The sequence below is a fragment of the Myotis myotis genome, unplaced genomic scaffold (genome assembly GCF_014108235.1).
Source record: "Myotis myotis isolate mMyoMyo1 unplaced genomic scaffold, mMyoMyo1.p scaffold_m19_p_10, whole genome shotgun sequence".
Classification (NCBI taxonomy): domain Eukaryota; kingdom Metazoa; phylum Chordata; class Mammalia; order Chiroptera; family Vespertilionidae; genus Myotis; species Myotis myotis.
The window spans coordinates 42,103,333-42,168,509 of NW_023416314.1; the positions used below are offsets into that span (position 1 = coordinate 42,103,333).

The 65,177-nt window shown below is 37.9% G+C and overlaps 6 protein-coding genes and 1 pseudogene across 6 annotated transcripts; 4 read left to right on the forward strand and 3 right to left on the reverse strand.

Moving 5' to 3' along the window:
* The first annotated feature begins 9,221 nt into the window (after positions 1 to 9,221).
* Positions 9,222 to 10,169, forward strand: LOC118662931 (olfactory receptor 51F2). The gene has a single exon (XM_036322015.1). The coding sequence runs from the start codon at positions 9,222 to 9,224 to the stop codon at positions 10,167 to 10,169; it is 948 nt and encodes a 315-aa protein (XP_036177908.1).
* A 3,971-nt stretch (positions 10,170 to 14,140) lies between these two features.
* Positions 14,141 to 15,112, reverse strand: LOC118664041 (olfactory receptor 51S1). The gene has a single exon (XM_036323945.1). It carries the CDS (start codon positions 15,110 to 15,112, stop codon positions 14,141 to 14,143), a length of 972 nt encoding a protein of 323 aa, XP_036179838.1.
* Positions 15,113 to 30,843: 15,731 nt separating this feature from the next.
* LOC118664302 (olfactory receptor 51H1-like) lies at positions 30,844 to 31,800 on the forward strand. Its single transcript, XM_036324278.1, has one exon. The coding sequence runs from the start codon at positions 30,844 to 30,846 to the stop codon at positions 31,798 to 31,800; it is 957 nt and encodes a 318-aa protein (XP_036180171.1).
* Positions 31,801 to 37,365: 5,565 nt separating this feature from the next.
* Positions 37,366 to 38,316, reverse strand: LOC118662934 (olfactory receptor 51H1). The gene has a single exon (XM_036322030.1). It carries the CDS (start codon positions 38,314 to 38,316, stop codon positions 37,366 to 37,368), a length of 951 nt encoding a protein of 316 aa, XP_036177923.1.
* Positions 38,317 to 46,836: 8,520 nt separating this feature from the next.
* Positions 46,837 to 47,418, forward strand: LOC118664304 (annotated as a pseudogene).
* Positions 47,419 to 52,133: 4,715 nt separating this feature from the next.
* Positions 52,134 to 53,111, forward strand: LOC118664039 (olfactory receptor 51T1). The gene has a single exon (XM_036323943.1). It carries the CDS (start codon positions 52,134 to 52,136, stop codon positions 53,109 to 53,111), a length of 978 nt encoding a protein of 325 aa, XP_036179836.1.
* A 5,246-nt stretch (positions 53,112 to 58,357) lies between these two features.
* On the reverse strand, positions 58,358 to 59,293 carry LOC118662936 (olfactory receptor 51A7-like). The gene has a single exon (XM_036322043.1). The coding sequence runs from the start codon at positions 59,291 to 59,293 to the stop codon at positions 58,358 to 58,360; it is 936 nt and encodes a 311-aa protein (XP_036177936.1).
* Between the last annotated feature and the right edge of the window lie 5,884 nt (positions 59,294 to 65,177).

Sequence of the window (65,177 nt, forward strand, 5' to 3'; positions counted from 1 at the left end):
TACTGAATTATAGACAGATCTGCATTTGAACCCAGAATCTCTGCCACATCACTGGAGTGGCTCTAGAATATGCTACAAGTTGGTCTTCTGGGAATGGGCTGCTTTTTCTAAGATGTCATCTTTATCAGTTTCTGCCTATGAGCTTCAAAGGCAAACTCAACTGTTCCACATACTTTTTTGGGGAGTGGTGACTCTTCTCAGCCAGGATTCAGCTACTCACAGTGTGCAGTCTCTTTCACAAGCCAGTTTCTCTCCTCTGCTGCGTCTAGACTCCAGACTCTCCAATGGCCTTCCCACAGACCAGAGCTCGCCCATAGAGATGCTTCTCAGCTTTCTCATTCCATTGACTCTGATTTTCTGCTCTAAGATAGTCTTTCTTGGGTGAACAACAAAGCAGTAGAGCTGACCTAGGACCCGAGTCTAATGTGGAACATGAGGGTCCTTGACAGGTAGTTCTCTTTCCTCTCTGTGCTTTCTGCTGCTATCCCATGGAATCAGCAATTCCCTTATCATTTTTTTCTCTCAGACTTATGAACTCCACATGCAGAGTTAAGGCTATAAGTCATGGAGAGTGGACAGGGAGTTAACAATCTTCGATCACTTTGTGCAGTGCCTGTGGTTTTCAATAGTGTTTCTGTGGAGAAGACAGATTATCTGGGTTAAGGGATGGAAATGTACATTCCCTAAAGGAAGAGTGTCATACTTTCCCTTTTTGCCCAGCATTCTTTCCCTCCTTCCCTGATTTTAAATATTTCCTCCCTCCCTCCCCTCTATGGGCTAGAATGCTTGTGAGCATAGTGCATATTAGATGATGAAATTGTCATCTTTTTCAAGCATTCTAGCTAGGGTGATCACACAATGAACTTCAGACTCAATTTATCTTTTCCCCAAAATGTAATCTAACTTGTGGGAACTTGGCATGGCTTTTGTTTCAGGAAATATGGTTATTAGAATTATATTCTCACATTGATGGAGCTCCTCTTTCATCTGTGAGTATGGGTTTAATCTAGCTTCGGTCCCCACTGACTCTGTGGGGCCTCAATTACTGCACTCATTATGTAGAAATAGTTATGTCCATTAGTACAATGGTGTTGCTCAAGCCTAAATGGATGAAAGATATAATGGGCTGAGATCTTGCTAAGAAATAGCTTCAGGGATATTTAGATTGTGTTTTCTCATGTTGGGTATCTAAAACTACAGCATAGAACAGCAATGCTGGAGCAGGGTGAGGGTCAGGTCCAGCCTCCTTTGTGCAGGGATTGCAAAAGGAGGTGGTCTTCCTATTCTTCTGGAGTTTCCCTGAAAGACAGGTTGAGCAGTGAGTCTTCTCAGAAGGAAGCTCAGCAGTCATGGATCTCTTGATTGGGAGCCCCAGTGAATCAGGCTATTCTTCACAGAACACATCTTGCCTTCCAGCATCTTGGAGCCCCTGTGAATCCTACTTCTCTCTGGGAGGGGCAGAGATAACTGGGGCAAGGGAAACAACTGACCTTGAGCTCTGTTTTATCTCTGACCAAGCTTCGCATGACTATGAGCAGCTTTAAACGGCTCCTGGGATTCAGTCATTAGCAGAGACCTCAGATGAGAGCCTATTTAAAGGTCTATTGAAGTCTGGCCTTTCCCTTCCCCCAAGCATTAGTTCTCCTCCTCCTGAGCCCCACTGCCTCATGCATTGGCTTCCTCTGAGACTAGAGACTAAAGCTGGAAGCATTAACCCCTAACTTTCCCCTCTCCTCTGTGTACACAAGTACAAAAGCAGGGGATTTAATGCATGTGGCAGAGGGTGCGTTGTTGAGATTACACGAATGTGAGTTTATCTGTATGAAGGTAATTGTTGTTAGTCAGAGTATGTACACTTATAAGTGAAGGAATGTTTTGTTCAATGTGAAAGTGTATTGATATGTCATGTGGCCTTGTGTTTATGGAAGAATAGATCAATACATTACTGAAAAAAATGATAGAGATCAGAAATAACCCAAACATAATTAAGTGATTTTCAGCAGAGATATGAATGCAATTCAGTGATGAAAAAAATGTCTTTATGGTACTAGAAGAACTGGATATCTGCATGAAAAAACAAAATGAACCTAAACTTCTATTACTTTAATATAAAAATATCTTGATTTGAAATGTAATATAAACCTACTTTTAAAAGTTAAAACTGTAAGGATTCGAAAAGAAGAAAAATATGATAATATTGTCATAAGCTTGAGGAAAGCAAACATTTCTTAGGCAGGACATAAAAGACATTAGCCATAAAAGAAAAAAAAAATAACATTAAAGTTCATTTTAAAGAGTCTACTTCAAACGATTCCATTATAAATAAGAAAAGGCAAGCCACAGATAGAGAAAATAGTTACAATGCTGTACCTGAAAAAATAAAGCCTTACAATTAATAGAAAGATGAACAACTCACTAAATTTTTAAGCAAATGATTTAAACAGGTACTACTTCACAAGGGAGGTAAAGGAATGGATTTACATTATATATATGTGTGTGTGTATATATATGTATATATATGTATATATATGTGTGTGTATATATATATATGTATATGAAGAGGTGCTCACCATTATTATTATAGGGAAATGAAAAGAATCAAACCACAATGAGAACCAATGCAAACTCATCAGAACAACTAAAATTAAATGCAATGATAACACTAGGTTTTGGCAAAAATGTGGGGCAATGGGAGCACCCATGCACTGAGTAGAGCCACATCAGGAACATTTCCGGCAATTTCTTTAAACTTATTAAAGTCAAACATCTTTTTGTCCAAGGAATTTTACTTGTAGTTGCATACCCCAAATAAATGGTTTATATATACATAAAAAATGTTAAAGAATGTTTACAATAGCCGTATTCATAGCAGGTAAAATGTGGAAACAACTGAAATATCTGTCAATCAATTAAACAATTTTTGCTACATTTAGTCAATAGAATACTACTAAGCAAATAAGGAAAAGGAAGAAAGAACTGGAGGGGGGGGGGCGGGCGGGGAGTATATCCTTTATAATAAAAGCCTAATATGCAAATCAACTGAATAGCAGAACGACCGGTGGAACGCTCAGTCACTATAATGTTCACTGACCGCGAGGGGGCATATGCTCAATGCAGGAGCTGCCCCTAGCCTGCAGGTCCCAGGCCAGCCAAAGCAGGTGCCAGCAGGGGGGCACCAATCACCCTGCCAGTTGCCCCACAGATTGGCCCGATTGCCGGCCAGGCCTAGGGACCCTACCCATGCATGAGTTTCGTGCATTGGGCCTCTAGTATAGAAATAATACTGTGGAATTCAAAGCACCAAGGATAAAGAGTAGAGCCTAATGCTTTAAAATAGGGAGATGACCTACAAAGGAAGGCCAGTAAGTTTAGTTTTTGTCTGACAGGCCTAGTAGTGAATAGGTGAGATTTCTTTAATAGTTTCTACATGCCAGACTGTATTCTAAAAGTTTTTAAATTACATAATGACTTATTCTCTACAGTAACTTCATGAACTTGGTCTCAACATCCTCATTTTACAGGTAGAGAAACTAAGGCACAGAGAGATTAAGTTTTCACAGTGTAGATATATAGACCCAGTACTTTATCGCTAGTCTTATTCACTGTGTTAAACTAAACCTTAAAATGTTCAGAGAAAGCCCTGGCCAGTGGCTCAGTTGGTGGGAGCGTGGTCCTGTACACCAAAGATTGTGGGTTCAATCCCCAGTCAGGTGTGTACAAGAGGCAACCAATCCATCATTATCTCTCACATCGATGTTTCTCTCTCTTTCCCTTCCTCTCTCTAAAATCAATAAACAAGTGTGGCTCAGTGGTTGATCATCAATTTATGAATCATGAGGTTACGATTTGGTTTCAGGTCAGGGCACATGCTTGGTTGTGGGCTCTCCAGTGGGGGGTGTGCAGGAGGCAGTGAACCAATGATTCTCTATCCCTTGATGTTTCTATCTCTCTCTTCCTCCCCCTTCTTTTCTGAAATCAATAAAAACATTTAAAAAATCAATAAATACCTTTCTCTTTTTCTCTCTTCCTCTCTCTAAGATCAATAAACATATCCTCAGGTGGAATTAAAAAACATGTTCAGAGAAAATTATTTAAAAATCTAACAATTCTATATAAAGCCAATCTATCAATAAAGTATAGGGTCGAAGAAAATATATTTTTTGAGACATGCAGGAACACAGAAAATTTATCATTTTCTGCATCCATTTTTTTCCCCCTGAATAAAACTGGATTATGTGCTTCAGCAAAATGGAACAGATATCCAGTAAAGTTCAACTATTGCTAACCAAGTATGAATGGAAACTGCTCAAGAGTGCCATGTAAAGTAATTCGGAACTCAGAACTCAGGCTCCATCCCAGACATAATGAATTAGAATTTTCATTTTAATAAGGTCTTGAGGTTATTTGTAGAGTCACCAAATTTTGCAAACGTTTAACTACTATCCTGAGTAAATATCATGAGTGGGATGATGAAGAAAGCTTCTCTTTATCCTGCTAGCAGGCAAAATGGAAGATAATTTGAAATTCAGAGAAAATAGAAAGTGGTCTTAGAAATCCACTATTCATTATAAATGAAATGAAAAAGTGATATAATTGAATCATGTACAAGGAAAGAACCTATTTTATTTTGATGAATAGATGCTTCCTTAAATAGAGATATGGGCTTAGTGATTTAGGATGATACACGTACATTCCTTTTATAGTTACAGGAGAAAATGTCAAAGTCAGTCAAGCCAAGGAAGTGGAGTAAATTGTGATTCTGTGTTACTCAAGTTTGGCATTTATTATATACTAGAAGCCTGATGCATGAAATTAGTGCAAGAGTAGGCCCTCCTTCCCTCAGCGGCTGCACTGGCTTCCCTCTGGCACCCGGGATCTGGGCTTCCCTCTGGCTGCCTGCAGACACCTGAGATCTGGGCTTCCCTCACAGCCTTAGCTTTGCCTGGAAGGTTGTCCGGAAGGTGTCTGGTCTAATTAACATTTATGCTTTTATTATTATAGATTTTATTATTGTTTCACTCAGATTTTAAATTTGCCTAATTTCTATAGTCCTATTTTCTAGAAAATAAACTTTCTGAGTTCTTTCGTTGGCAGCAGCTCCATCTTTTTACAGGGTCCTCACAGTCTGAGTAAATAGCAGTAAGTCATAAGTGGGATGATGAGGAAAGCCTGTCTTTATCCTGCTAGCAGGCAAAATGGAAGATAATTTGGATTTCAGAGAAAACAGAAAGTGGTCTTAGAAAACCATGATCCATTATAAATGAAAAGAAAAGTTGAAATAATTGAATCATGTACAAGGAAAAAAATCAATTTTATTTTGATGAATGGATGCTTCCTTTAATAGAGATATATGCTTAGTGATTTAGGGTGATATATGTATTGTGTAATGTTTGTTTAAGCCTATTTCAATAAAAATTTATTTGCTTTACAGTTCAAACAACTGAGATACAAATATACAATATTTAAATTTAGCTCTAAGGCTGTATATGAATTTATATACCTTTTCCAGGAAAATATTATGCTCTTGGTGACTAAATTTGAAGAGGAGGAAAGCGTAAGGACATTTCTTGCCTGCACCCTACACAGTAGTAAATAAAAACCTAAAGTTAATGGATTAAAAAAAAAAAAGAATGTTTATATTCATTAAAAATATCCTATATAATAAAAGCCTAATATGCAAATCAACTGAACAGCTGAACGGCTGGTGGAACAACCAGTCGCTATGACACGCACTGACCACCAGGGGCAGACGCTCAATGCAGAAGCTGCCCCCAGCCAGCAGGTCCCAGGCCAGCCAAGGCGGGTGCTAGCAGGGGCCCCCCTGATCACCCTGCTTGTTGCCCTACAGATAGGCCCTGATTGCCAGCCAGGCCTAGGGACCCTACCCATGCACAAATTTTATGCACCGGGTCTCTAATAAAGATAATAAAACAATTAAAAGTGAGATGGTAAACATATTATGTAGACCTGCTTTAAACTGGTGTGGTAAACCTCCAGGGAAATTCTAGTTCTCACACTAGGATCATGCTGCTCATCTGATTATAATATCTCCAAACCCCAAGGGTCTCTAGGTAGCAGGACTGGGTGAATTCTGGGCTCCCTACAGAAAACCAGGTCCAGGAGCCACCCACATATGTACTTGGCTGGCAGATCGTGGAAAGGAGCTCTTCCTTTGTCGGGAGCCAGGTATGATGCTAGGGCCAGAAACAGCAGACCAAGAAGAGGGAATGGTGAGAGCTAACCTGGAGGGAAAGGCATGGGGAGAGGGAGACAGGTACTTAGTAGCAGAAGACTGTACATCAGAGGTAGAAGAGGAGAGATATTGGGAAGAGGGATTCACAGTGACAGGCTGAAGCAGAAGGTTATGAGAATTTGTGAAAGATCAGTAAGAAGCTTGCCAACAAACATTTCTTTCCAGGAGAAAATTTCAAAGTCAGTCAAGTCAAAGAAGTAAATTTTTATGATCCTGTGTTACCCAAATTTGACATTTCTTATATATTTTATTGTTGTCTCAGCTTTTAAATTTGGCTGATTTCTATATCCCTATTTTCTAGGATTATAAACTTTTTGAGTTCTTTCACTTGGCATCTGCTCCACCTTCGGCAGGATCCTCACAGTCTGAACTCTCTGATAGCTTTCTTATTAGAACCCATTTATATTTAGAAAGAAGGACTTCAAATGCATCCTTGCATTTGACCATTACAGAAACAGCTGAAATAGGCACATCAGAGATATTTTTTAAAGTTCAAGGTTTACAGATGAGGAATCTTAGATGGGAATGGGCTAACAAGGCCCTACCTCCTGTCTGTGTTGGGAGTGAGGACTGTGACTTTCATCTGCCAACCAGAATAATACATCCTGGGGGCCACCATGTCCTTCATGCCCTAAACCTCTGGACACAGAAATCTATTTGATATTTTTGTTTCCTGTTCCCAACTCCCTTCCTTCTATCAAACCACATACTGTCCTCAAACAAAAACAGACACAATCTATTTAAAGCAAATGTAACAGCATTGTTTGATCTTGGTCTTCTAATGCATGTACATAGCATGCTGCACTTCTGATTTTGTTACAGATATCTTTTGCAATCAGTAAGTATTTAAGTTTGATGTGGTATTCTGTATCAATCGTTTACTTAATGGCTTTAATTTCATCTTATTTCTAAAGGGATTCCCTAAAAGAGTCATAAGTGCATTTTCTCTTATTCTAATATTATTATAGGGGTTTTGTTTTGCCTTGGAATTCTTAATCTAAATGCAGGAATATGGAAAATAGGGATCTTTATAGTTTCATAAATTGTTAGCCAATTAACCATCATTTTATCACATATCAGTTCTTTTTTCTAGTGTCATCACCATTATATTCTTTATCCTTATTTATACCTTTTTTTGAAACTATTCTGAGATTATTGGTGCCTTTTGCTATCATTGTAATTTTTTCTCTGCTGGATTTAATTTCTTGGACTGATTTGGTGATTGAGATTTTCCTATAAAATTATCAATTTTGTATCTCTTGCAAATAAAGTATTATACTTATGCATCTATTCCATTATATTTACTTTTAAAAAATTTATCACACAGTTAACCATGCTTTTTCTACCTTTCTTGACCATTCTGGAAAAAAAGTGCACATATTTTCTTTTTAGGTAATTAACTCTGGTTTTTATTGTTAACTCATTTATTTGTGCTTTTTATTTTTGTTGTTTGCCTCTTTTAACATTTATTTAAATATTTCCTAGCATCATCTATTGAAAGCTTACAAAAATAATATTTTGCATCCTTGTTTTCCAATAAATGTCTATCCTTCATGCTATCCATTGCACTCCAATATGTTGCCTCTCAAGTTATGATATGTGGTTTTGTCATTTTTATTTAGTTTAAAAGATTGTTCTTCTCATTTATATTTTCTGGCATAGAGAAGATTTTTCTTTCTTTTTTTAAAAAATATATTTTATTGATTTTTTACAGAGAGGAAGGGAGAGAGATAGAGAGTTAGAAACATCGATGAAAGAGAAACATCAATCAGCTGCCTCCTGCACATCTCCTACTGGGGATGTGCCCACAACCCAGGTACATGCCCTTGACCAGAATCGAACCTGGGACCTTTCAGTCCGCAGGCCGATGCTCTATCCACTGAGCCAAACCGGTTTCGGTGAGAAGATTTTTAATGAATGAATGTTGTTACTGCTTTGCAGCCCTTGTTATTTTATATTCATAATAAATTAATATTATTTGTAGGTTAATTTGATAGTCCAGGCTATACAGTATAATACCTGAAGGAGATTATTTTGTGTTTAAATAAGAATAGGCAGAATAAGAAAGAGAGATATTAGAAAAGACTTGGTAACTAATTGGAGTGGTGACCAGTAGAAACATATGAGTACAAAACTCCCAGAACCTTGACTTAGATAATTGGTTAATCTTTGTGAAAATTATAAGCTTTGTGTAGAATATATAGAAGTAAGAACAATTGTAGGGGAAAATGACCAATTTGATTTTGAATAGAGTGAATTTGACTTATCCATGAGAAATCCCTATGACAATGTCCAGAAGAAAGTTCTATCTTCAGAAACCTGGAAACCAGAGATAGCTTTCAGATAATTTTTTTTATTTTGTTATTAAATAAGTAAAAGATGAAACTGTGAAAATGGAAAATATAATTATTTAAATGTCTTGAGAATGGAAAAGTGGCAGATCCTTAAAGGATTTCATATTTAAGATTCTTGGGGGCAAAATTAAACCAGAAAAAGAAATTTATGGATGTAGCTATACTTATTGTTTTTAGGGAGGTTCTTTTGGACTACTCTATTATCACATATATAAACATGTGTGTCTTGGGGATGTCTTTGGCATTTTTCTGGACATACCCCGGGAAAAATCTAATAATATCTACATTATAAATGTGACTTGATTTTTTGGTGCTTTATTACAGGATTAATAATTTATTTAAAAAAAAATACTGGAAACCAGATTTTTCATCATATTGTTTAGGTAATCTACTGGGGACTTTTATAGTCAGGGATGATTTAATTGTGATGTTTGATTTCCCCAAAAAGAATTACAGACTTAAGAAAATTTTAAGTAGCATAATATGGGAATTCTCTTTTCTCAACAAGTGAGTCTCAGAGTACCACTATGATGTTCTAAGTCTAAGAGATAAGCTATATATTCATTATGTCATGTTCAATTATTCAAATATCCCTGTCTTCTCAGTCCCTCATTATGTTGGTCAACAATACCAGTGCTCAGCTTCTGACCTTCCTCCTGACGGGTATCCCAGGCTTGAGAGCAGTCCAGGCCTGGATCTCCATCCCTTTTTGTCTCCTATATGTCATCGCCCTGTCTGGGAACAGCATGATCCTCTTTGTGGTCCTCCGTGAGCAGAGTCTCCATGAGACCATGTATTATTTTCTCTCTATGCTGTCAGCCACAGACCTGAGCTTGTCCATCTGCACACTTTCCACTACCCTTGGTGTCTTCTGGTTTGAAGCTCGAGAGATCAACTTAAATGCTTGCATTGCTCAGATGTTCTTTCTCCATACATTTACTTTCATGGAGTCTGGCGTTCTGCTGGCCATGGCTTTTGATCGTTTTGTAGCCATCTGTGACCCACTGAGATACACCATCATCCTCACCAATGCCAGGATTGCCCAGATCGGGGTGAGCATGTTGATAAGGAATGTTGCTGTCATGTTGCCCGTTGTGCTTTTTGTCAGGAGGTTGTCCTTTTGCAGTTCTGTGGTCCTTTCCCATTCTTACTGCTACCATGTTGATCTCATTCAGCTCTCATGCACAGACAACAGAATCAACAGCATCCTTGGCCTGTTTGCACTCTTCTCCACGACAGGATTTGACTGCCCTTGCATCTTGCTTTCCTATGTCCTGATCATCCGATCTGTCCTCAACATTACTTCCTCAGAGGGGAGGTGGAAAGCCTTCAACACCTGCATATCCCACATCAGTGCTGTTGCCATCTTCTACATTCCTCTCATCAGCTTGTCACTTGTTCATCGCTATGGACATTCAGCACCTCCATTTGTCCACACCACCATGGCTAATATCTTTCTGCTCATCCCCCCAGTGCTCAACCCTATCATCTACAGTGTGAAGACTAAGCAGATTAGAAAGGCTATTGTTAAAGTCTTAATTCAGAAGCAGCTGCAAATCTAATCACTAGTTGTCTCAGAGTAAAAATAAAGCAATTTCTGAATGAGTGCTTTGATAGAATGGGGTAATTGTTCCCAAAATGCCTAGATATGCTTCCAATAGTTAAAATTATGCAACTTATTGATTATATGATATTTGCTTAGTTTTCTTCCAATAAGTTCATATTAATAAAACCTAAATTATGGTTTTATTTTAAATATTTAGTGAGACACTGTATATAAACAAATATTTATATTTGCAAATTGTATGGTACCTCAATAAAATATTAATTCAGATTCTGCATATAATTCTAAAAGTCTAGATTTAATGTTGGAAATTTTATTAATATGCCATTGGGCTTTTCTGATAATATACAGAAAGCACTTCAATTAATTGGATTCCCCCGCCTTAAAACTCTTGATTTTTTGCATGCTTCCAAAATATTTAAACTATAGAGTAAACCCTAAAATGAATATCAGTAAAGCTATGCCTTTATAGTCAAGTAATGTTTGACAAAGGGGGCAAGAACATAAAATGGAGTAAAGACAGTATCTTCAATAAACGCTGTTGGGAAAATTGGACAGATACATGCAAAAAAATTAAACTAGACCACCAACTTACATCATACATAAGAATAAACTCAAAATGAATTAAAGACTTAAATGTAAGTTGTGAAACCATAAAATTCCTAGAGGAAAACATAAGCAGCAAAATTTCAGGCATTTCTCCTAGCAATAATTTTGCAGATTTATCTCTTTGGGCAAAGGAAAAAAAGAGAAAATAAACAAAATGGGACTACATCACACGAAAAAGCTTTTTCACAGCAAAAGAAATAATCAACAAAGTGAAAAGGGAACCCACTGAATGGGAGAACATATTTGCCAATGACACATTTGATAATGGGTTAATTTTCAAAATATATAAAGAACTTCTACTACTCAACACCCAGTTTAAAACAAATGGGCAAAGAATCTGAATGGACACTTCTGCAAAGAGGACATAAAAATGGCCAATAGATATATGAAGAAATCACAAGTGTGAGTCAGAGAAGTCATCTAGGCTCTACTCCCCACTCTCTGTACCTGTTACCAAGAAGTTAACATTGGCAGGGACCTTAAGGGGCCTTTGTGAGACAGGTATCTTCCCTCTAAAGTGGGGTAGCCCATAATTTTATTAAAAATGTATAAAAGCTGTTACTAGGTGAAACATCAATCATATATTACTGGATGTAAAAACTTATTAACAAATGATGATTCTCTTAGATTTAATCTATAAAAACAATGAGGTTTCTCTTAGTATTCCAAAGCTCTTATTTGTTTTGTGAGAGAAGGATCACTATACCACATATTAAAAAATCATACCATGTGGCTACTGTAATAGCTCAGTGATAAGTGATCATATATATGACACATTAAAAGATCTGTAAAGCAATGTACACAAACAGACAGACACACATATTGTAAGAAATGGCATTCACACATAGTATTTTATTTCAGTGAGAAAAAGAGAATGTATTTAATAGATGGTTTTGCCACTAGTACACATTGATTTTGATTAATATAAGTTTAGACTTCTGACACAGAAAAATCTAAAATTAAAACTATTTAAACAACTTTAGAAGAAAAGCATAAAAGAGTGTATGTAAAACAAAGGACTCAAAGATACATTTTTAGAAGCAAATTATAAAACAACAAAATTATAAAAAAAATAAAAGTGGGTTTGATTATATAAAACTACCTATATTTGTTTGCAATTTAATTGCCTAAACAAGGCCAAAGATAAACATTTTATTGGTAAAGACATAAAACTAAGATCTCTTGCAAATTTATATTTCACATATAAACAACAAAGTAGAAACATGGATAAAGCTACTGATAAAGGGGACAAAATAATCAATAGACATGTGAAAGACACTCATTTTTTACTATTGGGAAAGTTCAACATAAAGGTAAATGTGATAATTTTCACTAATAAAATTGATGAAAATTTAAGAATAGTGGTAACAGTGAATTTTGGTGGGTATGTAGGGAAAAGGCACACTTCCATGTAGGGAAGAAATATAAATTAATCTAACTTTTGGGGAAATGGATCTACTAATACTCATTGAAATAAAAAAAAATGTATAACCCTTTGAAACCAGCAGTGATGACCTGAATATCAGTCTTATAGAAATAAAAGCATAAGTGCACATGGACAGCTGCATAAGAATGTTTATTACAGCATTGTTTAGAGTGCCATAATACTGAAGACAACTCCAGTACCCATTATGAGGAAATAGTTGAGTTAAATGCAGTCCATCCATGTCATGGGATATTATGTAGTCCTTGAATGAATCCATACTTATTTACTTTGAGGGATTTCTACCATAAGAAAAGCAAGATAAAGAAAGACATGTAGAATGTTATTCAACTTTCGTGCTACAAAGCAAGCCCCTTATATATGTACTAGAGGCCTGGTGCATGGATTCATACACTGGTGGGGTCGCTTGGCCTGGACTGTGGGGATTGGGCTGAAAGTGGCTCTCCGGTATCCCCCGAGGGGTCTCAAATTGCGAGAGAGCGGTTCTTGGTGACGCACTCCAGAATCAGTCTCCCACCTCTCTGGTTCTGGGTGCGTCACCCAAGAACTGCTGCTGCCAAGTGACCACAGCTCAGCAGCTCCTTTTTTGAGCGTCTGCCCCTTAGTGGTCAGTGTGAGTCATTGCTACTGGCCTATCAGCCAGTTGCTTAGGCTTTTATATATAGAGATATTAATAATTGTAATAACAAAGAAAAAATCATTAGGAATTAACCATATTTATAGAAAAAAACTGTAGTTATAGTGTTAGTTCCTTTTTGTTGCAAACAACCACAAATCTTAGTTGCTTACAACTACAGAATTTATTGTAATGCTTGCTGATCATCAGATTGACAGACATCCTTTTGATGTAGGCTGCTTTGACTTGATGGCTCTGCTTCCGGTCTCTAGTCAGCTAGGATTGGCTCCAGGGTATAGGTTTGCCCCATGTATCTTGTTTTGGGGACCAAGTAGAAGGGCACTACTACCTGAGCTCAACATTACTCATAGCAAAGGAAGAAACCCCATTGTGAAAATCCCACTTGGGCCTCTGCTCTTATCATATCCACTAACATCCTACTGACAAAAACAAGTCATAGAGACAATGTTGAGCAGAGAAAGTCATGTGTCCAAGCTCAAAATAAAAGTGAAAGTAAGTATAATCTGCACACTCTGATCCCCAACGTGGGTGTGGATATATAATACTACCACTAAGACCAACGACTTCATCTACCATGTGTAAGATTCCATTTATATAAACTTTACATTTATTAGTGTTCACTAAAATGTAATCATGGTTACATTTAGATGGCAATTTAAAATAATTTTTACTTTTTCTAATTTCTTCTGAATCATTTGAAATTTTAATCAGAAATACCAACATTTTGAACTCAGTGAAGGCTCTTCTTTTTCCTGGCCTGATCAGAGTTATGTAGCATATCCCTTGACATGAATAGCCTAATTGAGATACTTACTTGTGTCCTCTTTCATCCAATTCCTATGGATACGTCAGAATCTCTACTTTTAATGAAGGCCCAACACTATCCAGTTGAGTAGAATGTTTCTGTCTTCTTTTTTTCTTTTCCATGTAACTGCTTAACTCCTTCAATTTCCTCAGTTATTAGGAAAAGATGTAGTGTAGAAATTAACAAAAACAAAAGAATAACCAACATATTTGGACAGTTGTGACAAGACCTAGATTCTGGCCCTTTTAATGCCATTCATTTGTAGTGTAAGGTAGTTAGACCACTGCCATTCTCTGGGGTTCATAAGGTTTCATTAATATACACAGGCACACATTTGGAACAGGCATATCTATCCATGTGCATGTGCTTGTGTGTACCTGAATGGCCATTTCATGCATAATGAACTGAGTTCTCAGTCATGGAAACCTCTGTATCTTGTAGTCCTGAGTCCCTATATGTGGAGGGACATTTTTCTCACTGAGCACAACCTACTTTTCTGGGCTGCAACCTCTTAAGGATTTTCTCTCTAATCTCCTTCATCTTGACACTATAGAGAACAGGGTTGATCAATGGAGGAAGCAGGAAGTGGACATAGGAGAGAAGAGTATGGGCAGGCTGAGGGATTGGCATCCTAAGACGGTCAATGAGTGCCAGGAGGATCATGGGCACATAGAAGAGAAGCACAGCAGAGAGGTGGGCGGCACAGGTTTGACCAGCCTTCCAACGATCCTCACTTGATCCCAAACCCTGCAATACCCTGCCAATTAGGCCATAGGAGCAGAAAATAAGCAGTGGGTCTAATCCCATGGCTGACAGGACCACAAAGAAGCTGTAGACTGCACCCCAAGCTCCTGGACAGGCCAATCGGGCTATATCTGGGTGCAAGCAATACGAATGAGTCAGAACCTGTGGGTGGCAGTAGGGCATGTGGGCCAGGAGAAATGGCAAGGGCAGATGGAGACCCATGCATCGGAAAACAATGGTGAGGCCAATCTTCCTAACAACATCATTGGTGAGAAGTGCTGGGTAGTGGAGAGGGCGGCAGATGGCCAGTGCCCGATCAAAGGCCATGGCGAGTAAAACAGAGGACTCCATGACAGAAAAGACGTGGACAAAGAACATCTGCAGGAGGCAGGCTGAGGCAGGGACAGCATGAGCATCAGCAAGGGCAAGACCCAACAGGGTGGGCATCAGGGCTGTGGCCAAGCCAACATCAGATACACTAAGCAGGAAGAGGAAGAAGTACATTGGACGGTGTAACGTGGGCTCCATGGCAATGATCCAGAGGATAGTACTGTTGCCCAGAACAGAGAGAAGGTAGATGGTGATGAGGGGTGCTGTCCACCAGGAGGGTACAGCTGACAGGCCTGGCATGCCCACCAGCAGGAAGGTGGGGGTCATTGAAATGCTGCTGTTGGGGGCTGCCTGGATGAGGAATGTTGACATCGTTCAGGATCTCTCTTTGAACTCTGGAACCTGAGAACTGATTAGAAAGATTTACTTAATCTTAAGACATGTTTGCATGATCTTTCTAAAAGAGCCTTTCTCTGCTTCCTGCCTTAATAGCAAACACCTGGCAGAGGGTTTACACTCCTATGAACACTGCTTCTACTCCTCCCAATCCCAGGCCATCTGACTTCTGTGCTACCTAAACACACTCACATTTCAGTTCACTTGAACAGTTCTCACAAGTTTACCAATTAACCCTTTATTACTAAATCAAGTCATTTTCCTAAACTGGTTTATTTCTCAATGAGCTTTAATTTTTGTGAATCCGCTTTCTCCTTTTCTTTTAAATTCTACCTCTCAGAATTTAACTTCTTAATTCACCCTGATGTGTCCCATCCGATTTATACATTACATTGATATTTTTGAGAGATATTTACTTGGCTTTTCTTTTTACTTAGTGGTCTATCTACTCTCATGACTTCAAATCAATTCCATAAAAGGATGTATCATGAATATATATCCCAGATTAGTCTATATTCATTTCACCCTAGAAATCTCCATATGGATATTCTATGTATTTTAAATTAAAATAATCCAAAACAGATCTTAACAAATGCATTTTAAAACCTCTTCCAGCTTCCTCAGTTAGGAAGCAGTAGTGGGAAAATTACAAAAATGATGGAAGGAAAAAAAAGAAATACGTCTTGGTTTCCTGAGTCAGGAGATGGCATTACTACTCACCAATTTCCCAAAATAAAAGTCTCATGATAAAAACTCTTTACAAAAAAAAGAGGAATTTCCTCAACCTGATAAAGGCTATCTATGAATAAAATTAACATCATACTTGACTGCAAGATTTAGAATGATAAAAAGTTATCTGCTTTTTGTCACTTTAAAAAATGTTTTTATTTGTTTTTTAGATAGAGAGGAAGGGAGAGGGATAGAGACATAGAAACATTGATGAGAGACAGAAATCAAAGATGACTTCGGCCTTACTTGTAATACTTATTTTTTTTTTTTATTGGAAAGCTGTATTCTTATAGCAAACGAGTAACTTTCAATTATTCAGTAAGCCCCATTGTCTCATCTTAAATTTTTCTTCTGTATCCAATTATTTTTTACGTTAACTGTGCTTTGGCGTTTGTTGAGGCTTTTGTTTGCATGCTCCTGAACGGCTCCCCTGCTGCCAGTCTGCCTTCCAATCCTTCCTCTGTACAGATCCCATAGTGTTATTTCTAATTTGCAATCTGATAATGTGGCTGTGGTATCTTCCCGTAAAGCCATCTGATTTTCTGCTGCTTTAAAATGAAGGCCACACCTTTATTTGTCATAGAAACCCCTACACCATCTGGTCCCAGACAATCTTTACTGCTTAACCTATTTCTATTCTATTTCTGCTTGAGTCTTAGCCTTCCAGAACTACTGTTTGGATTCCTGAGATGGGTCATTGCTTTAACCACTTTCAAAAAAATACATTTTATAAGTGGAATTTCCTTTTCCCTCTCTGTATCATCATACCTCATTTGTAGATGAAGTTCCAACTCTGCTGAACACCTCTCCTTCAACAGGCCCTGTGATGGATTGTTTACCCTCTCCTCTCACCCTATGGCACATTGCCTAATGCAGTCCCTGTCATTCCTAATTATTCATATTTCTTTCTTTGCCTTGCTCTTCAATAGACTGCTAACTTCCTCAGGCAGATGCATATCAAACTAATAAGAATTCAAACAAAGAATGTAATTCAAGCTCATACATGCATTAAAAAGTAAAGAAATATGCAAATGCTCATTCCCTAAATTAGAAACACCTCTGAGTAGGTACTGACATGTATGCATGTCCTCACATGAATAAGCATATGCAAATAAAAGCACCCATACGTGTATATATGTTGTTATATATGTCCACTTATTTCCACAAATCGTGAGCGGAAAATGCTCTTAACCAATCCTTTACCACCTCACACAATGATAGCCAGGAAAATTTAAAGATTCAATAATTGTTTCAAAAGACAGGTATGCAGCCAAAAGAGTAACTCTTATCTCTTCACATATGCACACATGTTCATCATAGGTTCACAAACATCCCTTCAATGGTCAACACATATACATACATCTATATATACATCAGAAATGCAGGGGATCATATACATCTTACAGTCACATCTCACATCACTCAATTAAGCCATTCTTATTGCCCTTCAAATATCTGATAAGTTCCTACAAAGAAAATAAGCTTCCTTTTTCTCAAACTGAAATATTAATTTCTATAGATTTAATTCTATGACAAAACCAAAAGTAGAGACATTCTCACTAAAGGATATTTATAAATACTGAATAATGGTTTCCAGGAGAGGAGAAAAGTTTTATTTATAACCCGATTAGTTCCCTGACATCTGAAAGACAAATGGCTAAGGTTACTAAAGTGATAGAAATTAGGATATTTGATTATAGGGGAGATCTGTCATGGAGAGAGATCTTGCAGCCCCATAGAAATGACAGAGTGTTATGAATAAATTTGCTCACTTTACATTTGCGTCCAGACCTGCTGTTTGGCCCCTCACCACAATCTTCCCTGCTACTTACCAGACCAGCATTGGAGAGTGTGTGTCAGACAAGGTTTTTGGTTGGAGATAAATGCTGAGGAATTAGAATGGCTTCAAGAAGTGGCCAGTGTGAGAGGATTTACAGCATAAGGCAGAGTAGGAAGAAATGGCTAAAAAGTGGATGCATCTCCAAGACGATGATTGCCCCTCCACATCTTGAGAGATCCCCATTTATCTCCACATTAATCCTGTCTGTACTAAGAGAGATATCTTCGGTGCTGAGTACCAGGAAATCTGCTGGAGCCAGGTGGTGTGACCCATGGATAAATACCTAACAAAGTACGAGATCAAATCAGGTACTTTATAAAAAATGGATATGGTCAGAGACCTGTGTATGCAGGAAGCATTTTAAAAAACACCCAGGATAGCATGCGGGTGGGAAAGTAAAACATTCTAGGGAAGAGAAATGACTAGGGAAGTCACAGGGCCCAATTTTAGAAACTAACTTCCCCCATTCTTAGTCTCAGATCCTCATGGATAGTTGAAATATAAGGTAATGATCAGTTTTGCTGCTCAGTATGTTCAAATTCTTTCTCATGCTGTGTCGTTACTAGGGATTTAGGCTTGCTTTGCATAAACTGGGGGCAAGGACCCCAGGAGATTATCTTTGGGGTCAGGTAAGTAGAAAGCCAGCCCATGCATAGGGTATAGAAGATTCCACCACTGAATTTTTCAAGGTTCCCTAAGGTCCACCATTTTGGCCTCCAGTAAACGTAGAAATGCACTATATAATTTTAACAAGTTCTCCAGTGATATGGTTGTCAGCAAAGTCTATTCCGAGTGACTTCCTAAAGTATAATTTTTTTAAATTAAAATTATTGGAGTGACATTGGTTAATAGAATTATGTAGATTTTAAGTGTGCATCATCTGTATGCTGCATTGTGCTCATCACCTAAAGTCAAGTCTCTTTCTGTCACTATATATTTGACACTCTTTGTTAAATTTCAAATAGTGCATGCTTGATCATAATCCTTTCCATTCTATCTGCTGTTATCTCTCTGCCTTCTCTCCATTTTCCATTTCAGGAATCAACTTATCTTTATCAGACCTCAGATTCTACCAGATCCCATAGGCCTTCTAATATTTTACTCCTTTCAAATTAATCACTCCATCTCCTACCTATATTCATTTCTCTAGCATAGACTTGCACACTTATACCCTTTCCCATGCCATCCTACTGCTCTGAGCTATTAGAAGACAAACACTATCTCTTATATTTTTTCATTCCTATAATATGAACATCTTTCCATTATATATGAAATAAGTTTGTTGAATTTTATGAGCTGTTTTAAAGAGTCTGCCTTTTTAAAATTTTCATTTTGGAATGTAAAGTTATTTTTAATTAAAGTGTAGTTGATGTGCAATATTATATCAGTTTCAATGTACAGCATAGTGATTTGACATTTATATGCCTTATGATGTGATCATCATCAGAAGTCTAGTAACCATCTGTCGCTGTACAGTTATTGCGATATTATTGACTGTATTTCCTATGCTGTACTTTACATCCTGAGACTTATTTATAAGCTTGTACCTCTTCATCCCCTTACCTTTTGCCCATCCTTCCACCACTCAACTCTCTGGCAACTATCAGTTTGTTTTTTGTATCTATGATCTGTTTATTTTGTTTGTTCATTTGTTTAGTTTTTTAGGGAGAAAAATAGTCCAAATACAAAAATGTTTCTCACTGCCCAGATTCTGAGCCCCCGAGCTCTTTGCCTCCTACAAAGGGCCCTATGATTTTCCGTTCTCTCCAATTGCTCCCTCCCAATTCCCAAGCCACAATGTGCTTTCCCACTCTTTTTTGAATGAAGTAACTTTCTAAGAACAATCGAATTATTTTCCCAATCTTTTTTCTGTTCTTCCAAGCTCAGAAACAGTAACTTCTCCACTGATTTCTCCCCCACTTTTTTCTCTCTTTCTTGTTTCATCTCCCCACACACTAACCTCTCCCCATTGATTGTGTCAGTCTCACCTGGAGTCTGATTGTCCTTTCCACCTGCTACTCCCTTTGTGCAGTTCACTCACCACACTCGGTTCTCCCTGCGACCCTCACACTGGTGTTCTAGAGGACTGCCTTAGGTGTATTCTTTATGCTACCTTTGTTGTATCCTATCTGGGGGAGAGGGAAGGGGGGTGGGAGACAGGAAAGGTGAGCACAGGTGTCTAGCCTCTTGTTGCCAGAGCCCCATGGGGAGCCTCAGTGAGAATGCTGTGGTTAGTTAAGGGCCTGCTGTTCTGCCCAGAGGAAACACCATGATAACCTTTGGACTGCAGCAAGAATGAATGAATCCTTCCATTCCCAGCATTCAGCCTTGCTCTCATAGTCCCTGAAGCAAGTCCTCCTCTACCCCACACTAATCCTGAGCTCAAAGGCCCCATATGTCCCGAGGTCCTCACTTGCCTGGGCCTGTCTGCCCTTTGGCAATTACCACAGTTTATCTACAGCCTTTTTTTTTTTTTTTTTTAGAGAACATATCATGAGCCCCACACAGTGCCCTAAGTTCAGTCCACAGGGACACCTTCTGGTTTTGTTGCTTGTCTTTGTTTTGACTAATTGTCATTAGCACAGTGGAGTGCCACATGGTACTAATAGCGAGGGTCACAGATTCCATCTCTGCAGAGATATCTTAGTCACTTCGCTTGACTCAATTCAAAGACTACCTGGGATATAGAATGACCTCTTCTCCTGCTAGGGTTTGACCCCCATCCCTGGCACATGTACACTGCTGAATAAAATCAGACCTGTCTGAAATTCAACAGCTGGCCTGACAGGAACCTCTTACTCCTATGGCCCAGTTATTTTGACTCACTCTTTTTTCTTTATGGTCCCTGTACTTTGCACTTTCTTATTTCCCTGACATTTCTTGTTCTTTATAGATGCCCTGCTTTCTGGTGGATCAAGTATCATTAGACACCGCCACTCCCCACACCAGCTTGTGGCTTTCCCTTCACACCCTGGACTTAATCAACCTGGGCATTCATTGTGTGCCGTGCCATCCACTGCTCCTCCCCTCCCTGAGACCTTTCCAGGGTACTTTTGTTTCTGTAATCCCTGCAGCAGACCTTGGTAACCAGATCCCTGCCCATGGGTTTATCCTGGCTCATCCTTGTCACTTCTGATCGCCTTCAGAAGACGGTTCATTAATATCTGTGTCCTGGGGACAGGTAAACTTCTGACTCAGGTTATTGCATCTCTCTTCTCACTTCCTGCCAGACAACTCCAACAGGTGTGCTCTATTGGACCTTGGAGCTGCCCTCAAACTCTCCTGCTCAGGTTTAACACCATGGAGAATGGAGCTGAGGACATTGACTAAGTCTGTCTTAGCTCCCCAGAACACTCACAACCCCATACCCAGGCCTCTGTTAGGTCTCCTGTTTAGTTCAACGTACCACTCCCTATCTTTTCATCAACCTAGGATCCAGAGATGTCTTTACTCTGGTCTCTAAACTATAGAAAGGGCCATTTCTATCTGTACTCTGTGATGATCAGGATAGCCATTATTAATGTGATACATGAATCTGGCCTAACAAGTTGGAGGGAGGGACAGAATTAAACCATCCCTGGCTTTTTCCTTTTCTCAGATCAACATGCGTGTCATTTAATATTATTTATGATGCTCTAGCTTTCAGATTTAGATTAGCTAGTTAAAATTTTTCACTTTGCATGTTCTAGCTGTAAGGCTGTGGACAAGCTACATATCTCTAAGCTTCAACTTCCTCATCAGTAAAGAGAGTTTGCATGAAATGTTCGTGAAGTGTTCAGGACACTGCCTAACTCCTATTTTTTACTTCATGTGCCCATCAATTTTGGTTCTCTAATCCCCCTCTTTGTTTAAAATGGCTTTCTCCCAGCAGATAATTTCTGAGCACCTGCTATATACCAGGTATTAGTCTAGGCTACAGTAGTCAACAAGGGAGGTGGATCTTACTTTCTTTTATGGATCTTACCATCCAACAGGGAGTGATAGACAATGAATGAGTAAACAATGTGACAATTCAAATGGCTCTATATAAGGTTTAGGAGATAAGCAGAAAAAAGGTTATGGGGTAATTAGTGGAGAGTGACTGAATACTATAGAAAAATTGACATTTCTGAAGGTGATATTTAAGCTAAGATCTAAATACGGAAAATCAACTAACCATGTGGCAATATGGTTGAAATGTGATCCAGGCAAGTTCTCAGCTGTGAGGCAACAGAAGCCGGCTCATGGCTGGCCAGCGCAGCGGCAGTGGCAGGAGCCTCTCTCACCTTGGTGGCAATGCTAAGGATGTCTGATGGCTTAAGCCTGCTCCCCGCAGACAGTGTCCTAAGCCATCAGTTGGCCATCCCCCAAGGGCTCCTGGACTGCCAGAGGGATGTCTGATTGCCAGCTTAGACCTGATACCCTGGGGAGTGGGTCTAAGCTGTCAGTTGGACATCTTCCTAGGGGTCCCAGACTGTGAGAGGGCACAGGCTGGGCTGAGGGACTCCCACCCCCAAGTGCATGAATTTTCATGCATCAGGCCTCTAGTATACATATAAAAACCTCTATGGAATGCTTATAGCAGCTTATTAACTACAGTTCCTTCAACAGGCAAATGAATAAATGGAATATCACCTATACCCATTAATGGATATCCATAAAATAGAACACTTTATTAATAACATAAATAACTTCTAAACTGCATTATGTTAAGTGGAAGAATTCAAGGTTAAAAGATTATATGCTGTATAATGAACCAAAATTCTAAGGTCAGACAACAGATTGGTAAAGGCTTGTGGTGGGTAGAGGGGTTGACTACAAAGGGATAGCAGGAAGGAATGTTTTGGGGTTGATAGAACTGTCCTGTATTTGGACTAGGCTGGTGGAGATATATATATATATATATATATATATATATTCTGCATTTGTCATTTGTCAGTTGTCATAGAATTGTTCTATAAAAAGTGAATTTCAGTACATATAAATTTAAAAAGTATTTTTAAAATATAAATTCTCATAAGACTACTTGGCATTTTAATTTACCTTTCAAGGCACATCCATCTTTTCTTAAATCCTTTGTGTTTTTCCCATTTTTTCATTATGTATTCCTAGCTTGTTTCCTGCTTATTTCCTTTTTCTTTCTTCTGTCCTTAATTATTGGCATTTGGATTGAAGCATCTGTGACAAATTCTAGTAATACAGTTTTTCAAATGCCTCAGAAATGTATTAAGAATGAATACATAAAAAATAATATGTTTTGAGAAAAATATTCACTCTCATTAATGCTAAAAATTATCTTGGTGTTATGAAACTGCCTAAGGATAGACAAGTTATATTATATAGTCGCACACATTATTTGCAACTGTGTTATCAACTTCTCATGATTATGTTTTTTAATGAGGCTTTTATACGAAATCAAATTATGTGGCAATGAAATCATTTAAGTAGATGTAATAAGACATCTGTCTAATTCAGATTTGTTTAGTGCCAATGTTATTAGAGTAATATTTTCTAAAGAAAGTGATAAGAAATAAGAGAAATCTCATTATTCATTCATAGTTAAACGAAAGAAGAAAAAGGAAGAAACAAGAATAAGCAAAGCAATTTATTTTTATGTAAATAAAAAGTTAGGATGTTATTAAAAAGCCCACATAGAATAAATAAAGAATCTGGATTTGTGTAGCATTGTTAGAAAAAATATATAATAGAAATATTTAAGGAGTAAAATCTTAGGATTTGTTATTTATTTATTTATCTATTTAGTTAATTAGTTAGTTAATTCTTACCAAGGATATTTTTTCCATTAATTTTTAAAGAGAGTGGAAGGGTGGGAGAGAAAGGGAGAGAGAGAGAGAGAAAGAGAGAGAGAGAAACATTGATGTGAGAAAGACACATCAATTGGGTGCCTTCCACCCATGCCCCAACCAGGCTGGGAATTGAACCTGCAACCCAGGTATATGCCCTTGACTGGGAATTGAACCTGAGGCCCCTTAGTGTGCTGACACTCTAACCACTGAGCACACAGGCCAGCCCAGGGCAACATTATTTATTTAATGACATATTTTCCTATTTTACATGACTAGATAGATTGATTTATCAGTGAGATATAAAAATTATTAAAATACCAATTAAGGTATATAAACGAACGCATAAACATTCTTTTTAGAGTTATGAATTTATTGATTCTGATAAATATGTGTGATACAGAGGTGAAGATGATGGCTACCAAGCAAATACATATAACTGTCTAAAACTGAACACAAGAATCAAGATCAGAAATATTGATTTGGAATGAATCTTCTTATATTTGTAGAAGAATAATATGTAATTTCAATTGCCAAAGGAGAAAGTGAAATGAGAAAAGCAAGTTGTTAAATAGAAGAGGGAGTCAAAGACATGGGGTATGGGGTTGGGTTACTATTGAACCTGGGAAGAGGCAATTTACTTAATTCTAGGAAGGTAAAAATGGGTGTGGATGTATTTAAAGAAGGAGCTGAAGGAGTTGTATATTAAGAAAGATTAGATCAAATTATTACAATTTTTTGAGTGAGTAGGGAAAATATTTTTTTATAGAACATGATGGGGGGAGATGGAATGGGAATGGGGATCAGAAATGTGAATATTTGAAATAGGAATGGGATTAGTATAAAATTAAGAAAAATTAAAATAATTAACTAAAGATAGATTCTCTAAATTTACAGAATCATGCAATCTGACCTGTTGCAAAATCAGTCTTCTCTATTCATTTTCAACTTTGAAGATGTTAAAATAAAAAAAGAGAGATGGTATCATTTGTTTAGTTTTATGTTTGTGCTAGCAGTATATGACAGAAAGTAAAAATAAATCAGAGTCCGTGTGAGATACAAATGATCAACCTGTTTAAGTAAAAACCAAGAACAAAAACAAAACACAGTGTTGACTGAGAAATTAGAATAAAGTTATAGTGGTTCAGTTACTCCAAAACCCCATTTGTCAATATAGAAGAAAAACATGAATAAGAGCATAACTTAAGCATCATGACACATTTATAACAAGTAATGAAATATAGAGGTTAAATATTGCAAGTAGAGCAATTCCACACTTTAATTACTTAAAACAGAATTAAAGGAATGATTATATGATGTAGAGATAAATTTTACATTAAAAAACTGAGTACTTTGATAGCCTATGGTATTGAAAGAATAATCTACATTAACATTAAATTACTCTAGGACTGTCATGTAGAGAGCTTAGTATATGAGCCTCAGTCCATATGAGCATTTTTCCTTACCTCGTCATGTAACCTTCATGATCCAGGAAATCCAGAACACACCTGAAGCAGTGAGGATCTCCCGTTTTATTACTTCTATGCTAAGAATAATTTCTAGAGTCAAAGTCTTAGAATTATGTAAAGAATCTGGGCCCACAGGTTGGTGTGGCTTAGTGGATGAGCATCGAACCATGAACCAAGAGGTCACGGTTCGATTCCCTGTCAGGGCACATGCCTGGGTTCCAGGCTCAATCTCCAGTAGGGGGCATGCAGCAGGCAGCCCATCAATGATTCCCTCTCATCACTGATGTTTCTATCTTGTTCTCCCTCTCCCTTCCTCTTTCTGAAATCAGAAAAAAATTTTTTTTTTAAAGAATCTGGGCTCAGCATCAGTGAGTAATATTCAGCTTATGCATTCCACAGGAGTATTAAAGTAATGAGGATTTATAAAGATTATGGTGATGAAAGTATAAAGCAAATATGATAAATTACAGAACTGATAAAACTAAGAATTAATATCAGATATTACAGAACTGATAAAACTAAGAATTAATATCAGATATTATTATTGTTATTATTAGTGATGCTATTGATATTTTTATTATTCAGAGACCAGATATGGACAGTAGTGTTATTTGAAAGTGATCATTGGATATTTTGGAATATTAATTATCTCTTACTGAATTGGGGCATTGGTTAATGACTCTCTGAAAGGCCTCTTGCTTTTCTTTTGCACAGAGCATGATAGGACATGATAGGACTTATTAGGTTAATAATAAAATTTGAAAAAATGCAGTGAGACAGCAGGAAAAATTTATTCATTAGGGAGTCATCTTAACTTTAGAATTCATGGGAAAATGGAACGGGAAATCATGGAGTCACTTTTTTTCCTTGGGATATTTTTGTTTATTAGTTTTGCTGTGTTTTGAGACAAATAAAGGCAATTATTGTTTATTTTAGGGAATGGAAAGAGTGAAGTGGCTAAGATAGCCCTGAGAGATTGATTGAGCACTAATCGGCCTCTGGAACTCCCCCCCCCCCCCCGCTTTTTCTATAGCCTCCTCAAAACTATCTCATTTCCTAGACATGAGAATCTAGGAGGTAATTTGACAGCCCTGGAGAGACTCCTGCTCAACCTTGGGGCCACAGGGAATAACCTTGCTCACAGATCTGTGAAACTCTCCATGGAATGGTTTGGGGAGGGGTTTTGCAGCAGCTCAGAAAATAAAATTCCTCATGTGGAAGGTGGCAATGGTTTTGCCAAGAGAACTGATTTTTAAAGAATCCTCTCCCAGCTGAAGATACTCTTAGCAACCAAGTAAGTTTTAGGGCAAAATCAAAGGATAAAGTTGGTCTATCAAAATAATATTGTCAGATATCATCACTGGAATTTATAATTGTTCCTCAACCATTTCTCCCCCTTCCCCATCTCTTATTTCTCCTTTGTTCTCCACCCTAAGCACTCCATGTTCCTGTATTCTTGCCCATTCATGCGTGCTTTAAGGGAAAGATGTGAAGACAACTTCTTTAACCTCATGATGAATAGGTCACTTTTTTAGAAGAGATGATATCTGTTTTTCTCTAGTGAATGCATTGCTTTAGAAATTAGGGAACTGCCATTCACTTGAACTAACTAATGTAGGAAGAAGGTGAGTGTTACCTATAGAATACTGCATATTGGTTAGACATTGGACTTTAAAAATTCCTTTCATGTAGAATGATTGCAGTTTGAGAATTTCCTGTTGAGAAGCTAAACTACCCCTACTATCAGGTGAGGAGTGGTTATTACAATTAATCTCCAGATCAGGCGGGTTTTTCTTCCTGTTTCCTCAGGTCCTCCCTGTCTATCATATATCCTAATGAAAGCACTAATCAGAAAATTTTATTTTAAGACCAGTTCCTTATTCTATTGACCACAAATACCCTAGAATGCCTAGAAATCTGGAAGTTTCCATAGTACTGATAGCAAATGGAACTCTGTTTGCTGCTATTCACACCATAAAATTGGGAAATTTTATTGTTCATCTGCTCTTTCAATCTAGGATCTATAATGATTTCATGTATCTTGTGGTAGCCAATAGATATAGATAGAAAACACTTACACAGTGTATTTTTTCATAAATGTGGCAGTATGGACAGCAAAGGGTCAGGTCTAGATGAAACTTTTAAAGGAAGAACTTGGGATCTAAGAACCTAATCTTCAGGGGACAAACTTGAACTCTAAGGCACAGTGATTGTTCAGAATGGCATGTTACACTCTGTTTGGGAGTCAGTATAGAGGCCCTAGGGGGGATCTGGAAGACATGTTCATGTTGTCAGAATCAGAACAAAATCTAAAGAACCGTATTAGGGAGTAAGAAATTTGTGAGGAATGGAGTTTTGACTTGGTCTTCTCTTACTGAACCCCTCAAGCCTTGTTACACTTAGTTGCAATTTTTCTCAACAAGGCTCTGTTTCACATATACCCCTCCCCAACTTCTCATCTGTTTTGATACTAAGGAGGTGTTTGACTCCAGGAAAGTTATTTTCTTTACCTAGGCTTCAATTTCTTTATTAGTAAAATGTGAAATGGATCAACTTTTACTTCTGCTACTGGTTTTCTCTTATTATTCTTCCCCCCCTTCCCTCCTTCCCTCTTTCATTTGTTTACCTCTTAAACTTTTCTCTCAATTTAGTTATTTCCTATAATTACTTGAAAAACTTAAATATTTTTTCTCACAAACCATCAAAATACACAAAACGAAGGTAACAATTTAGTGGAAGGACAGAAAATGTATGCTGATAATCTAATAGTCCATATATTTATACTATTGTCTTTCATAACAGCAATGGAAAAAGATGCATATTTTATAGGAAAGGGGAAAACATGCCAAAATTAAAAAATGGCTGAGGCTGAGGCTGAGGAGATCTGAATCAGAAATCTTTTAAAGAAAATCTGATTTCAAAAATAGTTTTAATATGTTTTTTTGATGTATCATGAGCAGGGGCATCCAAAAGTATATACATCTCTGGGGTTGAGAAAACTCAATATTTGTAAAGCAGAAGGTAGATTATTAAAGAGTTACAAGAGTCACAAAGTTAAATATTATTCTTGTTGATAGAAGAGAATCTATTGATTTTTACTTCTACTAACTGCAAATAATTCTGACCAAAAAATCCAACAGAGCCGAAACCGGTTTGGCTCAGTGGATAGAGCGTCGGCTTGTGGACTGAAAGGTCCCAGGTTCGATTCCGGTCAAGGGCATGTACCTGGGTTGCAGGCACATCCCCAGTAGGAGGTGTGCAGTAGGCAGCTGATCGATGTTCCTATCTCATCGATGTTTCTAACTCTCTATCTCTCTCACTTCCTCTCTGTAAAAAATCAATAAAATATATTTTAAAAAAAAATCCAACAGAAAAACAAAACAAAAGACAAAAAGAGAAACAAAATCAAACCCATTATTATACTAAGAACATATGAAAAAAACTTTTTATTCCAAGTAATCATAATTAAAAGTACATATTTTGTTTTCCAAGGTTTTTGCATTTCTAATCCTCACATGGTCCCTGTAGGGTATTAGTATTATCCATGTATTACATGTGTAAAGTTATTCTGAGGATCAGTGGGTACTGGGATCTGATTTTTAAATGTGTGGGTCTACATGTCTCTTAGTCACTTTGATTCCAATCAATTGTTGAGGCAATTGATGAGTGTCTGAAATTTGAGAGCTTCTCAAAGTGAGTCTATATCTCTGACTGGCATTCATGTTTAAAGTTGAATGACCCTGCTGGGGTCCAACCACAGCTGGTCCAGGGGTTCCCAAAGGTGTGGACGGAGTCGGCGAAGAAGGAATGAAACGGAGACAGCGTTCAGTTGATCAGCAGCCTAGCCAGGATCTCTAGCCAAATTCTTTCTGTTCAGGATCTCCAGCGAAGTTCTGGTTAGGATCTCTAGCCAGGTTCTGTGTCCATGTTCTCTTGCTAGGTTCTCCAGCCAGGTTCAGTCACCAGGTTCTAGTCATGTTCTCTTGCCAATTTCTGTAGTCAGGTTCAGTCCAGCATCTTTTGCCATGTTCTCTCGCTAGGTTCTGTCTCTAGGTTCTGTCTCCAGTTTCTGTCCAGGATCTTTTGCCATGTTCTCTCCAGCGAAATTCTTCTGTCTCTAGGTTCTGTGTAGGTTCTGTCTTCTAAGTTCTGTGTTGTTACATCTGTATTTATACCAGTTGATTCCAATCCTATCAATCTCTATTCCAAAGGTTAGGGCATTTCTTATCTCCATTCCAGGGAGTAAATATTATGTAGCTTAAGCATGATTGTTCGTAGTTAAAGTGATTAATTACCCGCCTGGCACTTAGTTAAGAGGTTTTATTCCCTCCCTAACTTCAGGGGAAAATCCCTACCTGGGGAAACAACCTTTCTCAGAGACCTTGGTTAAAACACATAGTGCCAAGAAGGTGAGCAAACATATTAAGAACAGTATGCCATATATGCCAGGTCCCTTGAAACAGCAAGCATGGACCCGCTCCCGGCATGACCCCATCAGGCAGCCTTTAGGAATAAATATAATTACTGATTCTGACAACACGAGCATTCTTCCAGATCCCTACTAAGGCCTCTATACTGATATCAATAAGAGTGTAACATGCTATTCTGAATGATTGGTCACTGTGCCTTAGCAATAGGATTGTCAAATAATCCTGGTTAAAAAAAATAAAAAGGCTTCAGGTAAGCTCTGGGAGTCTCACTTTTCTTAGAAAACTAAAGCTACTTTATTATTTAAAACATATTTTTATTGATTTCAGAAAAGGAAGGGAGAAGGAGAGAGAGCCAGAAACATAAATGATGAGAGAGAATCTTTGTTTGGATGCCTTCTGCATGCCCCACACTGAGGATCATGCCCTCATGTGCCCTGACTGAGTATAGTTTGTTTCTTTCCCATTGAGCTAATGAAAGCCATTTGTAACTCTTGATTTAGAATGTTAAATTAAATCAATTTAATGAGCTTTAATGTTAAAAGCATAAAACTAATGGCCTCTTTCTGTTCAAAGTGTTATTACAAAATGAAATTAATAATATTCTTTGTCTTCAGCTGTTATATGTCAACTCATAAATGCAGGGCTAAAGAGCAGAACATTGGACAGGTCCTATAGATTCTACTCTTTCTATACTGAGCAAAAGACAGATTGGCACAAGAATAAGAAAGTATGCTCTGAGATCAGGGAAATCTCCTTTGGCCCAATTCAAATCACACTGAAGTGTAAAAAAAATGTATGCTGATAATCTAATAGATAATCTAATTGAACTGTGACCTCTTGGTTCATAGGTCAATGCTCAACCACTGAGTCATGCTGGCTGGGCTAAAGTTACTTTAAAAAGATAATTGCTTTCTTAAGTATAATTTGCTCCCTCTTCTCCTATAATTTCACTAGATTAAAGATGACAAAAACATTTTATTTGCTATAATTAGAAATGGCTGTATGAGGTTCCTGGGATGAGAATGATTCTGAGACCACATTCAGACTCAGGGTAAATGAAAGAGGGTTATGCTAAAATAGAAGCATAGACATGTGCACTAAGCACTTCTAACCATGTCCTACATACAAGATTCATTTCCTTCATGAGAGTTCTGGGCATTTCCTTCATTAATGTGTTGAGTGGGAATGGAATCCTTTAGGGGAGTAAGTAATTCATATTTTATATTGATTTTGTCTTAGTTATTGTGTACTCAGTTTTCTCAACAGGATATACTTTGGAGTAGTAGTTTTAGGGATTTAGTTCTCTCTTAAACTCTCCCTGCCCCCTGTAAAAATAAAATGGTTCTACTTGCAGGGAAGTCAGATTCTAATATCTTGTTAATCCCCATGGCTGTATTTTCAGGAATCCGTCCATCAAGATCAAGCTCCCTTCTCATGCCTATGTCACATTGGCTTCATGGCAAATAATAACTTCTCCCACTTTCAACACCTTTATTTTGTCTTAACTGGAATTCCAGGGCTTGAACAAAAGTACTACTGGATGGCTTTCCCACTGGGTGCTCTATATGTCATTGCCCTCTTTGGCAATGGTGTCATCATCTCCACCATCAAGTCTGAATTGTCCCTGCATATCCCCATGTACTATTTTCTGTGTATGCTGGCATTGGCAGACATGGGACTTGCCCTTTGTACTTTGCCCTCTATGCTGGGCATATTCTGGTTTAACTACAAGTTTATCGCCTTTGATGCCTGCCTTGTTCAGATGTACTTCATCCACACCTTCTCAGCCATTGAGTCTGGTGTGCTGGTGGCCATGGCCTTTGATCGGGTCGTGGCAATCTGGAACCCCCTGAGGTACAGCACCATCCTAACCAATGGCGTGGTCCGCAAAACAGGGGCAGTCATCTTGACGAGGGCAGTCTGTGTGGTCTTTCCTGTGCCTTTTCTTATCAAGCGACTCCCCTTCTACCGCTCCAACATCCTGTCCCACTCCTTCTGCCTCCACCAAGATGTCATGAGCCTTGCCTGTGCCAGCACCCGTGTCAACAGTCTCTATGGCCTCATTGCTGTCATCTTCACCAAGGGCTCTGACTCCCTCTCTATCCTCCTCTCCTATGTGTTCATACTCCAAACAGTAATGACCATTGCCTCAGGGGAAGGCCGGTTGAAAGCACTCAACACCTGTGTTTCACACATCTGTGCTGTACTCATCTTCTACGTGCCACTTATTGGGGTGTCTGTTATTCATCGTTTTGGAAAGCACCTTTCACCACTAACTCATGCCCTCATGGCTAATGCCTACCTTCTTGTACCCCCTGTGCTGAACCCCATAGTCTATACTGTGAAGACCAAGGAAATAAGAAGGAAGATCACCCAAATATTTGTTAAAACCAAGATTACTTCAGAGAGTTAAGGTCTGCCGATTTGAGAGAGAAAGAATTTATTCTTTGAAAATTCAATTATGACTATGACAAATAAAGGTTTACATTTTTTTTACACTTCAGTGTGATTTGAATTGGGCCAAAGGAGATTTCCCTGATCTCAGAGCATACTTTCTTATTCTTGTGCCAATCTGTCTTTTGCTCAGTATAGAAAGAGTAGAATCTATAGGACCTGTCCAATGTTCTGCTCTTTAGCCCTGCATTTATGAGTTGACATATAACAGCTGAAGACAAAGAATATTATTAATTTCGTTTTGTAATAACACTTTGAACAGAAAGAGGCCATTAGTTTTATGCTTTTAACATTAAAGCTCATTAAATTGATTTAATTTAACATTCTAAATCAAGAGTTACAAATGGCTTTCATTAGCTCAATGGGAAAGAAACAAACTATACTCATTAAATAATAAGAGAACACCTGGTGATGATACATTATTAAATAAGATATGAATCAGAAAAATGATCAAATTTTAAAATTAAGAATATAAATAAATACAATTGAGCAGGGGCCCTGTTGCATAATTTGGGATCAGAAGACTGAGGGTAAGTTTAGCGCTTCCATGTGTGAAACTGGGTATTAGTTCTCTTACTTTCTCTTTACTGCAATTTTTAATTTTGAAAATGAAAATATCCCTTGGTTTCCAGTGTTGTTACAAAATTAAATTCAATCATATAAATACCATTATTTGTAAAGTTTGCAGTGTTGTGCACCTACAAGAAGTGTTCAAAAATATCAAATGTAAGAGTCTAAGTCTCTAAGAGAACATATCTTTATAGATTGGCCAGTAGGTAAAAGACTGTCAGAGTCTTTACATGTTATCTCATTTGTTACCTATAGCATCCTTATAAGGGAGAGAGTTATGTGCTCTTTTCAGATGAAGATATCAAAGCACAAAGTAATATATTTGTTGGCCTAGGCTCAGGTAGGCAGATTTCTTGGAGAATGATGGACACCATGTATATTGTAGGTGATAGATAAAGTGGGATAGGCAGAGTACAGGAGACACTCATAATAGAGATTTAAAAATCATTATGGATATTGATTGAAGGCAGAGTACCTATATAAAGTAGAAGGAACAAAGGCACATGTGTACACTGAGCTATTTGTATCTCTTTACATGGTCCAAGTGACTTTTTCTAAAAATATTTACTGTTTTGCTGTTAAAACTTAAGAGAAAAGATTCTTTGTGACTTGAGTGGTGAATGTAATTATCTATTACTCAAATCAGTAGCTACTTTAGAAATTTTCTAAGGCAGACTGTAGCCGAGTTAAGATTAATTCGGTAAGACTATGCATACAAGAAATGAGAATTTCCATTTAAATACTGCAAAGGACTTATATACTTAAATGCATAGCCCATGGACACATGCAATAGGGTAGTGAAGACCTGGAGAGGTGAGTAGGGGCTGAGAGGAGGCGTTTAAAGTGGGGTTGGGTGGGAGATATCTGTAATAGTATCAATAATAAAAATATATTAAAAAATAAATACTGCTTTTGGGTTCAAGAGGCCCTACTGACTTAATCTTGGGTTCATAAAAATTATCTTTATTAAAAAAACATATGCACATTGCAGACATACAACAAAATCATAAAGTATAAAACATCATTTACATATTCTGGACGTTGTGGGGAGAGTTGAGCTTTACCACTCCTGCAGGCACAATCACAGTCCTGAGTCTGGAGCAGGGAACAGAACCCAGGTCTACTCTTGTTAAGAGGTTAGGTCTCAATCTGTTCTTTCAACATGGGGAAAGGTCCTTAGAAGCAGTGTAAAGTGACTGACATCCTCAGGAGATGAAGAAGTCTCTTTGAGGACTTTCAGGTCTTGGGTATTTTCACCCATATGTGATACTTGAAATTTCAGCTATGCCAAAATTTTCTAAATCACGCTCTACCTTTTAGAGACAGGTAGAAATACCCTTCATAGCCATTATCTTTGGTGTCTTAAGTACATAAAGGCTGACCTCTGAAACAAGTGTACTGGTAAAGGAGTAGGTAGGTTTCTCTATGTCCCTTTCTGTCCCTTTTCTTCTTTAAAGATGAAGATGATTGATAGCCACAGCAGCAGCTGTACTAGCAGTACAAATATCTGCAATACTATCTACTAAATAACTACAATAACTGGTGTTTTACACATGGTCTTATTACTCCCAAAATTAACTCTAGGGGTGAATACAGGGTGGGACAAAAGTAGGTTTACAGCTGTGAGTATGTGAAACAGAATTTATTCTTGTATTATTTTTTATTAATCATTGTATGATTTTTCATATGAACAACTGCAGACCTACTTTTGCCCCAGCCTGTATATTGAGGGCAAGGGCTTAGATGTCATACACCTTTGGGTTTAAGTTCTGGCTGTGCCACTTATTATCTGTGTAATCTAGGCAATATATCTAATTTATTTAATACTAATTGTTCTAATCTACAAAACCTGGATTGGACTATTATTTATTTTATAAAGTTATGAAGATTAAAGGAATTAATGCATGTATGGCTTAGCCCAGGGCCTGGAAGTAATAAGCATTGAATAAATATCAGTTGGTATTATTATTATTATTATTATTATTATTAATTGAAAAATACACACTGAGGCACAGAATATATATGTAGCTTGGTTAAGTTCACATAGTAAGTAAGTGGGCACAGTCACAATTTTAAAAAATTGTTTTTATTAATTTTTAGAGACAGAGAAAGGGAGAGGGAGAGAGAAACATCAATGGGGGAGTGAAACATCATATGCCCTGATTGGAAATTGAGCCAGCAATCTTTTGGTGCAGGGGACAAAGCCCAACCAACTAAGTCACACCCACCAAAGCATACACAGCCACAATTTGAAAACACATCATTACTCCAGCTTTAAGATTAATAAGCAAGGGAAATATTTAATTTGTTAGTTAGAAGGAGGTCTGAGCCATGGAAAACACAGCTTTCATATAGCAATGAAAACAAAAGTCAGATTACAGGATCTAGAGAAGGTATTGCAAAGTGATGATGTGGAGTATATGTTCAGATTGCCTATAAATAATTTATATATTTTTTTACTTTGCTACCCTATGGTTCCATGAGAGAATGAGCGGATGATGACATTAAAGGGCACTTTCAGCTAATTGTCTCTGTTATCATGTTTGTGAATATTGGAAATATGGTTGGCCTTTATGCTTAGCCCAGTGATAGTTTTCAAATTTTTGGTTATGAATCTATACAAGGAAGTAAAAAGGACACTCCCTAATATATTTATATTCTACTAGAGGCTCAGTGCATGAAATTCATGCATGGGGCAGGTTTCCCTCAGCCCTGCCTGCACCCTCTCCAATCTGGGACCCCTCAAGGGATGTCTGACTGCCAGTTTAGGCCTGATCCCACCGGCAGTCAGACATCCCTCTCACAATCCAGGACCGCTGGCTCCTAACCACTCGCCTGCCTGCCTGCCTGATTGACCCTAACTGCTTCTGCCTGCCAGCCTGATCGCCCCCTAACCACTCCCCTGCTGGCCTGATTGACACTTAACTACTCCCCTGCCAGCCTGGTCACCCCCAACTATCCTCCCCTGCCGGCCTGATTGCCCCCAACTGCCCTCCCCTGCTGGCCTGATGGCCCCCAACTGCTCTCCCCTGCCATGACCCAACTCTACCGCCGGGACTCGCCTCCTCCATGCCACGTGGAGACATGGAACCCCCAGGCCTCACTGCACGGAGTGGCTGCTGGGGCCCGCCTCTGCTTTGCGCACAGCCATTGTGTGGCAGCCATCTTATGGTGCCATCTTGTGGTGGCCATCATGTGACAACGTCATGCGCGAGGACCAGACTTTTATTAGTTTAGATTTTATTCATTGAAAAGTGTATACAGATACTCCTATACTACTATCTTAATGTATATGGTAACACATTAAGAAAAACATTTTGAAGGATGGGATAAAATTAAATACAAATAAAATTTCCATTATTTTCTTTTTGTAGGTAAATTGATGATAATGTGTTCTGTTTGAGATTCATGTTTTCCATTTAGATAGCATCAATATTAAGGCCTTGACTGATATTTGCATTCTGCACACACCAACAATTTTCAGTAATTTCCATGGAAAATGTAAACTCTACATTAGTCTTGCAAATTTATTCTTAATCTGCCTCTCTGTCTAGTTTCATTTTAGCAAGATGAACCTCTTCCTTAAAGATTCAGCAATATTGATTACCAGCTTATCTTTCATTAATCTGAATCTTAAAATACAGGTTCCTTCCGTCTCTCTAGAATTTGTTTGCAAGCCTAGGAAACCTTGATGCATGAGTCAAGTTTCGATTGACAGGCTTTACAATCAACAGATCTAAATTTGAATCTAGTTCTGTTTCTAATCTAGTTAGAAACCGTGTGTCTTAGAATAAGTTACTTGGCTGCTCTAAATCTCATTTCCCCCATGTGTCGAATGTTGATAACATTTATTCTCAAAGATTGTTGGGAGATAATATATAAGGGCAACTAGCCTTATTAGTTATTATTAACAAATTAAATGTGATATTGTCATGTAATACTTACATGACTTATAATTGTATACATATTTCCTTGAAAGAAAATGCCAGGGTTGAGCAGAAAATTGGTGGGTCTAGAATAATGACTGAAATTCCATTAGTGTTAAGTGTATATTTATTGAATGAGTAAATAACCCCCCTACCAACTTGACTGTGTAATGATTAATAAAATACTCGAAGCAGCTATTAGCATCAATACAAAGGTACATTGCATTTGACATACTCATCCCCACACTGTGCGCACTGCTTTCTTAAAGTTTGTCCCAGTGCTGAAAATTTTCATTTGTCCTCATATGAAGCCCAGCAGTAATTTTACGTGGTAAAGTTTTGCTGGATTCTCTAGTACACAGCAAAATAGATTTTACTAATGCTGAGAACATCTTGTAAGGTCAGAACACCTATCATTCTATTAAACATATGGCAGAAAACTAGAACTATTATAAATCTGTAAAGAAGTAATATCCTTTAGAAGAAGAGGTATAAATTAAGTAACCACAAGTGTGTCTGTTTCAGTTTTATCATAGGCACTTTTTATCCAATCAACATTAAAACATAAAAACAAATCTACTTAATTCTGTAATAGTTTGCTTTGCTTTATTTTAAGGAAAAAATATTATCTCAGAAATCTAGCCTTTAGCAGTGCTATAGGGCTTCTATATTTCTTTTAATATAATAATTATTTAATTGATAATTAAAGAATCATTACTTAACATTATATGAATAAATATAAACATTATATGAATAAACAGGTGATACTTTATGTCATCATTGATGCTCATCTTCAGGTTCAAAGAAGAAAGATTATGATGTTGATTAAATTAGATTTTGCATGTGATTTAGCAAAATACAGTATATACATTCCAAAATGGAGCATATAAAGACCAAGAATGACGTGTGTTGTATCTTAACCTGCAAGCCTTGCCCACCCTTTCATTTTACCAGCTGTGTATAATTTGACTGCATTGTAACTGCTGAAAATGCTACGTATTCTGCATCTGCCATTTGATTCCATTACTCTAGGCCCTGTTCCTTCTTCTCTGGAACATGTGGATGATTCGACTTCGTATCTGCTTGGTCTTCACACTATAGACAATAGGGTTTAGTACAGGGGGCAGTAACAGATAGATATTGGCCATGAGCATGTGCACTACTGGAGATAAATGCTTCCCAAACCTGTGCGTCATGGTGACACCAATGAAGGGAATATAGAAGAGGAGCACAGCACAGATGTGAGAGAAGCAGGTGTTGAGGGCTTTGAGCCTTTCAGTTTTGGAAGCAATGCCCAGCACAGTCTTCAGGATGAAAATGTAAGAAAATAGAATAATGAGGGCATCCATTCCCAATGTGAAGATGACTACGATGAGTCCGTATAGGCTGTTAATGCGGGTGCTGGCACAGGCTAGCCGCATTATATCTTGGTGGAGACAGTATGAATGAGATAAGATATTAGAATGGCAAAAGGGTAGCCGCTTTATAAGAAAGGGCACAGGGAAGACAACACAGACTGCCCGGGTGAGGACAGCTATTCCAATCTTGCCAATGATGCTGTAAGTAAGGATGGAAGCATAGTGTAATGGGTTGCGGATGGCCACAAATCTATCGAAGGCCATGGATACTAATACTCCTGATTCTACCAATCCAAATGAATGGATAAAGAACATCTGTGTGATGCATGCATCAAAGGGAATCTCATGGGAATTAAACCAGAAGATGCTGAGCATGGAAGGCAAGGTGGACATGGAGAGACTAACATCAGTCAGAGCCAAGATGGAGAGGAAGTAGTACATAGGCTCATGGAGACTCTGATCTACCTTGATGACAGCTAGGATGGTACCATTTCCCAGGAAAGTTAGTGTGTAGAGAAATCCCAGAGGAAAGGCCATCCATGGATTTTTATCTGGTATCCCTGGGATACCTGTCAAAATAAAACTATGGTGATTGATAAGTGATGCATTAGAGTTCATCATGGTGTTCTCACCACCGGGTGAAGCTGGACTCTTCCACTTTGCTCACAGTTCCTAAATTGGAAACAGTTTCATAAAAGAGGGACAGGTAAGTGGCTTTATGAATATACAAGTGGAACAGCAGAGGGGAGAATTAAGCTAAAAACAGCATCTAAAATGTTTTTGTTTCACTGTCTTCTTGCCTCATAGATAATCACATGGGATGATTTCCCTTCCCTTGAATTTAATTTGTTCATTCAAAAAATGGAAATAAAACTAATCCTCTAATATTTAGACAGTAAAACATCTGGATATCTCCTCTTTTAACAGCTCTTAAGGTTTGACAAAAAAGAAGTAGCAATACCCAAGGACCTAATACCATAGAGAATTTTGCTAAATAATTTAAAAAAACCCCACTATGCTTACATTACCACACACACATAGTTACACACATTCCATTGCCTTCACATATCCATGTTCACATGAATCTATGTGCCTGTTTGAATATGCATGTGTATACATATGTATATTCACATACAAGCACATATATGTGCATATATTCTTCCACATGATTAGGTATTGATTTCACTGTATTTATAATGGCCTCCATTTGTAAATAGACACGTTAGTGGATAAAACTGTTCAAAGTAATATTTAATATTCACAAATCTTAACAATTCTTAATTTTTTATTACCTCATTTTAAAGTAGCAAGGAACAGAAAATAAAGGTTATTGACCCACAAACAACCATAAATGAGATATGGGAGTAATCACTCATAGGATTTAATTTTTTTATTTAAAACATACTTTTATTGATTTCAGAGAAGAAGGGAGAGAGAGAGAGAGAAAAAAAATCAATGATGAGAGAGAATAATTTATGGGCTGCCTCCTGCATGCTCTTTACTGGTTATATACCCTTAACTGGAATCAAACCCAGGGCCCTTCAGTCCTCAGGCTGAAGCTCTATCTACTAAAACCTAATCACATGGGATAACTTCCTTTCCCTTGAATTTAATTTGTTCATTCAAAAATGGAAATTAAATTCCATTAATTTAAGCCAAACCAGGTAGGGCAGGATTTTTATTTTGAGAGTCTCCTAACTCACCAGAAACAGAGCCATTCTTGAAGCCCCTTCTGTCATCAAACAGCATTCAAACTTGTCTTCAAAACATATGAAATAATTATCTTCATTTTATATAGCCAGTAAATAGTATAGCCCACTTCTCCCAGGCTAACTAACTGATCATCCTCTTTCCAATAATTCTTCATTCTGTAGTCAGAATAAACTTTTAAAAATTACAATATGATTTACTCAACACAAACAAAAGCTCCTTTAAGGACTTCTATTATACTTACTGGTAGAATAGAGTCACAAATCCTTATCTTAGCCATCAAGAGTCACCCTTATCTGCCTCTCGAGCACCAACTCACACCCTTTCTCTCCGTTTTGGTGTCTTCAATCCAGCCAAATTTGTGGTGTTTAAGTTCCTGGATCTCATTAAATTCTTCCTGCCACAGGATTCCCACATATGTGCTTCCCTGTTCCTTAGGCCTTTCTCCACCTTCTGCACAGTTCCTCTTTGCCTAATTAAAGCCTAGCTGTCCTTTTCAAGTAAGCCTTTTCCAAATGCCCACTGCCCTTTAAGACTCCTTAGTATACTGTTTTCACATTCTGGGATTTTTTTCCTTTTAAGTGAATACAGTCAATTAAACATTGCATCAGTATTTGTTTAATGTCTATCTCTCCTACTAGAAGTTAAACTCCCTAAAAGAAAGGAATATTTATCAGTTCATCACTTAATAGATCATATGCTAAACATATAGAAACTTTTCCATATGTGTTAAATAAAGGAATGAAGCAATGAATAAATTAATATGGATGACTGAATGGCATTCCTCTTTCCAGAAGTCTTAAAAACCCTCACACTCCCCCCTCATCTTCTCCATGTGGGTTGACAATTACTAATCAAGAGAAAAATCTGCTTTTCTAGGAGGGTCCAGACAAAAAGCTTAAATAAGGAGTCCACTTACAAAGGTTGTGATGTGTGTTGCAAACAGAATCCAGGCCTCTCTCCCAATAAATCACAATGCTAAGATCTAAACAAGGCACGCTGTAGTGGTCGTCTACCCTGTGGCTGGAATTGGAAGAGGGGCTTTTGAGTACTCTGCATGGTAAGTGAGAGCTCTTCACTGCTGACTCCTCATCGCAAGCAATTCTGATGGCTTTCACTAGGGAAGAGTCAACTGGCTCATCCTTACTGATAACTTTTCTTGGAAAGACTTAAAAAATCTTTGATATTCTTTGACTAAGCCCCAGGATCTGCCGAACCACTGTTGTTCTATGGAGATTGTTGACTTTTGTTTTGCTTTTCACTTTTTTTAATGATTCTTTTAAAAAAAAAAATCCTTATTGATTTCAGAGAAGAAGGGAGAGGGACAGAGAGATAGAAACATCAATGATGAGAGAGAATCATTGATTGGCTGCCTCCCTATGTCCCCCACTGAGGATCAAGTCCTCAACCCAGGTATGTGCCCTTGACTGGAATCAAACCTGGGACCCTTTAGTCCGCAGGCTGACACTCTATCCACTGAGCCAAACCAGGTATTCTTTTCACTTTTACAGCCTTTGACTCTGTTTATCCAAATGTGTTTTACCCCATCTTCTCTCCCCCCCCATTCATTTTTCTATTCTCTACTTTCCTTTTCCATTTTCCCTAAATTTTCAACCCCTCTTTTCTCTAGTTCCCAATTTAATTCTCATTTACTCTTCCATCCAATTTTGATTTCATTCTTCTCTATTCACTAGATCTTCCCCCACAGTATATGTCTTTTTTGTCTTAAGTGTAACTTCTATATTTTACTTTTTTTCTCTTTTCTTTGCTTTCTGCTACCCATGACACTCTATAGACTTCTCATTTGTCCTTATCATTTCTCTCATTAGAATTCCTATGAGGATTTAATAAAATTATGTTCATAAATAATCCTACACAGAGCCTGCTAGGTGGAGGGCATAAAAAATGATTTTAAGATTAATATATTACCTGTATCAACCTCTGGGCTCCAGTTCAGGATTAACTTGGCTTCTCTCCTTCTTTGAGACTAGCAAAGAGAGTACTTATAAGATTGCTCAAACCTCTGGTGGCGACTGGAGCCATCATGATTCTATAACAATTTCACAACTGCTCTGGAGAAATCCCTTGAGGTGTGTTATGTATTGCCACGTGGGCTACTCCACCTGGATTTGCCTGAGAACTCCACGCCCTTTCTCCATTTGTTAAATTATTTTTGATTCTGCAAACACATCTCAAAAAAAATTCTTTTCCATTTTGATTTTATTTGCATCTTATCAGCCAAGTTTGAAAATGAATGAAGGATCTATTTCTCTCATTCTTGCGTACACACACATGCATATGTTTATGTCTTCCTTGTGTTAAATCACTAAATAAGTTCTAGGATTCCAGCCCAGCGTCCGTCCAGGTCTTCTGACTCCAAAGTCAGTCTCCGTCTCAGTGGTGACATAATGTGATTTACTCTGAAACAGGGCTGGGGACTCCTGTTGTCGGATGGAGAGATGGATTGCCTGAACTCTCCATCAGGAACACAAGACCAAGTTTTTAAAATTTGTTGGACTTGTTTGTAATGATTATTTTTCATCAATGAGGTAGTTCCTAAAATCACAGAAATAGCTGGTTATTCCATCAGTGCCTTTATGTGGTTAGTCCTTAAATTGTTTACAGACCCTTTCCACCAGCTCTTCATGCCCTTTTGGTCTCACTTATTTTCTTTCATAAGCATAGTCACATTATAAAAGGCACCATAGAGAATTATGGCAGGAGTTTAATTATCTATTTTTAATTTCTAAACCCATTTATTTCCCAGTGAGTATTACAACCTATAGGAGACCACCTATACCATACACATTATGAGCAGTTGCTTTATAAGTATTTCTGTATATTTTTAAATAATACAATATGACTATGTTTAGACAATACCATGTGTTGTAAAGAATGAGGAGTGTCGCCGTGACCGGTTTGGCTCAGTGGATAGAGCGTCGGCCTGCGGACTGAAGGGTCCCAGGTTTGATTCCAGTCAAGGGCATGTACCTTGGTTGTGGGCACATCCCCAGCAGGAAGTGTGCAGGAAGCAGCTGAATCGATGTTTCTCTCTCATCGATGTTTCTAACTCTCTATCCCTCTCCTTTTCCCTTCCTTTCTGTAAAAAAAATCAATAAAATATATTTTATAAAAAAGAATGTGGAGTGTAGAATGTTTCAGCCAGAATAGTAAACAATTTGACATTTTCCTCAAAATTAGACAAATACCTATCATACTACCTAGTAATTCTTCTCCCATATATCTGTCCAAAAATGCCCACACAAAGACTACATGCTAATGTTTGTGTTGGCATTATTCATAATAGTCAAATGCTGTAAATAATCCAATGTAGGTCAACTAACGAATGGATAAATAAGTGTTTTATTTACATAATGACATACTCAGCAAGAAAAAGAAATAGACTATAGACACATAAATATTATGTTAAATGAGAGAAACCAGACACAAAGGTAATTTATTGTACAATTCCATTTATATGAAATTTCTAATATATACAAACTATAAAAAGAGCATAATCATGGTTTCCTGGAGCTGGAGACAGGCCTATGGTTGACCTTAAACTATCATCTGGGAATATTTTTATGTGATGGAAGTTTTGTGGGGATTTTTTTGTTTGTTTGTTTTTTGTAGGTGAGGTGGTTTTATTTATTATCATTATTATTTTATTTTATTTTTTTAAATATATTTTATTGATTTTTTACAGAGAGGAAGGGAGAGAGATAGAGAGTTAGAAACATCGATGAGAGAGAAACATCGATCAGCCGCCTCCTGCACATCTCCTACTGTGGATGTGCCCGCAACCCAGATACATGCCTTTGACTGGAATCGAACCTAGGACCTTTCAGTCCACAGGCTGACGCTCTATCCACTGAGCCAAACCGGTTTCGGCAATTATTATTTTATTTTTTAAATATATATATTTTATTGATTTCAGAGAGGAATGGAGAAGGAGAGAGAAAGAAAGAAAATAGTGCTTTAAGTGGGGCTTATTGGTCTTTTTTTCTTGATCTCAGAGGACCTAATTTTTCCTAATGTAAACCAGTGATGGCAACCTCCCAAATGCAGAACCAACTTCAGTCCTACATGAATGATACCTCACTAGCTTTATTAAAAAAAAAAATACAGCTTAAAGCACTTTTATTACAATAATAAAACTCGAAACTCATATGTAGTACAGGAGAGGTGGGTGAGGGGTAAGTAGCAATAATTTATCTCACCAAATCACTACACAGGACAGCACAGGAGTGAGAGGAGGGAAGGAAAAGCCAGGAAACTTTGAGCTCAGCACGGGGGGGGTGAGCATCAAAAAACAGGAGATGCTGAAGCTGTGATGAACTGCTGGGGTCCAACCCCAGCAGGTCCAGGGGTCCCCAAAGGTGTGGACGGAGTCAGCGAAGCAGGAAAGACTCAGAGGCAGCGTTCAGTTGATCAGCAGCCTAGCCAGGATCTCTAGCCAAGTTCTGGTCAGGATCTCCAGCGAACTTCTGGTTAGGATCTCCAGCCAGGTTCTGTGTCCATGTTCTCTTGCTAGGTTCTCCAGCCAGGTTCAGTCACCAGGTTCTAGTCAGGTTCTCTTGCCATGTTCTATCCAGGTTCTGTGGCCAGTTTCTGTCTCTAGGTTCTTCAGCCATGTTCTGTCTCTAGGTTCTGTTTCCAGTTTCTGTCCAGGATCTTTTGCCATGTTCTCTCCAGCGAAATTCTTCTGTCTCTAGGTTCTGTGTAGGTTCTGTGTCTAGGTTCTGTGGCTAGGCTCTGTGTCTAGGTTCTGTGTCCTGTTGTCTTGTTACATCTGTATTTATACCAGTTGATTCCAATCCTATCAATCTCTATTCCAAAGGTTAGGGCGTTTCTTATCTCCATTCCAGGGAGTAAAGATTATGTAGTTTAAGCATGATTGTTCATAGTTAAAGTGATTAATTACCTGCCTAGCACTTAGTTAAGGGGCTTTATTCCCTCTCTAACTTCAGGGGAAAATCCCTACCTGGGGAAACAACCTTTCTCAGAGAGGTGACCTTGGTTAAAACACATAGTGCCAAGAAGGTGAGCAAACATATTAAGAACAGTATGCCATATATGCCAGGTCCCTTGAAACAGCAAGGATGGACAGGCTTCCGGCAATGAGAGGCATCATTTTCTTAAGACAACACTCAAGGATTTGTCATGATGGCTGGCTTTCATTTGGGTTTTAAGTGTCTACAAACAGCACCTTCAATTTAAACTTTTCAATTAAAGTTCTTAAAATTTAGGGAGTGGATCCTGGATAGCTATGGCATTATAAAAGATGTGTGTGTGTGAGGGGGGTGGGGGCAGGTCACAAAGAAGGCTTCAGAGGTCCCTGCTGGCTTGGGGACAGATACCTGTAGTGTCTAACATTGCAATGAAAACTATTTGCTTTTAAAAGGCAGAGGGTTTAAGGGAGAGTGGGATGGGGCAGTGGAGGTGAGGACTCTCCCTGCCCCACTTCAGTTTTGGGTAGGGCTCTTAATTCATCCCAAAGACATCTTTCAACTTGGAGATTATTATTTTAATTTTAATATTAATTTTATTGAATTGAAGAATGAAACATAGAGGTTATTAGGTAACTTGTCTAAGTTTGAAGAACCACTATTTAAACCCAGATAGTCTCTCACTGGATAGATCTCATCTGACTGAACCAGCTGTTAGTTCAGTGAATACTAGAGGGCATTCTGCTCCATCAAAAGTAACAGATAAATGGATATCAGAATTCCTTTCCAGATGTACCTTAGGACAGAGAAGTTTAATTGCAATGGAGTATGAAGAACATGCTGTAGAAAAACAAAAACAAAACAGGGTCTGAGTAAATGAGACTGAATGGAAGACTTGGATTATTTATGAAAAAGGTGCTAAAGCAAGTCTTCTCTGGCTCCTCTGGCTATTTTTTTCTACTTATATAATAACAAATTACCACATATATTTATTATTTTACAATTTTGTATGTCAGAAGTCCAACATGCTCTTACTGGGCTAAAATCAAGATGTCAGCAAGTCTGCATCTTCTTATGAAGATTCTGGGGAAAATCCTGTTCTCTTGCCTTTTCCAACTTCTAGAGCCTACCCACATTTCTTGGCTTCCAGTCCCCTTCCCTTAACTTCACAACTAACAAATCACGTGAGTCTTTCTTAGGCTGCTATCTCTCTGGTTGTCTGAAGCTGGGAAAATTGCCACAATCAGCACTGCTAGGGTTCAGGATCTGAAGAAGGGGCCGACGCACAAATAAAAACACTAGACTAGAAATATAAATTATTAAGGGGTGGTGCCAGGTGGTAACCTCTCTAGGAAAGGCACACTGAAACCTGGTCTTACTTGTGTTTATTCAATTTTAGATACACACCTTACCCTCAGTAAAGCACAGCAAACAGGTCGCAGACAGACAGTCTCAAAGGTCAGTAAAGATCATTAAAGATTTACTTTGAGGCTATCAGGTCAGGAAATTGCTTCAAGCCATCGCTATCTCAACATGGAACAATTGGTTCATAGCTTAACCCTGCTAAAGCTCAAGGTTCCTCAGCCTTCTGAATTCCTTGATGCACTCTCATGATAGTATTGACAATGGATGGCTTCCCACAGAAAATGTCTTCACTTTTAAAGACTCATATGATTAGATTTGACTTACCTGGATAATCCAGAATAAATTCCCCATCTCAAGATCTTGAACTTAATCACATCTACAAAATCCCTTTTGCCAGTGCGAGCTAACATATTCAGGCTTCAAAGATTAGAATATGAGCATCCTTACAGACCATTATTCTGCTTATCAGGGTGTGTCCTTCTAAAGTTCTTTGGGAGCCAAAGTAACTTCTCCCTCCACTATCTGCTGCATGCTCAGGCCTTTTTAGCACCCATATACTCCTAGGAATGCAGAAGGCCAGAGTTTTAAAGTTCTTAAAGAATATTTTTCTCCTCTGTCTGTCCTACATAATTGAGTCCCAGCGAGGATCATGTCTAAATTCCAACAATTTAAGATCACAATCAAGATACACACATATGTTACACACCTGCATATCTGTGTTTATGAGCATCCATATATCATGTTTGTGCTTGCTAATATTTCCTATATAATTATTGGCATCTGTATTCATCACCCATATAAATGTACAATGTCAAATATGTCCTTAGCAAAGAGGCAAGACAGCTAACTCCTGGATGTTTCCAGATGGATTATATCCATATTGAATGAGGTGTTAATTGAAGGTTGTTTTTTCTCCTAGGTATTTTAATATATGATGTTCAGTAATAGAAATATTAGAAACATTGCTTCAGTGATAGAAATATTGCTTCATGGGGGCAGGGCCATTTGTTTTTATATCAGACTATGGACACAAGTGTGTTCAAATAATATTTAAGTTATCCTCTCTTATGACTACCATCTTAATACTACTGCCACTGATTCTAACTTCTATTGCACTATGTTGTCACTCAACCAAACTACTGATAACCACCAGTGCTTCACCTTGACTGGGATTCCAGCAATGCCAGAGAAGGACTTCTGGATGGCCTTGCTCCTCTGTCTTCTTTATAGTACCACAGTCCTGGGTAATGTCATCATCTTTGATGTCATCAAAGTTGAACACAGTCTTCATGAGCCCATGTATTATTTTCTGGCTATGTTAGTCGCCATGGATCTCTGCCTTTCACTTGATGCCTGCATCACTCAGATGTTCTTTATCCACAACTTTGAGGAAGTAGAGTTAGGTGTTTTGGTAGCCCCATGGCCTTTGATCATTTTGTGGCTGTTCACTTCCCTTTGCACTATGCTACTATTCTCACTTATGCAGTCACCAGCAACACTGGGGCAGCAGTCCTGCTACGGAGTGTCGTGGCAGTGCTCCCTGTGCCTTTCCTCATCAAAAGGCTGCCTTTCTGCCATCCCAGTGTCCTATATCACGCAAACTGCCTTCATCAGAATGCCAGGAGGGCTTGCCTGTGACACCCATGTCAATAGCTTCTATGGTCTGCTGGCTGTGATCTTCATCATTGTAAATAAATGACATAGAGTGGAAATAAATGACATAGAGACTAAAAAATGATAGAAAAGGGCAATGAAACCAAGAACTGGTTCTTTGAAAAGAAAAACAAAATTGATAAACCTTTAACTACTAGACTCATCAAGAAAAAAAGAGAGAAGACCAAAATAAATAAAATTAGAAATGAAAAAAGTAACAAGTGACATCACAGAAATACAAAGGATTGTAAGAAAATAATGTGAACAACTATATGCCAAGAAATTGGACAACCTGGGTGAAATGGATAAAATTCTAGAAACATACAGTCTTTCATAACTATCAAACACTAGTTTAATTCTGCTTAGAAGGGAAGGTGGGCTACAGACATGACTCAGTCAATAGGATGGCTTCTTAGGAGAGGTACCTGTATAAGAGGAGGGACTTGGCAATGGCCAGAGGAACAATGACACCTGAAAGGAAAAGTACATATTAGAGAAAAATAATTAGAGGGGAGCTTCCTTGGCTTAGAATCTGTAGCTTAAGGCAGGGCGAAGAGGAATGGTTATAGTTACCTGATGCAGGCAGGCAGTTTTTGAAGTACTCATTACTGTCAGCCTCCAGGGCCAGGAGGGCTCTGATGTATGAGGTTTGTTTGGGCCCCCGAGCAGGGTTTGAACCTGTGTCAGGAAGATATGTCTGAGCTGTTGTAGAGGAACATGCTCATAAGGGTTCGGTAACTCTTTGCTCCAACTCACTCATGAATGAAAATAGCTCTCTGTTGCCTGGTGACTCTACTGAGCTGCCTATAAAGCTCACACCCTTGGGAGCCAGTTTAGTTCCTGTTCTGTGATGGGAATGAAGAGAAGTTGGTGGTGTTTCCTACTGATGAGAGCAGGTAAAACGAATGCATAAATGGAAAGCTTTGGGAGGAGAGGGGCTAAAGAATGAGGAATGCTAGAAGGAGGGAAGGGTGATAAGTGATTAGAAGATGGAAGAAGGGATAAAGAAAAGGGATGTAATGGAGCCTGAATGAAATTGAGATAGGGTTATGGAAGACATAAGGGAAATAAAGGAAGAAAGAGGAAAAGAAATAGGACCCAGAACTCTGTCTGAGGTCAATATTATTCAGCAACCAGTCAAACTATTAATTGAAGGTTTCTATTATTCCATATCCTACTTTAGTAGCTTGCATTGAGAGGAAAAAAACAGGTATGCCCAAACTTTCAAGGGACTCACACTTCAGGCAGATAAAGGAGATGACACTTGCATATAAAAATTACTAATATCAGCCATGCCTCGTTATTGAGAGTCAAATAGAAGATACAAGCAGGAAACGGTGCAGAGACTTAGGAGCAGAGGGTAAGTTTCAGGTTAGTACTACCAGATTTCAGGGAAGTTACCAGATTTTGGAAACAATAAACAGAAGATGGGGACTTAAAAATGAAGAGGGTGGGTCTATGTCATTATTGATGCCAGAAAGTAGGAATGCTGACCTTTGAATCACTTAGTTATTGAGTTGGGTGGATTCCATCCTCATTTAATCTAGTCTTCTGTATATTAATTGGAAGATATTACCATCTGCCTTGCCACTCAGAGGGAGAACTGAAGATAGAAAGCTCTAGCCCATTCTTCTGGTTAGTGGGCAATGCAGAGAGAATCTTGATGAGCTGAGGCACAAATTTTGTCCTACAACTGGCCCCAGAGGGTCTGAGCTCACTCAGTTTGGAGGAAAGGCCCTCTGTTCCTTCTCCTGTCCACATATCTGCATTCCACACAAAACAAGTTCTCTACCAGCAAAACGAGCCATTGTCTCCTCTCCTCTTAACCCTCACATCATCCAGGGTCATCTTCTTGTCCTTTATGAGCTATAATTTAAAGAACAGAAGATAATGATTATCTACTTTATCTCTTAATTACTCTCCTATTCCAAAACTTCTTTCTACATACACCAGTACATAGAGACCCACAATACAAACATATGCAAACATTCAAATATTCTCTTAAACACACACGGACTGACTCCACAAATATTCTTTTAAAAATAAGCTATGTGGACACTTTTCTTCCTTTTACTTATTTTTTCATTCCTTCTCTAAATAGTATAGATATATAATAAAATATAAGCAAGTCTTGTATTTTAAAATAAGGAAATCATACTGTCCAACTGTTTAACTTCTCCCATAAACCTGGTTTCTCTAATGTTCTATGATTTAATAAAAAATAAGGAACTTTGGGATTAGTAAATCTGGTCTGAATTTTGAATCTGTATCTAGCTCTTTTACCTTTGAAATACTATTTTATCTTGTGGGATCCTTTCTTTAAAATATGAGAAATATATCTGTATAATTCCCCCCCTTAGATTATATAAAATTATATATAAGGTGGCTATCAAATGTTGACATATACAAATGATCTTAATTCTTTTCTTTTTCTTTTAATCTACCTCCCCTTTTTTTCCCAACCAATGAGAGGAAAATTGCTCTCCTATGTTCCCTAGTGTCTGGGGAAATGTTTTCTCTCAGGTTCATCCTTCCTGCAAAACTTTTAGGCTCAATCTATAGTTTTCTCATCTAGTCTTTATCCATCTCTGTTCAATTATCATTTATCCATCCATCAATACTTCTACTATAAATTATATTATTCGAGTTTTTATCATGTACCAATAACTGTGCTTGTCTCTGGAGAAAATATAAAAATTAGACATAAGTTTTATGTTCCCAGAAAGCTAGCATTTTAGAGGAAGAAAGAAATGTGATCAGGCAATAAGATTTTAGTGGTATAAACAGCATACATAAAGTACCGTTAGAGAAGAGTGAATAGATTGAGTGATTTTGCATTGCAGAAAGATTCCTGAATTTTAATCACAGAGGAGATAGATTCACTATATATGTAATTTTTTTTTTTTTTCAGATTGAGAGGAAAAAGAATGAAACAGAAATCTTAGTAGCCTTCTGCTTTCTTGTCTGGCTAGTCTTCCCTCATTTTCCCATGTATTAAATACCTTCCATGAATATTTTGCCTTGACTTCTCACACTATACATTCCATTAGGTTAGGAGACTTTAGAATACAGAAACTATTCTTTACTCATTTCTGTCTCCCTGGCCATCCTCACAGTAACTGGCATCAAAATAGTCATTACGAGTCTGAGTGGTTGATTTAATTCAGCATTCTAATCCACATCTCATCTGGTACTAGTTTTCCTGATTCTTATTGTTATATCTCAGCCATGTATAATATAATAATACTAAATATTATACCTGAAAGAGCAATTAGTCTATTTTCCCCCTTTGGAATAATAGTGATTATTTCTATCACCATCTTCGTAGACTGAAGGAAGGGGAGAAAATTACTAACAATCCCTCATATTTGTTCTTATATAACAACTGGCAGGGTCTGTTGCTAGTGAATTCCTTATATCTATTCAGATGCAAATTCCTTGTATCTACTCAGGCAAAAAAAGCAGAAAACCTAGATAACTGAAAAATAAGAATACAATGGCTGGCCAAATCCACAGAACAAGTGGGCTAGGATATCACTCCTTGTTAGCTCTCTGTTGAGGACTAAATGTCTTAAGTCAAAATTTAAAAATCTGTCAGGATGACACCAACACTCAGTGAACAAGTCTTGAATAGAATTGCCACGGTCATCTTAAATATGGATTACAGATCATGCCTCCTTTTTGACACCATCTCTATTTTCTTTACAGCTATCATTCTGTGGACTTTTTCCACTCAGTGAACTATTAGATATTTATATTTGTAATGTCACCTCATCTTTGTAATGCCTACCTGTCCTTAAATGATTCCCTTTTAGGTATTAGTTCCCACTTCTATCGCAGTCATGATTTTTACAAAGTCATTCATCACATGTTGCTGTGTCCCCATGCCTTTTATATGGTGTTTTACTTACTACGCCTAGGTTAGGACACCTCAAGTCATGTATTCCAGAATACTGTTTGAAATTTTTCACAGGATTCACAGGGCAGTCAACTCACTATGGGTTGGCTCAAAGTCACATGGTAGATATCCATGGGAAGGAGTAGAAACAAATACCCCAAGGTATATAATGGAATAAAGGAGACAAGACCCATTATTTCAGTGGTTCTAGAAAAGAGAAAGAGAATTAGAATACAAGATGAGTCTAAGACTCATATGCATGTGGAGTGGGGAAGAGGGAATTACAGGAAAAGGAATAAAGAATCCCTGATGCAAAAGGATATTTTAAATAGAGTCTACTACGAGAGGCTGGCTGATGATTCAGGTATAAGGATACCTCTGGCTACAACATCCCAGAATAACTTCCAACAAGAACATCACGGAGTTTGCTATTATAAGCACCTTGTGGCTCTTATGTACTTCCTCATTATTTCTGGAGCAACTTATATAGTTTGGAGACTTAACACAAAAACCAAATGGTTGTCATTGTTCTGTAAGTGTGTGTGATATGTATGATGTATATCTATAAACATTTTCTATCTCATATCAGGGCTTGTCTGGGCAGCAGGGTGTGAATGAACTTAGAGAGCTTGATGGCTATAATTGAGAAAGGGTAGAGGAAAAACAAATGAGGCCAGATTCTGACAAGAAAAATTAAAGATACAAGGGAATGATGTTATAGGTACCATAATTAAATTGGGGGTTTGAATACAGAGAAATAATTTTATGATTTGGAGTTTATAAAAGAGTCATGGATTGGAAAAAGGCTCAGTATGACACGCTCTCATTTTTTCTCCCTTTTCAGAGTGCATCCTCAACCCACCATGGTAATTGTCAATAACACCACATCATCCTCTTCAAACTTCCTCCTCACTGCGTTCCCTGGGCTGGAAGTGGCTCACATCTGGATCTCTATCCCAGTCTGCTGCCTGTACACCATTGCCCTCTTGGGAAACAGCATGATCCTGTTTGTCATCATTGCTGAGCAGAGTCTCCACAAGCCCATGTACTATTTCCTCTCCATGCTGTCAGTTGTTGATCTAGGTCTGACCATCTCAACCCTCCCCACTGTGCTTGGGGTTCTTTGGTTTCATTCCTGGGAGATCAGCTTTAAAGCTTGCCGCATTCAAATGCTCTTTGTACATGGCTTCTCTCTCTTGGAGTCCTCGGTGCTGGCAGCCATGGCCTTTGACCGCTTCATGGCCATCTGTTACCCACTGAAGTATGCCACTGTCCTCACACACATGATGATCTTGGTGATTGGACTGGTCATCTGCCTACGACAAGTAATTTTCCTCTTTTCCATGGCTCTAGCCTTGAAGAATGTTTCTTTCCACGGAGGCCAGGAGCTTTCCCACCCATTTTGCTACCACTCAGATGTGATCAGATACTCATATTCCAACCCCTGGATCAGCAGCTTTTTGGGCATGTTTCTTCAGCTCTACCTGTGTGGCACTGATTTATTGTTCATTCTTTTCTCTTATGCCCTAATTCTCCGTACTGTCTTGAACATTGTAGCCCCCAAGAAGCAACAAAAAGCTCTCAGCACTTGTGTCTGCCACCTCTGTGCTGTCACTGTCTTTTACGCGCCAATGATCAGCCTGTCCTTTACACACCGCCTTCTCAACTCCACCCCTAAGGTGGTCTGTAGCATTTTGGCCAATGTGTACTTGCTCTTACCACCTGTCCTGAACCCTGTAATTTATAGCTTGAAGACCAAGGCCATCCGCCAGGCTGTGCTCCGGCTGCTCCAATCTAAAGGTTCACGGGGCCCCAATGTGAGGAGTCTTACAGGTGGGTAGAATTAAAGGGGAGAAATTGCTGGTCCATAAATCATATTTAAGGAAAGGGATTTGGGTTCATCTCATCCTCACACGTTTTGGTTACTGAGGCAGTTTCAATTAAATGCTTGGAACAGAAAGAAGAGAATAATTTCCCCCTAAGCTTATCAAAAAGTGTTTTAAAACCACTGCAATTCAAAACCAAATTATTTATGTATGTGTTACTCCAATATTTAAAACAATTACATGGACTCCTGAGCACATTAAAAGAACAATAAGATCATTTTATTTCAGCTGAACAATTTACTTCTGCTTAAAAATGGTAATTCTTAAACAGAAAACAAGTGACAATTTTATTTTTTGCATTCAGTTGAACAAAATCATTTATTTCTGCAGTCAAATTTCCTAGGGGCAATAGAGATTTTTATCTTGAGCTGGTAAATGAAAAAGTTACAGGTGTGTGCAAAGGCATGTACATAGAAATTTGTGATGTAAAACTGTCGGACATTGTTGCACACTTTTCAGTTCCTAGAGTCACCTCTAGAGAGCTCTGTTTCTTTAAAAATACATTCCCTGAACTTCTATCTTTAATCTCGTTTCTCCTTAGTAAAAGTGAAATTTCCAGTTTCAATTGCTCTTTATTAGACCTCCAATGAATTCAATATATGAGATCACACATTGCCTTATTATTTTCCTCATTGCCTACATATTCTAAGACAGTTCTGATTCTGATTCCACAGTCCCTTTGCCCCAGGATTATACCTTTTATCTCTTCGCCCTGTTTCTTGGGTTGAGCTGATAGGCTTCTCAAACTTTTACTGTTCTTGTCACTGTAGAATTTCATAGTGACTGATATTTTTTAATGGGAAATCTTCAAATGACCTTTATTTGTTTTGTGAATAAGTAACTTCTGGATAGGGATGATAGGATGTTGGGAGAACTTTTCTTGCACACACCGAGTTATGAAACTTTGATAATTATTCTGATAATTGTTTCCTCATGATAATTCATGTCTGAGCCCAAGGAACCAAGCAGATATTCTGATTTAAGACACTTGTCTCCGCCCCTACAACTTCTTACTCCTGGCCTCATGGACTACCCCTCCCCAACTCTGGTTTGTTTGGTTCAAGCTTTCTGTTCAATTCAAGTACTGAAAACTTTTTGACTCTGTCCAAACCACAAACCTGTTTTCTCTAATCATTAAATACAATATTAAATATTATTTCTAATTAAAATGGTTTGTGTGATTTCCCTTTTACCCAGCATATTCAGATACTTTTGATATATCCCTAGTGTTGTGTCCCATACACAAAAGTGTGTGGCAGAAGCCAGTATTTTAAGTGGAGACTAAGCAGTGCGGGATCATACAGAAAATAGTGCAATTGGGAGTAAAATTCAGTTTTTCAGAATTCAAGGCCAGCATTGCCACCAGAATGTCTCTTGGCATCATGCACTTCGTGAGAAGTCTTTGTATTCCATTATACCACAATTTTGTATTTCAAATTTCAGTTCTTCATTCTCATATTACTGCTGAATAAATGTTTATTTGGTTCTATCCCCCTCAACAGGATAAAGCATGACTACTATGCCAAAGTTCAAGAGTCACAAGATGCATCTGATTTCTAGATATCTTGTTCCAGAGCACAGATTAAAGAAAAAAAAAACATTATTTTAGTCACACTGTCCCTTAGTAAGCCCAGAATAAAACAAACTAGAGAAAAGAGACTTCAGAGAATTTGTAAATTTAGATGAGAATTTTGGATATGTGATTTAGCTAAGAATTAGAGGCAGGGGATGGAGAGAACTGTCATAGAATAGAGCATATTAGAAGAGCTAGATTAGGTGACATGGTATTCTCTGAGGATCTTAGGGGATGCTATAAAATGCCAAAATTTCTCAATATTCATGATTAAAAGCCCAGGCCTTGCTGTGCTTAGAGAGGGAAAAGGACTTGTACAGAAGCAAAGAATGGCCAGTGGAGATGAACTAGGAAATAGGAGAGAAGAAAACATCACACAACAATGGAGACTGATCCTGAAATCAATCTGTGTGAGTAGAAATCCCACACCACACCTTGATTAACCAGCCCAACTTGACCTCATCAGTTCTTACGAATATCAATGGCTCCTTAATTGCTCCTTTGAAAGACCTTTGTAAAAATTTTGTTTGTTTGTTTGTTTGTTTTAAGATCCACAGCTATTTACAATTTATAAATTAAAACATCTGGAAAAACGCTTAAATTTTTTTTCTTAAATTTGTTGCTAAAACTTATTGGCAGCAAAAGCTAACATGCTAGTGAACTGATGTGAATATAATTATGGTCATTATTCAGTATTGAGTGAATATTCACACCTTTTACTTCAGAAAAATAGCTGTGTTTGAATATAGAGTAATGCCTCAAGGGTTGTAGTGTCTTTTTAAAGTATGAAAAATTTTAAGAAAAAATTGTAGAAATGTGCAATCATTCTTCCAGTTTTGTGATAATCAATGTATAAAGTAATCTGCAGTATGTATGTTAATCCTTCATTGTTCTAAATAATACTTTTCATATCAGTCTCAAAATGCAACTCACTTGCTCAAAACAAAAAACATTTTCTATAGTAATTGTTAATAGAACATTAATTTGTCCTTTATTGTCGTTTCAAGGAATGTATTTAATATGTTTAGAGGTTGTTCTAATTGCTAATGTCACGTATATACATATATAATTATCCACATATATTCAGTGGGGGAAAAAGTAGGTTTACATTTGTTTGTATGGAAAATAATACAATAATTACTAATAATACAAGAATAAACTGTGCTTTGTGCACTCACAACTGTAAACCTACTTTTGCCTCATCCTGTATTGTATTTCATTAAATTTTTGAGAATATATTGAGAAACTGAGAAAAGTATTAAAAACTTTCAAAAATTACTCATAATCCTATTGAGAGATTACATAAAATGTGATTAATCTTTTTATTAAGCTAACACATATGCACATACATATACATTTATAAATTAGGATAATAGTGAATACTCAAATGTATATCTTATTTATTTAAAAATTCTTTTTGTAATTAATTATTAATTTATTTTAGTTTATTTTTGTGTGGATAAAAGATCAGACACAAACATGGTTTTTAAAATAGGTTGTAATTTTTTCGACCAGTATTATTTGAATAATCAGTTTATTTTCAACGTTGTTTGATATTCCTTAAATATGTGTTTCATATTATACATAGTACATCGTGGTGTGTTTGATCTATTTCTTTGTTTTTCATATTTATTTGTTGAGCAAACTACTCACAATTTTATACTGTTTAATAAATGTCACTATCATATAACATTTATTATGGTTTTTATCTTTTTAAATTTTATATTTTCTAGTTTACTCTTGTAAATCTAGTTTTAGAATTATTTTAGTAAGTTCTCAATAAAATGTTACTGGAAGCTTGATTGAAAAATGCATTAAACCTATCCTATAATTGAGGAAAACAAATAAACGTTAGCCTCTTCACTCTTCTGATCCAGAAAGAACATCTATTGACATCTTCAGATGTGGACTGTTTCTGGCTTGTAAAGATTTGAACTTCTGAGTTGAGGACAAATACTAGAAGGAAGATTAGCATTCCTCTATATTTCTTTCATGACAACCTGTTTGATCTTTTTGTTTGTTTTTTTGTGCGTAAATAGGACATGAACTATTTTTCAGGGCAGCTCTTTTGACTTAAAGTCTATTAATTACTTCCTACTAATTTTGGCAATAGTTTTCTATCATTCCAAATGTTCTGCATGCTTATAATGTATCATCATATTCTGAATTGTCAAAGGCTTTTTGTTATTTTTACTATGTTTTTCCCCAAACAAGCTGGAAAATGGGTCATTGATATACACTGTACAAGTCCTGGAGACGTGCCAACACACTTGATGTGTACAGTTCTTTTGAAAAAACAGAGTGCGAGTAAGAGAGACAGACATGTGAACTACCAATGAGAGCACAATTTGAAACAACCTGGGGGAAGGGGCAAAAGATTGTCCCTTCCTTTCCGGATTACGCTACGGGTTCTAGGCAGGGTCAGCTATTGAACAATAAAAACTCAGTTGAACTCACCTGGAGACACAAAATGTATAAGGATATTTATTAATCAGAGAACTTCTTCAAAATAATTTTTAAATGGAAATAATATTATTTGTGAGTTCACCTTAGGAAAACATTGAAATTTATTACCAATAAATCCTAATTCATAATACAAATTTTTAAGGGTTGGTTGACTTATTCTAAAGTTTATGTTTTATACCTTTGTCTGCTTTGAAGTACTTACAAATAACATATGAATAAGAAACAGATAAACTTTATAGAAAATCATTTGAGATAGCCATTCATCTTCAGTTTGCTATTATCTTTTTATAATAGAACCATATATGCATGAATACAGTTTCATACCATCATATTTTCCACTATTTTAAGAGGATTTCTAGCTTGTTTAGTGTAATTGAAAATATCATAATTCAAAATAACAAGTACCTGAACAAGCATGAGAGCCATTATTTTAGAACATATATTTTAGAGTGGTTAATCAATAACACCAATGCTTTAACATTTTCTGTACTGTTAGCTTTCCTATTTATCTCCAGTAGTGAAGTAGTCCATCTGTGCCCCTTTTAGTAACTATACCTTTTTTGGAACTCTGTTGTATACAGAAAAAAAAGATGGTCTGTTGTAAAGAGGGAGTTTATTTGTCATAATTCAAATGGGAACCACCGGTGATATGCCAACATTTGATTATTAAGGAAAGAGCAAAGAAAGATAATCTTAAACCAACTCATACTTGATAACAAACGTCTTTTACATAAATGGGAGATCAAGAATTTGCATTGAATTGACTGCAGACCCTCAACAAATACAACATATCTGAAGACTGCCTGAAAGAAAATCAGTAACTGGCATGGGGTAACAACCTTTAACTTCTAGCTCCTTTCATATTCATTCTCTATAAAGGTGCACAATCTTTACTTCCAAGTATGTTTATCCTTATGCTGTAAACATTGTATCTAAGATTCCATTTCAGTGTGCTAATTCATGATTTTAATGATATTACAGATACACCTGTCAATGCCCAGATCAATCCCAAGTTCACAGATCTCAGTGTCCAGTCCGTGTATTGTGCTGATTGCAAGAATGATTAAGAAACATAAGAATAAATCATCCATAATACTTTTTTAGAAAGGTATTATTTTAGTCCCTGACCCTGGCTGACCCTGCCTCATTTCCCCCCATACCTTTATTTTATACCAAATTTCCCTAGAATCTTCTCACGAATTTGCCGCGTTTTTACACAGTATACAATGGGGTTCATCAGAGGTGGCAGTAGCAAGAAGATATCAGCAGTGAGGATCGTGGCACTTTGGGACTTGTGTTTGCCAAAGCGGTGCATAAAGGCCAAAGCAGTGATGGGCACGTAGAAGAGGAGCACAGCACAGATGTGGGAGACGCAGGTGTTGAGGGCTTTGAGCCGTTCCTTATGGGATCCAATTCCCATCACGGTCTTCAGGATGAAGACGTATGACACAGCAATGAACACACTGTCTAACATCATACAGAGGGCAACAAAAAAACCATAGAAAAAGTCAATTGTGTTGTCAGAGCAGGCCAGGTTCATGACATCCTGATGGAGACAATAGGAGTGAGAGAGCAGGTGTTTCTTACAATATGTCAAGCTTTTGAGAGCGAAAGGAAAGGGGAGCACTAAGAGCAGGCTTTTTAGGAAAAACACCAGGCACAGCTTGGCAACTCTGGCATTGGTGAGGATAGAGCTGTATCTAAGAGGGTTGCGTATGGCCAGAAAGCGGTCAAAAGACATAACCAGGAGCACTGAGGACTCCATATCCATGAATCCATGGATAAGGAATTCTTGAGCAAAGCAGGCGTTTGGGGAAATTCCGGTAGCATTGAAAGCAAAGGTCCTCAGCATAGTGGGGAGTGATGAGAGGGACAGGCCCAGGTCAGAGATAGCCAACATAAAGAGGAAATAGTACATGGGTGCATGGAGCGAGGGTTCTGTCCTGATCACAAAGAGGATGCCACAGTTTCCGAGGATGGCCATCAGGTACATGAGGCAGATGGGAATAGAGATCCATACATGAGCATGCTCCAGTCCTGGGATTCCAATCAGAAAGAAGGTGGGGATCTCAGTGTTAGAGGAATTGATAATGTGCATGATAAATCAGTTGGAAAATATTTCCAGAGCGGAAAGGACACTTTCAACATGAATCTATTATGCTCATCTCACCTCCTTTCAGCACTTTTGTCTGAGACATAAACAAAAAAAATACAATTTTGAGACATTTCTCATATTAAAGAATAAGAATGAGATATTTCTTCTAAACAGACAATTGATAATAGAGACAGATAATGTTAATTGACAAAGACAACCAGAAATATAAGTAGTGTCTTGATCAATCACACTTCTCCACAAGGTCCTCAGAAAAAAAATAGCCACATGAAAATAAATTCTCCCTTTACTATTAGGCTTTCCCCCTCCCTATCCCAAATCCAGTGAAAAAGTTGTACAAGGTAATTCTTTTTGCTTGGTTCAGAGTGAGACTAGAATTAAAAAAAAAAAAAAAAAGCCCTAGCTGGTTTGGCTCAGTGGATAGAGCTTCGGCTTGCAGACTGAAGGGTTCCAGGTTTGAGTCCTTTCAAGGGCACATGTCTGGGTTGTGGGCTTGATCTCCAGTGGGGGGCATACAAGAGGCAGCCAATCAATGATTCTCTCTCATCGTTGATGTTTCTATCTCTCTCTCCCTCTTCCTTCCTTTTTGAAATCAATAAAAAAAAAATACAAACAAACAAAACATACTGTAAAGGCAATAAAAAACAAACAAACTGCAGGAATTAGATTTTAAGAGAGCCAATAATAAATGGTTTTTCCAATTTCTAGAGGTTTTTGCTCCAAACAATTTTCAGGCCATGCCTGGAGCTTCCAACGGTGATCTTACTCACAATTTCTCCACAGGAAGCAGCACCAAGAAAGGACAGAAAATAGGCCATGTGAGCGTCACTGTTAACCCTCTCCTTAAGTACAATGAAAACTCCCATGTTTTTGTATGGAAGCAGACAGAATGTTCTTAAAAATGACTATCAATAGCAGTAGTGCTTTCTATCCTTGAGCATGGGAGGAGAGAAAGGGTTCTTGAACTCTGTCTACCACAGACTATCATAATGTGGCTTAGTCAACTGGACTGTTGGTGATGAGGGAGATTGGTATTCTGTAAATCATTTTTCTTTTTTAAAAAAATATTTTTTATTGATTTTTTTACAGAGAGGAAGAGAGAGGGATAGAGTTAGAAACATTGATGAGAGAGAAACATCTATCAGCTGCCTCTTGCACACCTCCTACTGGGGATGTGCTTGCAACCAAGGCACATGCCCTTGGCCGGAATTGAACCTGGGACCTTTCAGTCCACAGGCTGACGCTCTATCCACTGAGCTAAACCGGTTAGGGCAATCAGTTTTAACACCATAAAATAAATAGATATTCTATAACTATAGAACTTTTTTCATGGACAACTGAGTTAACTACGTACCTTTGAGAGGTTTCTCTTTGTGGAATTAAGTTCATCATGAACAATATGGTTCTAAGATACATAAAGCATACCAGTTTCTACCGCTTTTGGCATGAGAAAGTGGGGGTTTAATTGAGAGGCTCAGCTTTGTCAGATGACTGTTGACAACAGTATTAGGAATTAGAAACCCAGCTTTTCAGCTAGTCCATCCTCTGGAATGAGACATTAATGAGTAGTTATTAAGGACCAATGTCCTTCTAGGAGCCTGAACTGCCTTCCCAAAAGGAGAAAGCAGTGGTTAAGTCATGATCTGGGTATTGGCCACTCTCTCACCTCTATACTCCCCAGCATGCAAGTATGAAGAGGTCTTTTAAAAGTGTTACAAGTTCTTTAGCAACTCTAATCAGGCCAGCTCAGGAGTTGCTTGCTCCTTGAAGTCTTCATCCTGATCACTCCAAGCAGAATTTATGTACTTCTACCATAACTTCTATCTCTTTTACTCAGTGCATCTGAAATTGTCCTTTGGCTTGTTATTTACTTGTCTGTCTTCCACAGTAGTCAGTAAGTTAATTAAGATCCATTTGTGTCTTAATGTTAATGATCTTGATTAGGGGGTGAGGGGACATCCCACACAACATCAAGAAATTGTCAGAACACCACCAGGTGTTGTAAATTGCATGGTGGTGTTCTGGTAACTGCTTGGTGCTGTGTGGAAAGTCCCCTCCCCACTAATACATGTTGAAATTGGGTCTCAGAATAGAAATCAATTCAGTTTAATAAAATTCAATTAATAGTGATTGAATGTGTTGTATTGTCAGGAAATGTGCTCAGTGTTGCTAATATCAATAGCTAAGATTTGGAAACTGCCTAAGTGCCCATCAGTAGATGAGTGGATAAAAAATATTATGTTACATTTACACAGTGGAATACTACGCAGCAATAAAAAAAGAAGAGCTCTTACCATTTGCAACAGCATGGATGGACCAGGAAAGTATTATGCTGAGTGAAATAAGCCAGTCAGAGAAAGGTAAGTATCACATGATCTCACATATGTGGACTCTAATGAACCAAATAAACTGAGACATAGAAACATGAACAGACTGTTGAACCTCAGAAGGAAGGCAGGGGAGGGTAGGGGGGAAGAAATGTACCAATGAACTTTTATGCATATATGCATAACCAGTAGACACAGACAATAGGGTGGTGAGGGCCTGGCAGGGGAGGAGGAATGGGGACAAGGATAATGGGGGGCGGGGGGAGGACCTATGTAATACTTTCAACAATAAAGATTTGTTTAAAAAGAGAATATCACCAGGGTGACATAAAATTATTCACCTCAATTCTGATACTATCTAATTTGAAATAGCATCATATTATACAGGTTAAGGGCTCAGTCCTACAACATAAGCCCCTTCCCTAACTTCAGCTGCCAATCAAAAGTCCAGGTTATCAATTGTGTTTCTGATCAATTGGCTACAGATTGTAGGGTTCCACCACCCCCTCCTTGGACTTCATATGTAAATCACAAATCTGGGTTGTTATCTGTACTTATGGCCAACTGGCTATCCTAGTAAGTGAGAAGTTCCCAAGACCCCCAACATGGGTTTGATTTATTTGCTAGAATGGCTCACAGAACAAAGGAAGCCCATTGACACACTAGAGTATTAGTGTGTTATGAAAGGATAGATGCAGTAGACCAATTCCAGCATGTCATAATTTGAAGAGTTTCATCAAAAGGTTGATGAGACTTGGGGACTCAACAGGGTTAAGTCACACATGTAGTCACCAGCTGGGAATGGCTAAAGGCATTTCCCCCAAACCTGAATAGGAAACTGATTGTGGCTGCCAGACAGTTAAAGGGCATCTTAATCTACATGTTATTGCCTCCTACTGGCCAAACACCTGAACAGCCATAGGCTATTCCCCAAACTGACAATGCTTCTGTACCCTTTGAAACCTTACCCTTTGAAGTGTATTATCTCCACCTTGCCTTAGGACAAATTGTGTTAATAAAAGCAAGGGTCCTAGACAAGGAGGGAGTCTTCAGTTCCTTTAGCTGAAGGTCCTCTGGCCCCCAATGCCTTTCAAAATTATATCTTGTCTCCGGACTCTTTATTAGTCTCTGAATTTCTACGTCATCTGCGCACAGCCCCTTTTCCAGATTCCTGAACCCTTCTTGATGCTGGGACATGAACCCCGACAGATATAACTTAGGAACAGCCAGATGTAAGAGATGCATAGGGCACGGTCTGAGGAAAGCACCCAGAGGTTCCATGCATCCCTGAGCTTGCCATTCTCTTCTGCATCTCCATGTGTTCATCTTCATGTGGTTAGCAACCTGAAAGTTCTCCAAACCCTGTCCTTTTAGGAATAATTGATGATTCATTAGCCATTGACAATTGATTCAATCAACTGCCCTTCCCTCTCCCTGGAGGTCAGAGGTCAGGAGTGGGACTGAAAGTTCCAACCCTCTAAGCATATGGTTGGTTCTCCTGGCAACCAGCCTCCAGTCTCAGATGAGGTCCAAAAGTCACCTCATTAACATGATAAAAGACATCTTTATTGCTCCCATCACTTAGGAAATTCCAAAAGAGTTCTGTGCTAGGAACAGGGATGAAAATCAAATGCATATTTCTTGTTATAAATCACAATACCACAATGACAAATTTCTTTAACACAAAGCATTTTATGCCCCTTAAATATCCCTCTGCTAAGGTTAATCTTTCAGCATGGATTTAACCCTCTGCCTCTGGGAGGATTGGAAGTGCTGTTTGTTTCTTTTCTCTCTCTTCCCGATTGCCTGGGCCTTTTTCTCAACTTCATTCTCCATGCCATTGCCATAGTTATTTTCAATGCCTCTCTTTCTCCAACCCCGCCCCCTCCCCCCCTCCCCCCAGCCTGTTTGCAAAACTTTTCTATATAATATATGGATTAGATATACTTTTATTTAAAAGTTTAATTATCAACATAAAAGTGGCAAAAATCTCATACATGGAAAAGTTTTTATTATGAATTTAGTCTCTCATTTCTTTGATATTTTCTTTTTCTTTCACGTTTATATTACAATCTATATATTATTTTAAAAATTTATATTTATAATTGAATTATTACATATGTTCCTCCCACTTCGCTCCCATCGATCCCCTGATAAGGACTAATAGAATATGACCTCCAGAAACCTCCAGTGTGCTACAACCACATTTCTCTGTGCTCTTCCTCAAACATTGCAATAGGCTTTCCCTCTCAGGACTGTAATTGCTGTTTCCTTGGCTCTAACTGCTCTTTCTCAAAAGTCACATCCTAAGAGAGGCCTTCCCTGACCACCCTAGCTGCCTCAGTCATATGCTATTCCGGTTGTTATTTATTTTAAATAGTTCTTATCTAGTTTTTACCATAAGAAGGCAAATTCCATTGCAGAACTAACTTTGCTTTGTCCCCCTCTGGTATGAGGACTTATTAGTATAAAAACTTTAATATCATACCTCCTAGACCCAAATTTGGATTTTTTGCAACTTGAGCTCTGAAGCTGCTTGCAAGGTATGACTGCTCTTTTGGGCTCCAGAACTACCCACAGGGCCAGCAGTCCCATTGCTCTGATTGTACTGTTTGATAAATTGTACTCCTTGCATTGTTGATAAATCATGCTCCTTGTGCCATTATTGTGTAATCAAAGATAGCTTTATTGTTCTACAGGCCTGGGCTGAAACTAGGACTTGATAAATGTTTAATCATATATCATCCATTGTTCTCACTTCACAACCCCGCTTGCTCAATCACTGAGTCAGCCAAGAATTGCAAGTTCAGTTTCCTTCACCAATCAAAAAACAAACAATGTAAGTTTATGGCCTTGTTTCCCCTAGCAACCCATATCTTTGATCATCACCTCCTTGCAACTTTTGCTTTTATGAGCCCTGCCCAAATCCCTCCATTGTGGAATATATTCTCAGTTCATACTGAAGGCTGCATTTCTGGGTTTATAAATTATTGTCTGAATAAACTTCCTTTAAAATTTTAAATTTTTGTTTATAAACATACATATAGTAAACTCTCAATAATACTTATTAGATAAAATAAATAAGTGAATATCTTTATTAAAACATTATCAGTGTATTTATGGATGTAACAAAACATTTTCATATTTTATTTTTAATATATTTTTATTGATTTCAGAGAGGAAGGGAGAGGGAGAGAGAGATAGAAACATCAATGATGAGAGAGAATCATTGACCCACTGCCTCCTGCATGCCCCCTACTGGGGATTGAGCCCGCAACCTGGGCATGTGCCTGGACAGGGAACCAATCTGTTACCTCATGATTCATAAGTTGATGCTCGAGCCACACCAGCCAGACTATTTTTTGTATTTCGTAAATACAATTTAGAATATTATAAGGTTAGCATTAGTTTAAAATTTTTCTTTATAAAATATTAAAATAATTCAATACAAGTACAATAAATAAATACATAAAATTAAAAATACATTTATCAGGATAACTCAGTAGCCTTCACATATGTCATGTAATTAGTAAGTATATAAG

Bases quoted from the DNA above. Each gene is read 5' to 3' on its own strand.
- LOC118662931 (XM_036322015.1), top strand. From the start codon at position 9,222: ATGTTGGTCAACAATACCAGTGCTCAGCTTCTGACCTTCCTCCTGACG.
- LOC118664041 (XM_036323945.1), bottom strand. From the start codon at position 15,112: ATGTCAACATTCCTCATCCAGGCAGCCCCCAACAGCAGCATTTCAATG.
- LOC118664302 (XM_036324278.1), top strand. From the start codon at position 30,844: ATGGCAAATAATAACTTCTCCCACTTTCAACACCTTTATTTTGTCTTA.
- LOC118662934 (XM_036322030.1), bottom strand. From the start codon at position 38,316: ATGATGAACTCTAATGCATCACTTATCAATCACCATAGTTTTATTTTG.
- LOC118664039 (XM_036323943.1), top strand. From the start codon at position 52,134: ATGGTAATTGTCAATAACACCACATCATCCTCTTCAAACTTCCTCCTC.
- LOC118662936 (XM_036322043.1), bottom strand. From the start codon at position 59,293: ATGCACATTATCAATTCCTCTAACACTGAGATCCCCACCTTCTTTCTG.